At 37.7% G+C, this 55435-nt stretch overlaps 1 protein-coding gene across 1 annotated transcript; it reads left to right on the forward strand.

Moving 5' to 3' along the window:
- Positions 1–19340: 19340 nt before the first annotated feature.
- Positions 19341–53031, forward strand: LOC128089668 (atrial natriuretic peptide receptor 1-like). The gene is given in 23 exon segments (XM_052701318.1): positions 19341–19394; positions 20347–20443; positions 22780–22912; positions 26791–26914; positions 27676–27780; positions 28376–28478; positions 29692–29837; positions 32571–32643; positions 34005–34152; positions 35052–35138; positions 35398–35541; positions 36625–36746; positions 38274–38406; positions 42938–43008; positions 43898–43983; positions 44928–45047; positions 45951–46044; positions 46834–46921; positions 47851–47990; positions 48949–49101; positions 49928–50026; positions 52097–52188; positions 52781–53031. Coding segments are annotated over 23 exon segments (2577 nt in total). The 3' UTR covers positions 52946–53031.
- Positions 53032–55435: the final 2404 nt, after the last annotated feature.

The following is a 55435-nucleotide window of genomic DNA, read 5'->3' on the forward strand; positions in this document are numbered from 1 at the left end:
CAGCTACCAGCAAATGAGAAAAAAATTGTTTTCTTAGTACTCGTCTAGCTCTTAATTTATATTTTTTCAGAGCACATATATACAACATACAACTTGGCAATTCCTGTGAGTTTAAAAAGTAATGTATACTTATCTATATAGTACTGAAAACACAGAAAACACAGTTGTGATGATTGCATATTCAGAAAGAAATACTAAAGGCAGTTAAATTTAGGTCTAATTAAGCATTTTCCAGCTGCTAGAAAAGCTCTGCAGCTTCATGTTTATCTCCAGAATTGTCCCGACACTGTTTTCAGTGAGTTTTATTTGTATCACACAATCAGCTGGAGACACACTGCCACAATTTACAGAATGATTGACACGTACACTGTGAAACACCCTAATGTACCTCTCGAACTGAGGGGAAGGTTCCCCTCATGCTCCAGGGGAGATTCAGATTGGATATTAGGAAGAATTTATTTTCAGAACGAGGAATCAGGCATTGGAACCGATTGCACAGAGAGATGGTAGAGTCACTGTTCCTGGGGGACATGTTCAAGAAACATGCAGATGTTGCACTAAGGGACAGGGGCAATACTGGTGGTAGGTGGGAAGTTGGACTAGGTGATCTTAGCAGTTTTTTCTAACCTTAATGATTCTATGATTCTATGATACTGAGGTACCACAAACTGCAGCTCTGCCTTAAGAGATTACAGATTTCTTCCAGATTACCTGCAACAAGAAGAGTGAACAGAAGCACCAGAGAGACTGCTAGAAAGCTAGCACCCCTTAATCATCCTCGGTAGTCACACTACTGACTAGTAAACAGTACTGCTAACTGGAGACCGTTCATCTTAATACTATTTTCTTGAGTTTTCCTGAGCAATATATCCATTCCTTTCCAGAACTGTAGGGTTTTTAAGTATGAAACCCAAATCATCAATTTGTCCTCATAGCATCAACAGAGGAAAATGCTAGCCAAGCATAAGGAAAGTATGCCACAGAAGCAGCCTGGTTCACCTAAGAGGGGGAAATTATCAATATGCTCCACAGCAAAAACAGACATTTAAAAACTGCACTTCAGGTCTTTGCTTTACTGAGCAATTCTATCCTCTTTTGGGGCATTTCTCTGGAAAGAGGACAGAAAATGGAGGACCAAAATACTCTCTAATGGGTCTCCTAGTTAAAAAATGTGTTTATGATAAAGCTGGAGAGAAGACGTTGACGTTTTTATCATGTTGTGTTACTTCAGCAATAACATCTGGGTTAAGTTACTGTATGTTTTGTACCAGACCTGTATTTGTATTCTATGAAGTGAATATTACCAGTTTACTATTTGTTCCTATTTGGTTTAGTCTACTGGAACTGACGCAGATGCTAATTCTCCAGAAATTCCAGAAGAAAAGACAACTCCTGAACCTATGGCCTCTGTGGGTTTATTTTGTTTTTATTTGTTTGTTTTTGTTGGTGTTCTTGTTTTTCTTTCAGAGAGTCTGTGCAAGTTAGACCACACCACACAGTATACATTTTTGCATGAAGAAATTTTACTGTGTGATAACAACCAGTATGTGTTTGGCTCTGTAAGCACTATCATGCTCTTTCAACAGAGATAAAAGAGAGAAAAAGAAAGACATGTTCTTCCTTCTCTGTCAGCTGACAAACAGATTATAGAGTTGAGCACTGATGGATTTTTGCTTTCATGCTGTGAATTATGCAGTATATCACCGAAGTAAGGAGGAAAATACACAAGAGGCCATAAACAGTCAACAGTATTAGAGAGGTGACTGTCGCTCTGTACTCGGTGCTGGCGAGGCTGCATCTCAAGTACTGTGTTCAGTTTGGGGCCACTGCTACAAGTCACTGAGACCCTGGAGGATGGTCACAAAGCTGGTCACAAAGCTGGTGAAAGGACTGGAAAACTAATGTTATGGAGAGCACCTGAGGTAACTGAGTTTGCTCAAGGGAGACCTCATAATTCTCTACAACTCCCTGAAAGGAGGCTGTAGCGAGGTGAGGGCTGTCCTCTTCAATAACAGGTAACATTCTCAAGTTGCAGCAGAAAAAATTCAGTTTGGGTATTAGGATAAACTTCTTCTCAGAAACAGTGGTAAAGCACTGGAATGTGGCACCCAGGGAAGTGGTGGTGTCAACATCCCTGAAGGTGCTCAAGAGATACGTGTATATGGCACCGAGGAATGTGGGTTAGTAGCCATGGTAGGGATGGATTGATAGTTGGACCAAATGCTCCTAGAGGTCTTTTCCAACTATAATGATTTGATGATTAGTCTTGATCTTCTACTCAATCTCTTAACAGTTTTGACCCCAGAGGTGGCCTCACAAATTCCATGCCTAGTGCAGAATGGGCAACCTTGGAGCATGGTACTGAGCACCAGTCTCCAAAGAAGCCAAAGTTGCATAAGGAGCACTGCATAACTAAAATGCATGGTGTATTTTTATTTGTTTCTCTCTTCATCTCATCCAGTTCTTTATGCACTGAGGCAATCAGCACTCGATTGCCATGCCATGGTTGGTGGGAAAGGTGGCTGAAAGCAGGATGGAGGACAGGTGGAGACTATGCTACCAACAGCTGGAAACCCCCACAAAGGCCATCAGGATTCTAGAGGGTAAGAGACCAGATCAGAGAATCTGCAGCACCTGCAGAGAACACTGCTGGCAACGCACAGGACCATGATGAAGCTGCCCAGTTCCTCCATCACCTGTAGTAATCATGCGAACCCGATAGTCCTTCTCCCCTGTCTCGACTCGGGCTGCCTGCCCCAGCCAGCCGTTCCCGAAGGTCGAAGGCAGCCCTGGCAGCGCAAGCTGCCTGCCTACTGGGGCCTCTCAGGCCGCCCGTCGCCATCTTCCGAGTTGGCCCCAGACCGCCATCTTCCTTCAGGCAGCAGGGCGCCAGGGGGAAGCAATTTGTTGTGCAAATCTGCCATCTGCTGGTGGTTGGTTGCTTCATGAAGTGTCCTGACAGCAAATCAGCGGATCATTCCCCTTCCCCCTCTCCCCCCCTCCCCTCCCCCCGCCCCGAAGTAAAAACGAAGAAGAAAAGCTTGGGGCGGGAGGTGTGCGGGTGGCGGGATTTCCAGTCTCCTGTGGCTGCCGCCAATGCTGAAAGCATGAGAAACATGACAGCCAAGGGCAAAGCCTAGGAATCTGGGCAAGATCCTCACCCCTGATCGCTGTATAGCCAGTTTAAACTTAGAAAATATTGGGTGACTTGAATTGATTTTTTTTCCCTTTTTTTTTTTCTTCTCTCTCTCTCTCTTTTTTTTTCTTTCTTCCATGTGTCAGTGTTGAGATACAAGCTCCGCTGCCTTCTGGAAGTGTTTTTCACAATCTACCCTCATTTTTAACCTGAAGACTTGCTGTAGCTCTGGGAAGGAAGGAAAAAAAAAAAGCCAATCACATCTCCACCATGTGTTGCAACCCTGCATCTCCAGATTTGCTGGTGGTTTGTGTTGCAGACATTTGTTCATCGAACATAGCAGTAGCAAACTGTCTCATTTCAAAGAGTTGCGTATTAATTTTTACAGAACTAAATCCAGCATCTGATCAAAGCAACATAATCTCTCAGTGTAGGTGGATTAAAATTAAAGGCTTTGTGACAATCAGTGAACTTGGTAACCGGCAGGTGGCGAGTAAAGATTGCCACAACTATCAGCTTCTGCTGAGTAACTCCGGGTCGGTCAGAAGCAGCTTCCTTTTGATACTTCTGACTGTTTCAACTATCATTCTGTCAGGGTAAAAAAAATAAAATTATTAAAAAAAAGTTGCCAAGGAAACAAGCAAACAAACAAAATCAGTCTTGGGAATCATAGAATCATAAAACCTTACAGTGATGTGGAAGGAACATTAAAGATCATCTAGTTCCACTCCTCTGCCTTGTGGTCAGGATTGCCAGCCTCTGAATCAGCAAATCACCTGATGACTGCAGAAGTGGTAAATTTCTGAAAGATATTTATAGATTTTCTATTTATTTTATTATTTTTTTAGTTATTCTCTGAAAGGTCCAACTGGTGTCAGGCAGTTTGTTCAGTGTCATCCATGTTTTTGAATGTTTTTCCTTTACTGTCACTCATTCTTTATAAAGCTTTGAACTAGTTTTCAAGGCACAGTATTGCAAACACATTTATGCTGTATTTTGAGAACCAGTTTAATTTATTTGACTTGTCTTAGTTAGACAAATAATTTGCTTTCTTAACATCTAACTGACACATCTGCTAATTTTTGTAGACACTGTATATTTCCTTAGAGTCAGTACTGAAACTGAAAAGTGAAAAGGCAATATAACATGTTTTTCCTTTCTAGTCTTTTAATTCAACATGCTACCAAATCTCTAAGAAGCTCTATGTTCTCAAGAATCTATGGACACTGTATGAAGGGGAGAACACTTTAATCACTAATACTTTAAGGTGTTTCAGCTTCCAATCTCATACAGCTACAGAACTACAGAAACAATGCATTTTACAGTTTGCATTTTTGATTCACCACAAAGCTAATGTGCGTAACTTGATATTTTTTCTGCAGAGATTTTTTTTCTTGCTTAGAATACCCATTGAAAGTGCTACATTTAATTGAAGGAACTGTATTCGTATTTGCGATAGAACAATATTATTTATTCTATTTTAGAGGATGAGTGAAATCTTGTGATGTTTAATGCCACTAAAATGTGCTCCTTATACTTAATCTTACTTCTTCAATATTCTCTATTTGAGAGGTTGTACAGAAAATAGTGGCATGTTCTGGCTATGTGCAAAACATACAGTGCTTCCTTTTTTGTATCCCCTTTCACATGGTCAACAGAATACTTGAGACTATAGAGTTACGATTTGGTTGGAGTCAGTCCCAAACGTCAGTACAGGCTGAGAAATGAATGTACTGAGAGCAGCCCAGCAAAGAAAGACGTAGGGGTACTGGTGAATTAAGAGAAGTGTGGCCAGCAGGATGAAGGAGATGATTCTCCCCCTCTGTTCTGCCCTTGTGGGGCCACATCTGTTGTACTGTGCCCAGGTCTGAAGCCCCAGCACAAGATATGGAGCTGTTAAAGCAGATCCAGAGGAGGGCCGTGAAGATTATTAGAAAGCTAGAGGATCTTTCCTATGAATAAAGGCTGAGGGACTTGCGATTGTTTGGACTGGAGAATGGAAGGATCTGAGGAGACCACATCTCAGCCTTCCGATACATAAAAAAGGACTGCAAGAGATGTGAGGAAGGACTCTTTACAAAGATGTGTAGCGATAGGCCAAGGAAAAGCAGTTTTAAACTAAAAGGACTTAGACTAGACATTAAGAAGAAGTTCTTTGTTATGAGGGTGTTTATATACTGGAACAGGTTGCCCGGAGGCTTTGCAGATGCAGCAGCCCTGGGAATGTTCAAGGTGAAGGCCCACAGAAAAGGGTTTGGAACCTGATGACTTTTTAAAACTCCCTTCTAATCCAAACCATTCTATCATTCCATGATTTAACGTAGTAGGGATTACCAAAGTGATCACACCAACCAAGGGTTGAAGAAAAGTTTAAAGTTGTTTTGAAGGAATTTATATTTTCTTCCAAAATAGATAACTGAGTCTTGCTATTTTGTATCTTCAGGGAAGACAGTGACATCAGATCCGTGATTGGAAGGCCAAAAGAAGTTATTGGTAAGCTCCTACAAATTGCAGGGAAGAGAGCTTTTTCTTAATTCAGCACTGTCTCTTTTTGAAAATAAAGAAAAGAACAGTAAAACTCATAGGACATTTTCAGGTAACCAGGCAAATACGCTATATGTCTAAGAACATAGACTCTTTGATAAAACATAGGGCTCCTGCTTGTCTGTTTGTAAGGAAAAGACAAGCTACTTTCTAAGTGCTGAAAACTGGCTTTTAAAAATGAGTGAAAATGGATAAGAATGAACACTTAGATCAGTGTTTATTGTAGGCTAACTGGTATCAGAAACATTTGCATTAATAACAATATTGGGATACTAGAAGTTGCAAATTGTTCAGAATCTCTGGTATTTCAGCCTACTTGTAGGAGAGAGGCTGCAAGATTGTACTGGATACTGAATTTTACTTAATGTCAACTTGCTACCACTGTCTATACACAAACATGCTCACAGCTGTAAGGAGTGCTGTTTATTTTTATTGGTTGCCTAGCAACAACCATACTTTCACCTTTATAAAGCATTTTTTTAATCTTTAGGATTATAGTCAATTATTTGTAGTCTTGTTTTAAAAATAGGAAAACCAAAGATGGTGAAGTTTGATAAACTACACTGATACAGAGCAGGTATATGGTAGAGATGAGCTCCAGCTAGTTCCTCATGTCTGCTGGCCTATACTGTCCTGTTAGCACAATGCTACTTATATTTTTGAGCTAGATAAGATAATGGAAGTAACTTGCCAAATGATTCAAAATCTGTTATCATAAGTATAGATACCTCCTTTAAGTTTTTGCTGGCAATGGTATCCTCAGATAATTTTAGTTTAAATCACCCAAGTTAGTGATAGCAGCCAGCTTACTGACAAGTCATTGCCCACCTCTCTTTCTTTCTTTCAAGGAGTTTGGTCTGTCTACCATTAATGACTTTCCTTAGCTTACTCTTGGATATAAAATTTTTAGACCTATGCTTTTGAAATGACATCTCTAGGGCCTGAAATAACTGGATCATTTAGTTGGAAAGGAAAAGTAAAGACCTGCAAGATGAAGGTGCCTTAAATTAGTCTTCTGAGTGTAAATGTGGGTTAAAAATAGATTGCTTTGTAAAATCACTGAGCATGCCTCTCATTTGTGGTAAATCAGGATCTCATTGATTGTGACCAGACATCCAGAAGACCTAATTTAAGAACTACATAAGTGAGGTTATGTTAAAAGTCAGCACAAGTGCTGTAAGCTGCCTGCTTGGCATTATCTCAGGAGAGACTCAGTAAAAGTGTACTGCCTTCATAGAACTGTGGTTACAGAGAAAGAGGTTGAACTGACCTTAACACGGTTCCATTATCAACCAAATAATCAACTCCTTCAACAACTTAGCACGGCAGTGCTGTTGTTCTTCTCTGAGTAAAGGTGATAAGCTGTTGGTTGTTTTTTTTAAATTGTATGTTAAATTATTTGTTTAATTTTAGTTGTGGGACCTAGGGTTTTGTCTGCTTGTTTGTTTATTTTGACTGCAGGGCTACAGGAACTTCAAAGCAAATGCTATAAACTCAGTGTGCTTCTCCTACTTATACTACACAGTTTTTGAACGCCTATGTTTTTCACTAAGATCACTTTCCACTAAAGAGAAAATCAGTGCTGCTTTGTACTACAAGAATACATTCTTTTCACTAGTCCTCATCTTCTGGAACTCATTTTCCTCTTCAGAAAATAACTCTCAGAATGCATGTTGCTGAAAACCTTCTAAGTATGTTAAAAAAAAATCTTTAACAGTGAAGAAGCAACGTATAAGTGAAATTAATAAGACCCCAGTTGAAAAGTGAGTTGCTTAAAAATATATGACTGTCCTCCGAAGAGAGGGCATTAGAGATAGAAAAATAGTGGTTAGTTGATAGTTTATTATACCTACATTTTGCTACTAATACTCCATGAAATGTACAGTGAAATGAAAATTGCTAAGAAGAAAATTACCACTGGCAATTAATATTCACTGTATTTTCCCCATAATTTGTCAAAGTAATAAAAGCCAACTGCTAATAAAAAGAAGTTAGAAAATCTTCAAACAAGTATAATCAGTGTGACACAATTACACTTTCTGGGACAGCTTTGTCAAAGTTAAATAGCATCAGGAGGGGAAACAATTCTGAAGAAAATTGCTTGAAATATATCCTACTGCACTGAATTCCCAGTGCAGTCTAATGGCATGGAAATTCAGTTTGTAGTACTGCAGCCAACACTAGCTCAAGGCTTGTGAACCTAGAATCATAGAAGAAAACGTAGAAGTTACTCAATTCTGATTTATTTCTCTTATCAATATGCTGCTGTAATACAAATTCATTCTTTATTTCTACTTCCACATTTTACGCTTTGACAAACCTAAAATAAAATACTTGTTTCCAAAGAATTCTCCTTCTTGATGATAATTTTTTTGTATGGTACTAAACATCAGTGTTGTTACTTCTAACAAGTCAGACACAATTCACCACTGAGGCAGAGCTGTAACAATAGGAATGTCATGTATACAGAATTATGTTTGAGATTCTTCTCATACTAGAACTAGTGGAGTTAAATGAATGTGTTTTTATTGATATAACTAAAAGTTAGCTTTCCAGTATTTATTACAAAAACTTGAAAAATACTTGTAAATATCCTGCATGACCAGAGATACCCACTGTGACACATTAACCATAGACAGTCATTTATCTTTAATTACAGATTTGATTTTTCTTGGCAGACTAGGTAGAAACTTGCCTTGCTCTTTGGCTGTTGTGTATTAATATCCCTGGGTATGAATTTGAGTCTTTCAGTCTAAAACCAAATCCCTTAGTAAGAGTGCTTGACACAGGCAGAGCCAGGGATTTGCAAACACAGGTGAAAAATCTGTATTAGGCATATGACTAGAATTTTTTTTATCCATAAGAAAACATAATCTGCCTGACATTTATTAAAAGATGTATAAGTAAAGCTACTTGCTTGGATCCTGGCAATTTTTCCTAGGATCTGAGATTCCATTTAGTAAATAAGAGTCTTTACTCCTTGTAAATCTAAGACAAACTGACTATTTCAGCACATTTACATGAAAAATGGACTCTGGTTTCAATATAGAAGATGGCAGTAGCCAACATCAGTTCCAGATCTCAGAAAAGCCAGGGGAGATGTTGTACATGACATCATGAGGTAAGTCCAGATATGCCTGGCTCTTTTTACTCTGGTTCATACATTTAATGAATAGTAACTACTTACCGCATACTTCTGAGCAGCACTTCCCCATTCCTCCATGGCAGCTGAGCCTCATTTTTCCTTTAAGGTTCTCTTGTCCTTCTCAGTTAAATCAGAGCAAACTGATATTTATTCTGTATTACAAGTCACAGTTCTTCAGAGTGGATCAGTAAACCCTTCACCTCTACCTGCTTCTGTGCTTTCCTCTCAAGTATCATTTTGCATGAATTCTCATTGCCACGTACCTAGATCTCAAGAGATCACAGGGCAATTGCACAATTGCATCCTTCTACTGTGCCATTGGGCAGCACTCAGGAAACCTATTACTGTCAGTTAGTTTCATTTGGCAAACAGAAACTACTGTCAGAAAAAGAGAACAGCGTAACCAAACAGTTGGAGTATATCTGCATCCCATCAAAGTCACGTTCAGCCCAGAAACACATTTGTTCAACACAGAAGTACAAGTAGTTCCTTACTGTATGATGCCAGGCACATGTAAACTGTTATCCTTGCAGCACTAGTCGTTGATCCTGCTTGCTGCTCTTTGCTTGCTCACCTAGATTTTGCTCCATTAACCAAACATATTTTGGTTATTTAAATCCTATCAGAACACATATAGCTAGTTCTATTTGTCATACAGACCTCTGCAACCATGAAAATTTTATTTCTCTTTTTCTTCTTTCATAGTTTTGACATTAATAACCCAAAATCATCACTTCTGCATATTAACAAAGCCATTTTACCCTGGTTTCCATGCACAGGAACAATATATACACTACAGCATGCTATCTTGTATGGTACGTGATCATCTTACATAATATGACTTCTTTTTTTAAACAAAAAATCCCTAGCACATAATAAGAAGTTTTGCTTCTTGAGAAAGTCAGAGTCCATCCCACTGGCTACACACTGTGAATTGTATTCCATGCTTATTCCATGAGGAGGAGTGAAAAAGTGGTCTCAGACTGCTTTTCAGAAAGAAAGGAATTCTACAGGAAATTCAGATTTTAAATACATTCTATTCGTAATAGAAACAGGTGTACTTCTGTCATAAAAGCTCACTAATTCAAATAGATTTGTTTTTTCTTCACTGTTTTCTGAAACAGAGCAAGGTGTAAGTTGGTGTAAGAACTGAACTTATGAGCAGGACATGTACTGAACCACTGGTACGTCAGAGGGAACAAAAATAATAACTGTTATTTAAAAGAATGATCCACTTGTGCTTAACCAAAACCATACAAGTAATCTTCTCTTCAGATTTACCCTAGCTACAGTTCCCCAGTGGAATTTCAATTTATATCTCTTACATAATCAGAGTGCATTTTCAGGGGAGAATTTGACCCTGAGGGAGGCAGGAGGGCTGGAGAGACTTGCTAATAGCCATGTGGTAAAAATAGTCTTTTCATAAGCCCCGCATGAAACATGGAGAATGCCTTGAAATATGCCCTAGCTATCAGAAATAGCCAAACCAGGGATGAAAAGCACTCTTCTGCTCAAATGTAAAGGGGAAAAATCTCTAAAATATTCTATAACAGTCCTCATGAGTCACGCTGAATGTGCTAATGAGTTCATCCCAAGCCACCATTAAAATGGCATCTTCCTCATCAGTACAGAGGCACACCAGTTCCTTGGGCATTCAGGTTTTTCATAAACCCCTTCTCTCTTTAAACATAGAATCTTCTAACATCAAGCTTATTTCAAGCTCCATACTTTTGAGTCCTCAGAGTCCAGATATTTGCTCTCCAAAAGTAAAGTGAACAAGCCTCAAAATCTCTGGGAAGCCTTGCTTTCTGCAGGAGTTAGTAGAAGAGCAATTTATTTCCTTTGTTCTTGTGTCTGTGTGGCATATCTAGTTTTCCTAACCTTTCAACAAGTAGATGACTCTTTAACTCCCTTCTGTCATGAAGGGAGAACACTGCTTGTCTTTGGGGAATGATTTTATGAACTAATCACAGAATCACAGAATTGTAGCTGGCAGGAACCTCCAGAGATCACCTAGTCCAACCCCTCTGAAAAGTAGGCTCCCTACAGCAGGCTGCACAGGTAGGTGTCCAGATGGGTCTTGAATGTCTCCAGAGAAGGGGAGTTCACAGTCTCCCTGAACAGCCTGTTCCAGTGCTCTGTCACCCTTACTGCGAAGAAGTTCTCATGCGCATTTGTGCAGAACTTCCTATGCTTTAATTTATGTCTGTTTCCACTTGTCCTACTGCCATGCACCACTGAAAAGTCTAGCCTTGTCCCTTTGCTTCCCATACCTTAGCCTTCCTCTGAGCCTTCTTTTCTCAAGGCTTTACAGACCCACGTTGCTCAGCCTTTCCTCATAAAACAGGTGTCCCAGGCCCTTGATTGTCCTTCTGGCTCTCTGCTGGACTCTTTCCAGGAGATCCTGTCATTTTTGTACTGGGGAGCCCAGAACTGGACACAGTACTCCAAGAAAAGCCTCACCAGGACAGAGTAGAAGGGAAGGATCACCTCCTTGGCCTGCTGGCCATGCTCTGAAAATTGGTAGTGGTCAGATAATGTAATAGAGCTATCACTGTTAAAAAACTAAAATGCTTGTATAAATTTAGGAAAAACTTCTAAATCCACTGCCAGTCTGAAGCAAATACTATAGGGGAGCAGTATGCTTGGAAAGCAAAATAAATAAATAGGTACTATTAAAAAAAAAAAAAGTCTCAAAGTTTGATAAGGCCTGGTTTTGAAGTTAATTTTGTATGATAATTACCTAGTTAAAATGTAATCAATAACTTTTTTTTTTTTTTTTTTTTTTTTTTTTTTTTTTGTAGAGAGTAGGTGTTTACTATAAGCCACTCTTTCTTTTAGAAAAAGTTCAGGAAAATATACCAAAGACTTGAGGATGAAAGAAAAGGAGATCATGAAAAGTAGAGAGGTATTGATAAAACATTTATGTTTTCTTCCTCTCCGAGTAGAATTTTACTCTACTGCATTTTTTCCTCAGAATATATTTATTTTTTTCTGTAGCATTACAGCTAAGATCTCTTTGACAGTGAGCCACAGGGGAAGAGTCTTCCACAAGGAAGGAAGGTGCAGAAGCTACATGTGACAGCAAGCCAGTCATAGCAGTGCCGAAACACAGCAAGCAGGACAGGTCTGGAGATGGGAAACAGTGTAAGCCAAGAGTGCAGCTTTCCAGGCAAGTCCACAGTGATGAGAGAATTCTAAAGTCAAGTCCATGTTTCAGTGTCAGGATTCAAATCAAGAGGGTACCTGTCAGGTATGGGCAGAGGGGCAATACTGCTTTGTAAGAAAACAGGAATGAAAACCCAGCTTAAAAGCAGCTTAACAGAGAAGGGTGGAGAGCTTGTGCTAGGGCTTCTTACACATCTCTGCCTCACATCACTTTAAAGGAGGATAGCTGCTAAGTCCAGGCAGCATAGCTTTCAGGAGGGAGAGACAAACCTAGGTCCTGATAGCCTCTGTCAAGATTCTTAGTGTCTCTTTTATTACCCATCAAACACATGCTTACACAAAAAGGAGAAGAGGTTATTCCAAGAAAGAAGTGGCATACCATAGGGAGACTCAGTGGAGATCAGGCTTCTGGCTGCTATTGGTGCCTGTGAGAATCTCCCACAAGATGACTGCTTTAAGAAGTTTAGTTATCAAGGAATTGTACAAGTTGAAAGAGGACTGAGGGAAGTATAAGTGAGAAGACACAGCTCAAGTCCTATCTGTGTGCTAACAGAGCAGAGTGAAAAATATATAACTGTAGAATCATACTGACACTCTATGTATCCACTTAGCTTGCCTCTACTGGATGTAGTAATGACAGTACTCTAGTGTGTGCTCTCTGGAGGAGAAAGACAGTAGAAAAAGCTAAATAGCCACTTGCCTAAGGCAATAAAAAAGTAAGACCATGGAAAATACAAATTATAATAATGACTTGGTATCCCTAAAGTTTTCATTGGAGTTTCCCTTCAGGTTCTGGACCTAGCATATCATTGGAAAAAGCAAAGATGTGTGACGGGCATTTCAAAGTGTAGGCTGAGTCCTACATCAGATGGTAGTTGCCTGCAAAAGCATACCTTATGTTATCCCAACAGGTAAGGCACACTGGATATTTAGCTTTCAAATTCAGTTCAATTTTCTTTTCTGTTTCTTCTGCCAGCTCATGAGCCACTGTGCCTTGTGTCAAAGCTGCAGTGCAAATAACAGATTGATCTCTGTTTGGGTGCTAAATGTGGCAGGAATAGAGTTGCTGGCTCTCCTGTGTTTTCTGTTAAAAAAAAAACACATCTGCCTTTAGCAAAGAAAGTAATGTACTCAAAGAAGCAGAGGATCTTGAATGGCATTGAAATCTTTTCAGGTTCAGCAGAGGTTGAAAATTCTCAGCATCTCCCAAAAGACAACTAGTTAGCAGCAAAACAGCCTGTAAAATCGAATTATGGCAAACTGGACATCAATCAAGTTTATTCCACTCTATGCACAGATTTTAAAAGTTCACTGAGATGATGCTTCCATTAGCAAATAGACTGGAATATTAAGCAAATAATGTTTTCTATGTCTTTCCAGAAGTGTGATATTTATTTTAATTACAGTATGAGAGAAGTCTTGTAGTCCTGGTGTACAAATCAGACTGTTAACTGTTCTCCATGTTCTGAGCTGAAATTACGGCAACATAGAAAGAGGTTGAACATTACAAAAGCCTTCTTACAAGGAAGACTAGTGAATTATTTGGACTAGGCCACCAGTGCAGGGGTAAAGATCATACTGAAGATTATTAAAAAGAAGTCAAGCAAAAATCTGTCTAGTTTGATGTATGCAAAAATAATCATGACTTCAGGGAATAATTTGGGATTCCCATTTCATTTTTCGTCTGATCCAAAGATATCCAAAAACCAAATTATCCTTCATTGGCATACAATGAAAAAATCCCTATATCACTGACATCTTAGTATCAATGAGGAATTCCTGATCTCATGAGTTGCTGGAAACACTGAGGCTACTGTGGCTTGTAAGGGTGTCTTTTTGAAATGTCAGTAAATATGCAACACTAAATGGATGAAAACATGGTCAGAAAATCATTCAAGAATTCTGTAAACAGAAATGAGTCATGCAGTGAGAAAGGAGGAAGAATGAAAAACTTAATGTAGATTAAGTTATTAGATATTAAGTTATTGGATAATGTAGGCAAAATGTAGATTTCATTCAAATGTCACTGCAACCTGTGGAGTGATCAGTGTACCTAAGGAATATGGTTTCTGTAAGAACAGAAATGTCCTTCCACTGCTGTCACTCTCTGACACCAAGATCCTCCCCAGCAGATCTTAACTAAGTTACCTTGTTCTCTAGGACTACAAACATTTCTGCCTGTGTGGGAGTACTGAATGATGAGAAGCATTTGAGAACATCAGAGATGTTCTACTCAGTTTCTTACCAAACAGAATTATTCTGTGCTGAACTAGGACCAATTCTTCTACGCCTCTCAGGAAGTCATCCTATCAAACTGAAGTAGGATAAGATTCTCACATTCTCAGGCTTTTGGAATGCCTTTTGAACAACTCTGATGTTGACATCCGCATTACAGTAGCAGAAACCTATTGATTAATTCAAGCAAATCTCTAGATGCAAAAATCTCTTTTAAGTTATGTACTTAGGCTAAGAATTTCTGAAGGTTAACCTGGATCTCTTAGAAAGAGAAGTTCCTGTTTGATTCTATGAGAACTGCACACTCTTTTTTTCTTATCCAGTCCCAAAGTTTTCAATCAACAGAATTTCCAGCTAGAGAATCACTATTGCTTGCTAGATTTCTCACTGTGAGTATTCTGATTGTGAAATTCCAGATGTCATCCTTCCTTCTACCTTCTCATTAGGAGAAGGATAGATTTCTTTACACAATGAAGATCCTAAGTTTGCATACATTCCATGGCAGCTTGTGTGCTAATCAATTCTCTGAACAGACAGAAGTGTTTATTCTTAAAGAGAATTATTTCACGTTTGCAATATATCCCAGATAACAGTTTTAACACAATTGAGAGTGAATGTTCTTGATATTTCATGCGTTGTGTTCTGATTATTTTTTTTTCACATTTTTCAGATGAATTAAATATTTAATCTTATGTACTGCTGCAGATTAAACACTGCTGCAGCCACAGAACAAACCTTTCTGTGATTCTCTACACACTGCAATGGGCCTAAGGAATGTATTTATAAAAATGTAAATTTGTTAAGCAACTTGAGAGTCCAGAGGAGACTACCTGTCACCCTACTGATGAATGTTATTTGCGTTTTTGAGATTCGTTTGAATTTGTAAAGTATGTAACATTCTAGATTGTAGTCGGGAGAAGCAGTTTTCTAGCTACAGTTTTCAATGCCTCTAATTACCTTATCACAAAACTGTCATGCTTTCACACTTCCTTCCAGCTCTATTCCTTTGTGTAAACTGTGTAACTGTTTGTTCATTCTGCAGCATTTGAGTTAAACTGTCATCAAAGATTAATTATCTAACATTAAGCTTTCAGATCTTTTGGAACAAATACGTTATTACCCCTTTTTATTTTCTGATTAGCATACTTTTAGCCCAAGGCCTTTTTCTTTTGAGTTCTCTCCAACTTCCAGTACCTGGGGGAGTGAGGGAAATCTAAAGATACATACAGTGATGTGATGGTGTGCTTTATGCAAGGCTCTGGAGCTTGCTTCCTGCACCCCAGCATTTAACCACAGTGCAATTTGGTCTCAACATTCTCCATACTCACTACTTCTGAAGCTTCCAACCTACTACAAAAATTATGACAATTTTCAGTCTTTTAATCAAATTATCAAGAACTCTAGAGAAAATGAGATGTTGTTTCTTGATCTTACTTACCGAAGCTTCACTATGATTGAAGTCTTACTGAACCATATCATGAACACGGTTCTTACTTGAATGCAAGTGATTTTTGCAGCCAGAATAGATGAGAAAAGGCAGAGGGTGAGAGGAAAAAACACTGACCCAGTTAGAACATTTGCAGCTGAACAAGGAAATTTCAGTTGTATCTAGATCATGATTCTGATCTGATTGCCCGGTTAATCCCATAACCAGCAGAAAGTCTGCTGGGAGAACTGAACACATGTACTTTGTGTCAACATGGAATTCCAGCACTGGAACTATACTCTCTGTATATGGGCTGCATTAAGTAGAATGGCAGAGCACTTTATGCAGGCTGAACGTGCAAACAGTGGATGTGTAATAACTTGCTATAAACACGTCTGTACGTTGCTTGAGTCTCTGTCCATTGCATCACTCTCCTGAAGGGAAGAGGTAGGGAGCCACCCCTACTGTCTCACCAGACACCCAGTTGAGAAGATAAACAGTTTTTGTGCTGCGCTGCTCGCGGACAGGTGACACTGCAGGTGCTTCATTTGTGGAACCTTTGGCATGAAGTGGAAGCAACGCTTAAACCTACCTGCGCGCAAGGGGGAATCGTCCTCTCGTTGTTCTGCCGTTCCACCACTAGAGGGAAATCTCAGAGTGCTCTGGTCGCGGTTGTTTACCTTTTAGCAAAAATGACTGTAGAAGCTTCTGTTTTGTGCAAGGAGGTGCTGGTCCCAGTGTTATGTCCCAGTGGAAAAAAAAAAAAGCAATCGGACTCCATTTACAATGTTTGGTATTTGAGCTAAGATTATAAAAAGAGAATACCACGGGTAATTTTATGGCCCTTCAGATGCTGGTAACCCCAAGCCCTGAAGCAGCAGACAGACGTCCAACCCACACACAGTATGTCATGCAGAACTTGTACGTTGCAGAGATTGTCCCCTTTCAGTCATTCACCTAGTGCACGTTTTTATTGCAAGGAAACAATCCCATCTATAAATTACACTGTTGGAAAAGAAACTACTTGCCTGATGGCCACTCTGGGTGTACAGCACAGAACAGCTCATGACTCCTTGGTGTGCAATGATCTTTTGGTCAGGATCTCTGCAGTTTCTGCTTGGAATTCTTTTTTTTTGTCTTTAGGGTCATAATATCCCTGCGTGTGAATGCATGCATATAATATGAAAGATTATATAAACCACTTCCCTTTAGGAAGCATAAATGCTGATGGAGCTTTTTTTCACACACTTTATCCATTCACTTTTATGTAATAAGTGCCCAGTTTTTCACGTTTTCTCCTTGAACTGTCCCTCTTGATTCATGCCTGAATAAATATTTTGTAGTCCATCCAAATGTTTATAAAGTTTTTTGTTTGTTTGTTTGTTTTTGTCATTTTCTAAATCTGTCTTTTCCTGTGTATGTATAAAATGCTCTGATAAAATCTGGATAAAAACATACACTGCATAGTAGTATGTAATATTTAAAAAAAAAAAAAAAGAAGAAAATGCATTTGTGACAAAAGAGATCATTGGCATTCCATTATTTTTAAGTTACATATGAGGCTTAGTAATGATTTTTTTAGAGTGTTTTATGTTGCAAATAATTGTCATTCTATAAAATTGGATCAAATTAGACACAGAATAATTTAAGCATCTCTATTTTAACACTAGATTGTTACCAAGACAGTAACTACCTAGAAAGCTTGAATGCCAGAGTAAATAGTATCTTCAAAGATGGGCTGTGGAAGTTTCGTGGTAGGATTTTCATTTTTTTCAGTATATTGCTTGAAATTACTTTTCTAAAATATTTCAAAGTATATATTTAAGAAGTTTTATTCATCAATACTTTAACCACTGTTATTTTCTACAAGTGCAGTATATGTATGTTTAAGTTAAAGAAGTATTCTCCTTCATTTTTACAATATTAGAAATTGTAAGTAAGTTAAAGAATGAAATGGAAACCATGTTTCTTAAATGACCATCTGAGCATAACCAACAAAAATAAATATGTAAAAATAAGTTTTAGATAAACTTTTTTTGAAGGAGTAGAAATTACTTTTATTTCATTTACTTCTCCTTTGAAGAGAGGGATCCAAGGAGTTCTATTATTGAGCACAGTGAGCCAATCAAGTGGCAGTAGATGGAATAATGTATATTTTAGTCAGACTGTGTCTGAAATACAACTCATAGTATAATGCAGTACTGAGAAATTAATATGCAGGTAATTTGCTAAGTGAAATAGAAGCATATGGAAAGATTATTAAGCTTCAGATGACCATCTCACTTCATTGAAATCTCTTTCTGACTTCCTTTGTATACAGAGTTGTATTAAGACATGACTAATGTATTGCTCAGGTAGGTTGTTAAATCAGATATTCACCGCTGATTTCCATCCATCTTTAATTCAGATTCCTGGACCAGCTTGTTGTACATGGCCACCTTCCAGGACTTCTGAGCTTTGTGGCAGACAAGTAGCTATAAAGGTAAGGTATTATTCTAGCAGGTCTTGAATCATGATAGTAATGTTGTCTGAATATTTGACAGCCCTATTAAATAAAATAAGATCAGTCTATTAATCTGTTGGCTGCTGTAGGATCTAGCAATCTGTAATCCTTAGCTTTCCTGCCAGCAGATTCCTCATTAAGCACAAAATATCCTGAAACAAATCACTAAGAAAACCTCTCCTAGTGTTAATATATGTAGAGCTCTTCTGAGCAGTTAATTCTAGCCCAAAATGGCATTTTTATTTCTCCTTTCTTTCTACAATATAGCCAAGTTGAAACAGTCTGTAAATGCTTCCATATATTTAAACCTACGACTTGTGTGAAATGCTCACAGCAAATTACAGGGAGCTAAGTATTTTTTAATTGACCTAAAACCACTTTCAAGATAAACAGGGCATATATTGCATCAGAGTAACTTTAAATTCAATAGATTGTGAAGTCAAGCATGTTGACTAAGATTCTTGAAGTCATTTTGGGTTGAGAGCCAAAATTCCAGACAAGTTACTCAGAAGAGCCAAATCACTACTGACATCCTGTGTTAACACTGACTTCAGAAAATAAGAGGAGTCCTAGAAGCATCTTTTCAGTATGGCTGGGTGTAGCATATCATAGACTGAAGTTGTCCTGTGCTTCCAGGATTGAGTAATTGGAGTTACGGGATCTAAAATACTTCAGATTGGAAGGAACATAGGGAGATCACATAGTTAACTTCTAGCTGGCCCTCTCTTGTCATGAAGTTTGTACACCTCTCCTCACCCGGGCCCAACTTGTCCCTGTGATTATTTCCACATTATTAATTCATCATCTGTCTGATACCATCTAAAGGTCAGATGCTATCCAAACTCAAGCAGGCACTGCAATAAAATCCTCCCATTGCTCTTATGGCTTTGAGCTGAACAGGAGCAGAAATGACACCAGTCTGAAGGTGGGGCTTCCCCTAAGAGAGTACTGGTTTTTCAGAGAGGTCTGGCAGAGGTGTGGCAGAGTGTTTCCAACTGGCACCAAAAAGAAGTAGAATAGGTTAGAAGAGTGAAGGGGGAGGCAGAACATCTGCAGCAGCTGAAGTTGTCAGAATCAGCTTGCCTAGCAACCCCCCTTCTTAGACAGGGGCATCTAATTCAGCAGCAACAGCAGTGTCAGAAGCAGCCTCATCACTTGATGAGCTGGATGCACACTAGTGAGCATGAGAGCTACCAAAACACTTGCCTTCAGGCTACGAAGCCTCCTCAGTTTATTGGTAGGTAAGCTATGTAGATCCTTTTACCATCACATATTTGTGTGGTCTGAAAGGAACTGTAGATGGCTTATTGCAGGGAGATGGCTATTAATTTCAGGTAATTGTTGAATCCTCTTTTAGTAACATAAAAAACAAGAATAATGGCAGGCTGCATTGTAAAAATCAATTATATAAATCTTACTCCTGGAATAATGGGATAAGTAATTGCATAAACCAGTAGATGATTATTCTCCAATAATACGTACAGAAAAAAACAGATTATATGAATAGAACTTAATATGCTTTACTAACTGTGGATTAAGACCAAGATGTATTATCACAATATATTCTTTTCATCTATGGCCTACAGTGTATATTCCGTTACTTGATTAGTATAAATACATTTGCAGTGTATAACTTATATAGGTATATTACATGTTTTGTAACCATTCAAATTCACTCTGTATGCTATTATACTGCTGTATTATGCATGTAATAGGCATATGTTACCTTTTCTGTAATTGCCTATTATAACATTTGTGAAATTATATGTATTATATATATAAATTGTTATTAAAACTTTAATGAAAAATAGTCACTGAAATGATTTAGGTGTAAAAGATTGAAAAAAAGATAGTTTGGAGCAGGAGTATGTCATTTTAAACACAAAGAAAAAATGTCTTTAAATAATACGTCTCTGCATATGCTCCTAGAACTGCCTATTTTTTGCAGAGGAAAGCTTCTGGAAGAGAAGTTTTAGTTAATTCACCTAATTGTCTTACGACTAATTACTTGTAGATCAAAATAATATACTGATCCCTAGGAAATATCATTTTTGTCTCCAGAACTTGAAGAGACGAAATAAAATTGCCAGGTATTGTTTCTATTGTTGCTTCAGATAGAAAGACAAACTGCAGATTGAAAGTATCCTTCCCATTTCTATACAGTGTTTTAAAAGGTCTTTTTCTGGCAGGTGATATTAGTGGAAGGATGGCATGATTTAGACAACAAAGACTATGACTGTTGGCCCCTGGAAAAACCAGATGAATATAACATGATGGACTGTGGAGGTGAGTTCTAAAGCTGAAGGAATATCACTTCAGAGAATGGCTGAAGACCTAAAATTGAAGTGCTCAGACTGATTCCTAACTCATAACAAATGCTTCACATGGTGGCAGGCATCAGAGTCGGTGATGACATTCTTTCTTGAGAAAAAGGTGAAAGAAAACAGTCAAAAGATACTTCTGAGCAATTATTTGCTCAGTATTTATTGATTCTAAAAGAAAAAGTAATCGCAACAGCTGAGCCCCTTCTCCTAAAATAAGAATTGAAAACATTTCTCATTAGAAAACCGAACGCAACATAACCCAAACAAATCAGGTAGTCAGCTCAGTACTGTTGCAAATTCTATTCCTGGAATTCTGTGGCATCATTTAAAAAGTGAATTACTTAAACCCTCTAGCCAGGAAGTAAAAATACCATTTCTACATTTCATGTTTTTCTCTCCTTGCTCAAAATTGTGTTTCACTTAAAATCTGAGATCTTTAACCACTTACTCCAGTTTGAAAACTGAGTTTACATGATGATATGGCAACAACAAGTTTCTCTTTTTTTTTGAGTCTTCTGAATTGATTGAGATGGGAAAACAAAGTGGAACCCTTTTGTTTATGTTCGAAAAGATTGGACTGAAGACGATTCTTTCTTTCTTGGTAGGCTTTTTTAGAGAAAAACAAGTGCACCTGTGAAACTGTAATACTGGTAAAAATACTTCAGGAAATAAACTGCTGGGTGATGCTCTGAACTCCATGCTACACAAAATGTAGTAAAAAAAATGTAGTAAAACATTTTGTGAAAAGTTTGGATTGAACAAAGAAATTGAAAGACTGTCTAGATAATTGTCAAGTAAGTTTGTCAAGCTGTAAGAATTTACTATTGCTTTAACATTGAAACTACTATTTACCGGAAAAAAAAAAAAAAAAGACTAGTTTGAAAAATGTTCTTACTAATAAATTAGTGTGAACTTAGGACAAAGGAAACCAATATGAGTAGGCAGCTTTATTTACATAAACCCTTCGCAAATGGTTTTAGAACAAACTCCAGTCTTTATTCTGCCTTTCTCTACGATTCTTCCTTCTCATCTTTGGTGCATTGCTAAATGCAAAGTAATAGGCATCTACTGTATTTCTGTGAATTTAACTTGTAATGCAAGATCTTCAAATCATTTGTATGTGGAAGTATCTATCACTGAAATAAGAGTTTTTATGAATTTTTTGCTGACCTTCTACCTTCGTTCTCTCTCACTTTTCCTGAAGCTTAGCTTTCATTCCTTTTAATGCAAATCATATTAGCATTTTATGTAAATCTTTGTTTTGTAGTTTCTCTCATAAGGCTGCTCCTAAATGAGTGTTTACTTTTTAAGACAGCGGTGATATCTTTAGGTTAGTTTACAATTTGCTACTTCTGAAAGGGATTTGTGTTTAAGGGGAAAGATAGTGATTTATTTCACTAACAGTGCAGGTGTATAATACACTTATAAAAACAGCTCTGGAGTAATACCTGAGTCTATAACTGAACAGCAACTGAACAGCAGGTTCACCCATCCTCTGGGAAAAGGATTTTAAATTTCCTCACAAATTGAGGTCTATGTGTCTGCATAATGTTAGTAATTTGACATGTCAGAAATTAAAACCTTCATCTAACAGCAGGGGAAAAGATTGGTGAAAAGAATGGAAAGATTTTGATAGTAGTGTTTGAGAATAATCTCACTTCATTTCTAGGTTTAAAGTTGGTAATAAGGTCTCTTGAGAATGAGGGAAATGAGTGGGATAAATTATTTGGGTAAATTATAAGGGTATAGAAATTGAAAAAGACAAATATCTGAGTAGCAGTACTCCCACTGTCCTCTGCACTAGCTGCCAAATGGTTTTATAAGAAGATAATACTTTTTAAAGTGTTTAACTAGCACATATAATTTATATTTTGTGAGGCTAACTGTTCTGACTGTATTTCATGGGTGTTAGAGTTGTCTGTTCTTCCAGGAGGTAGGCCTCAGTGAAAGCAGCCAAGAATTGCAAACAGTGTTTATTACCTGATGTAAGAGGAAATCAAGTGTAGCACTCCATTATACTGGGAATAAATTTACTATAGGTAAGATGATCAGATTTTCTGTCCTGTTTCTCCAATTGCTTAGAGAAGGTGAATGTCAGAATTGTTATCTAAATGTGCATTTGCATTTACCTATGCAGCCACTAAGATGGATGAATATCTGGGGCTTGTAAAAAGCAGTAGGAAGAATAATTGAAAATCATACTTCTATTTCACTACACTATGTTCCCTACTACAGAAGAAACTTCACATTTTTGTACAACTGTCAAGTAGAAAAAGCTGAAAATTTTATTGTTTCTAGGTCTGGAGATGGCGTGGGTTCAAAAGCCTCCAGAAACTGCAATAAGTGGGGAATTCTTCAATGTGACCTATGCAGTCTTTGCTTCAGATGGCTTTTATCAATATGCAGTACAAAATGGAGTCCTTTCTCACAGGTATTACCTCCTATCATATGTTTTCACGAGTATATGGTGGTTCTGTACGTACACACGTTTTTTGTAACACAGTTAGAACACGTGATCTTTTGCTCCTTACTAATTTCTTGCATCTCTTTAGTTCTCTTGCAGAAGCATTTGCACTATCATTAGCCCCTCTGGAATAGCTTGGCTATCACATCATGACACACTCACCTGCATGTTAGTGACAATGCTTGTCATCCTGCATATATATTACAGTCTCAGTACAACTCTGAGTGTTACTTCTGATCTCTACACAAGGAATTTACAACTGAAATTCTAGTGTGACTCTCAAACTCACTGTAGTTTGTATCAGTTTTAATAATAAAAGCGTTCAAAGTGCACAACATAAATGACATAGGGATTGAATCTCCAGAACCCACTGAAGAGCTTATTTTGATTGCTGTAGCGTTGAAATCTGTCCAGAAGTTTATATCACAGAATCATAGAATGACTTGGGTTGGAAAGGACCACAGTGATCATCTAGTTTCAACTCCACTGCTGTGTGCAGGGCTGCCAAGCACTAGACCAGTCTGCCCAGAGCCACATCCAGCCTGGAATATCACCTCGTAGCCTTATATGTCACCTCACAAACTATGGACAATGTAGGCTACGTACAGCTTTTGTATAACTTTGTGTCAATAAAAGACTAATATGTTGTGAACTGATATATCTTGAGGTGTACACAGCATGCTCCAACCACATAAGAAAAGGTTTGTGAAAGAGATGGCAGCCATAGTTTCCCACTCTCTGTGCTTTATTTGACTACTAGAAGAGATGCTTATGGAAAAACCTCACATGCTTTCTTTGCCAGTGTGAGTTTTTGCTTTACAAAGTTCAGACTGTAAGAGTTTTTGTGGTAAGTGGTTTTATTTACAATTGAAATGTTACTTATAATCCATTTGCAATGGCAAAAAAAAAAAAAAAAAAAAAAAAAAAAAAAGTTGATATAGTTTGATGATCTGTATAATAGTTTTTCATCAAATTATCTGAGATTTCTGGCTAGTGATATTTCCAAGAACTTGACCAAAAAACATTTCACTTTGTGGAATTAATCTGTTTTTCTGGTCTTTCCAAAGTGACCCACTCCCTTATATAAGTAAGAAGTTTATAAAATTTTGCTTTTTGAATATTTACACGTATCTTGCACAAAGAGACAGGTAAATATTAAAAAGGGAAGCATTTATGCTGTGATTTTACAGAGGCATTAACTTGTACCTCAGTATCTAAGGCCTATCTCAGTTGTCTCTCAGAATGCCTGACTCAAATATGACTGCAGATGGTAAGTCATTGTATGTGCTTCAGAAGGATTGGGTAAGGTTCTGATGAACTGCAGAAAGCAGTACTGAATGCATAGTAAGTTCTAAAAAGCATTTACAAAGACCTAAAAGCATTAAGGAGTAATTATCTTAAGGTTTTGGGGTTTTTTCTTTCTTTTAACTTTTACCTTGAGCTTTATATTTTTTATATTTTAATATTTCAATATTTTATTTATTTAGGTGTCTTAGTGATTGACAGATTTGCTTATTTCAGATATCGGGCATGTCTGTACCTTTGTAAATCTGGTCCTTAATATGACCTATGTCAACCTTATTGCCCGTTTTTGCATTTATTTCTTACAATACAATCTTCTTTTTTAAATCTGCTAGGTTCTGGCTACTTGATCTTGCTGCTCTGAAACTAATGCCTCCTTTTTTTATTATGTCAGTCCACCACACAAGAGGCAGATGTTGGCTGTATGGCAGTAAAGGCTGAACCACCAATATTCCATTACATTTTGTTGCATGTGACAGATAGCAGCAGAGAGGCAGTCTGACAAAACAGCATCTGACATGGAAGTACAGATGAAGAAAAAAGTGTTTCACTGAAATCCTCTATGCAAAAAATATTGTACTCATTGACATTCATTGATACATGCTGAACATTTATGGAGACCGAGCAGTGAGTGTGAGGGGTAGGTGTGTGGTGCATTTCAACAGTGGCAGCAGTGACAGTGGTCACCTCCACTAGTGCAGAATGCTACAAGCACGCTTGCAAGCTTTTATTTATTGCTAAAAAAAAAAAAAAAAAAAAGCATAGCTAATGATGGTGACTCTGTTGAAAAATAGATTTTGTAGCTGAGAATTTGCTCTATCAAATGGTGTCATTGTGCTCTTCGCATTTGTTGTAGTTTCCATGGAAATTAATAGGAGGTATTATTTTCAGGGCAGCCTGTATATAAGATATTTCCTGGAGTGCTGGCATTCCTTTCAATTTAGAGAACTACCACGTGTAACTTTCAGACTAAACCATATAACTACTTCTGGCTATATCTCCCAAGTCAACCATATTTGGAGAAGTTTCTTCTGAGAAAGAGTGGTGATGCATTGGAGTAGGCTGCTCAGGGAGATGATGAAGTCACCCATCATTCCTGGAGGTGTTCAAGAAACACATGGATGCTGCTCTGAATAGCTTTGTGGGCCTGGTGGGGATGGGCTGATGCTCGGACTTAGTGATCTTAGTGGTCTTTTCCATAATGATTCTGTGATTCTAAAAAATTATGTTATTTTAAAGTAAAATATGTTTATTAGGGTGATAATCAATTTCAGAGAAATAGTTGTTTTTCTGAAAGTGTAACTTAGCAAATAGATGGAAAAAAGTGTGATACATTTCCAGAGAACTACATCCGTCCTCCAGTGGTGAACTGTCAAAAGTTCTACCTGATGTTCATTTCATATAATATTGTCTTCTCTTTTAAGCCTACTCTCTACTGCCCAGTTTTTCTCAGTATTTGTCAAATTGTACATGGAGTACTGTGTCCAGTTCTGGTCCCCATAATTCAAAAAAGCTGCAGACAGACTCTACAGGATCCTAAGAAGGGCCACAAAGATGATCCAAGTGCTGAAGTACCTGTCCTGTGAGAAGCTGAAGGAATTAAAATTTTTCAACCTCCATAAGTGAAGGCTTATGGAGGACCACATTATAGTATTTCAAGTGTGACTACTAAAACTAAAACTGTGGCCACTTCACAAGCAGCCACAGGTAGAAGGAACAATGGGAAAAAAGTTGCACTGGCAGAGGTTTCATCTTGATTCACGAAAGAGTTTTTTTTTTTATATAGTGAGAACAGTTAGTAACCAGAACTGTCTCTGCGGGGTCACTGTGGTTGAGTCAACATCACTGGAAGTTTTTAAGTTGTGACTGGACAGGGTGCTAGATAATCTCACAGAGACTCCCTTTGCTCATGAGAGTTTGGATCTGATGATCTTTTGAAGTCCACTCCACCCTAAGCTGTTTGATTCTGTGGCTGTTTTGAAGAGCAATCTATTCATATAGTCCCCTTTTTGATCTAAGCTTTTGATTTCAGGAATTTTATCTGATATTGTTGTCCAGTGTGCTAACTATCCTTGTATGTTTGGGTTGTGAAGAAAATACCAAAGTCAGATAGTAACCACATGCGTAGATGGACATACACAATTGATAGTACTAAGAATGAAAGTAGCCAGGGACACAGATTTTTGGTAGCAAAAGTGTAGTAATGGTAATTCTTCTGAGCCAGATGTAGCAGTGCCAAGTAGTCCCATATGGTTGTGCAGACAGTGAGGAGACATGAATGGAGGTTGGTAGCTGTCTAAGCTATTTTATCTGACAGAACTCCCTATTGTTTAATATAGATGGTGATCCAGTTGAAAGCACTCTTTGCTATAGGATTGCTTCAACCAGAAGTAGAACAAGGGAGAAAGAAATGATGTAACAATATTTCCATCACTGCATATATTTATGCTGGTAATTTTTCTGTGAAAGATTTTCTGTTCATTTTACAATTTTTGAGGGAGAATGAATTAATATAAAATTATCACTCTTTTCTCGTTGGCTAGCAATGCTAGTGCTGCAAAGGAATTTTGTGAGGAGCATGAGTGCCCTGCCAGCTGGAAAGATGCAAATGGCGAGAACTGCTGTGTCCACCATGCCAATATTCACTCCTGTCCTTTGGCTTTTATGGTTAGTATGATAGTATGAGTTACTGTGTTCTGCTTGTGATAATGGATAAGACAGTCATTGCAGTGATCAAATATTTGATGTTATTTCTGTGATCACATTTAGACCAAATCAGTAGTTCACTGAAGCAGCTGTGGGGATGTCAGTCAATTTCAGAAAGTTTTGTATTATATTTGAGGCTGCAAAGCAAATACCTGTATTTTTGTACAAGGTAATATTCAAAATTGCTCATTATGCTTGATGGAACCAGTTTCAACTCCTAAAGATTACTTGACTCATATTCACCCTTTCTTTACAGTCACTAGAGAAAGAGACTGAATTGTCATTGCAGGTATCATTATCTCTCTCTACTTTTTGACAGTTTTAGTGAGATATGCTCTGCAAACTGGCATTGACTCATAAAAGATATTTTCCTTTCTAAAGAAAATAAACTGCAATATTAAAAGTTGCAATAGAACTCCTTTAGAAAAATATAAGATGTGGGATACAATTCAGTTTCTTGTTCTTGTACAGCAAAAACTGAAAAAGTGTATTCATAAACTTAGTGCAGCTAAATGTATGACCAGATTTTGGTTCATGTATTGCAACAGTAATGAGATTTGTCAGATATTTTAACTCAGTGTATGATTATTATTTGAGTTTATTCATTTTAACAGATTTGGTTATTTCTTGAGAAGAATATAAATAACTCTAAAAAGTTAAAAGAGGGAGACCTAGGATTTTTATGGTCATTGTTAGTGACATAACCAATCTCTCTGATAAAGGGTAGAGGAGGAATATGTGGTCCATGGATTCCTGATGATGGCCAGATATTTACTCACACTTTGTCGACAGCTGGCAAAATGAGCCAAAGAAACTGGACTGCCAAGGTAAAGTTTATTTTTTGAATACAACAAATGCTTTGCTGTTCTCAGAACTTACTTCCTAATAGGTTCCAGTGTTTCCTGACTCATTTACTTATGTCAGGATTATGTATGGAAGTGGTACATAAGGCTGAGTATCATCAATTCCCAGCTGACTTGATTGGAAACACAAGTTTTTTATACTGCTACTCCTATGCAGTTAGTTGAAAAAAAATGGGGATGGGAAGGAAGAATACAGCCTAATCTGTCTGTTTAAAGTCTACACTAAGAAAATACTGCATTAGTGACTGGACTGTGTTACAGGTTAGCAAAATCTTTATGAGTTTTCCTCCAAACAGAAGTAACGGGAAAACAAATGTGATGGATGTACAGGCTGAAAGACATTCCTGGCTGAAAGAAAACATACCAGTGAAAGGAATCCCAAGAGGCTTGTGTTTCTTGTTGCTGCTTATCTTAGCAGACAAGCACTCCGTTCCTTGCTGATAGTGAAAAATGCATACCTTCTTTTTGAGAACTTCACAACTGTATGATCCTTATTAAAATGACTTCTTATATGCAAGTGAAGTTTTGATCCTGGCAGCTTTGTTCACTTGTTTGGCAGGTTGTTTTGGTTCATGTGGGTGTGACTTCTCTCATCGCACACATCAGAGTTGGAAGAATGCAAGTTGCTCTGGAAGCGAAAACCACAGTCCTTCCTGCAGTAGGTATGATACAGAGTGAAGATGTGAGGGAACTGCACATTGACTGCAAATCTCAGTGCTTTTAACATTCATGCATGGATATCAAGAGCAACAGCTACCCCTCTCTATCATTGAAACAGGTAAACTCAAACCAAGACCAACAGCATCAGCTGAAAATACCTTGAAAATACTCTTCCAGTCATGACATTGTGAGGATCTGAACATTCTTCATCTGAAGGAATGCAAACTAGACCTAACTCTACTGTAAGGGTAGAAACCCTTCCTGTAACCATTGTTCACTTCAAAATCCTTTTGCTTCCAAAGTCATCACATTTCTGTGCACGTTAGTTTAGCTATAAGCAGGAAAGCAGAAATGGTAATAAAATTATATTAGCAAAATGAAATCTAAAAAGAAAAACTTATTTGATAAATTAAACATGCAGCTTGAAGAAAAATACTGGCTTAAGCAAACATCACAGTATTCTTGTTAGCTACTCTTCTGAAAGTCTGAGAATATATTTCTCAGTGTCATGAAAAAAGCAGAACCAAAGCAATTCCAAAGTGGATGGAAGCAATGGATTTTGTTTTGCTGAGGATTTTTTTTTAAATGTATCACATAGTGACAGGATAATATCCTTAGCTTGTCTCAGGAGGCTGAAGTGCAGAACTGTATTAGTTTAGGCACAGAGGTAAAATTGAAACAGAACTCAAGACACAGACAGAGTTTTGTCCTCTAGGGCTTTTGTTTTAAATCACATTTGATAATTTTCTTAAGACCTTGGAGAAAAATAAATCCTTGAAGCATGGATTGCAGGCTTTCACTCTGAAGTACCTGGGATCATATACTTCTAGAGATGCCAAGGGTTGGATTAAGTACAAAGAACAAAAAAGATAATGTCCGCACGGAGAAACTTCTTGCCTCAGGAAAGAAGAACAAAAAAAAAAAGAAACAACAGATGGACGATGAGTTAAGACACAAAAAAAGTCAAAGGCTCTCACATCATTAACAGTTTCATCTGATCAAGCAGAACCTACATCACTTAAAAAAAAAAAAATAAATAATGAACACAATTATTTCAGCTTCTTGGGTGATACCATCTCTGAATTCTTTGGATGTATTCTTTCAGGTACTCTGAGGTTTTCCAGCCTAAGAACACATGTTTAAATCTTAATTCAACCTTGTTGATTAATAAAACTACCTTAAAATAACCTAATTCTCATTTCTGTTTCTAATCAGTTTGTGGAGATGGCTTTTGCGAGGAAGAGGAAAGCTGCTCTGTTTGTCCAGCAGATTGTGGAGAATGCCCTCTGTCTGCTTATGCTAGGATAGCAATTGCCTTACCTGTATGTTTAGTCTGCACTGGCTTCATTGTGACAGTCATAGTAAGTATTCTTTCTTTCTTTACTCTTGCCTCCAATATTTCATTATTTTGAACAGAGTGTTCTAATAGAGGGTAAGTTTTCTTCTGCATCTTAAAACTGTGTGGTAGGAAACAAGGCATTAATGGCTTCTCTAGATGAGAAGGCTGGTTGTGATAGGAAATTTCATCCCCTGATGATTAAGACTGAAGGGGAATTTAACAGAAGGCTACATAATGGTGGAATAAGAACACCTCATTATTAAGTCCTTCACTACATAAGGTAAGGGCTGCCAGTGAAGTGAGAGTGCTTTTGACTCAATAAAATCCTGTTATGAAACTAAATACTCCAAAACTCTATGGAGGTGAGAGGTATGCATAAATTCTAAAACAAATTAGAAAAATTCATAAAGGGATTAGATCCACCAGACTTCATTAAGTCTGAGTGTCCAAATACATCTTGTTATAGAATACATTCAACTTGGGATATTTTAAGATTATTGATAGCTGGACATCCAAAGGAATAATGAGAAGATATTTCTTTTTTTTTTTTCTGTTAATTTTTTTTGTGTGTGTTTATCTGTGTGTTCTCTTTTTAAAAAAGCTATTTTCTTAATGTAGCTGAACTAATTTAGTGATTATCTGTGTTACTGATTAATATAAAAGACTTGTGAAGGAAAAGCAAAAGGATAACAAGAGAGGAACATGGTGTGTCCTTATTTTGGAGGAAATTTATGACTGATACAGAACTCACTTAGTCAAAGTAGCCCCATTTATTTCAAAAAATTTCTGAGAAAAAATAAATCTACATTTTATTTTGTAAAAGTATGATTGAACAAAGGCAAATTAACCTGAAGTGACCACTAGTCTTGTGGATTCATTTGATTGGAAATATTTCTGTATAGAGATGACAAATTATTACAACTTATTTGCACTGTTACTTTTAGCACTGTCTCTTCGTAGTGCCTTTGGTGAGGTGGGGTTGTATGCCTCATTTATTCACATGTTAAAAAAAAGTCTGTAACAAGGGCATGGCAGATGATTACGTACAGTTGTAGAGTCATTATGTTCACTGTACTTACTCGATAATTTCTGTGGGGTGTAGCCTATAGATCATGTAAATCAATAAAATCATATTTCATCCATTCTTTTCATACTGCGTTTGTGCTGAGCACCTGAAGTAACTGAGTGTGTTGAAAAGACGTGGAAGAATGTTGATGGCCCACAGAGTAAGTTACTGTGGTTGGTCTTAATGACCATTAGATTTTGTTCTCTGTTCTGCATCTCTTTGTGTGGCTTTGCAAGTTAGGAACTGAAGTATTTTTGAAAACTAAGCCTTGATCTTGTGTTTCTATTTCTTACCCAAGCATTTACAATCCATACAAAGGCTGTGGCAAAGTGCTTATAGTAACTTTCCTTTAAAAGAATATGCTCTGATAGAAATGTATAACTGAACAGATGACAAAGTCAGATATTTTTAAACAATTGAAATTTTACAAAAAGAAAATGGAGTTTCTTGACTTTGAATAGATTTAACTAAAGTAAAAGTTTATTAATGTAGTGAAACTTACCTATTAGTGTTGCTTTTTTTTTCTTTTTTTTTGGTAGGTTTTAGGGAATTTTTTTGTTACATACTTACTCCTTCTGCCAAATTCTGCAATAGCATCTTCTTTTCTTTGTTATTTAGGTGATGAGTAAACGAGTTAGGAAAGATCCTTTTATCTAATTCAGTAATTAATATTATGTAAGAATTATCATCTTAGAATCTAATATTTTCTTAAGCATTCAAGCAGAAGAGACAGTTCGTTTGATCTCAGTGTCTGCACCAAGACTGGTGGTCACTTCTAGCTAATATGTCATTGGTCATATCTTTACAAAATAAAATGGAGGTATCTTTTCCCAGAAATCTTTTGAAATAGATGGGATGATATAATTTTGATTTAGCAAGCTCTACATCAGTCTTAAATTCCTTCCAAATGTTGAAACAGTTTCTACTTGGTGGAGAGTATATTTGAGTGTTATTTGGACTTCTGTTAACTGTTTCAAGGAATGCATGATTTCTAATATTCAATTCTACACTACAGAAAATAAGGTGAAATGTGGGTTTGCTGTTTTGGCATTGACTGCAGCTATGCAGCTGTGTAATTTAATCTGCTACTCATCTTCTGAAAGCATATGCTTACACTTTTATGTTTTGTAAATATCCTAAGACAGCTATTTATGAGAGCATCTTTGTCTTATTTATAAAATAGCCACCAGATCTATATCCAATATTGCTTATACTAAAGTATTGGACTTAACTTGATCTCATTTGTAAATCTGGTTATAATTCTGTTGCTATATATAACATGCAGTGCTCCTTTTCTTGGGGCTACAGAGCAATATGTTCTTGTTATGCAATGAGGCATCATAGGTGGAGCATTTCTGTATTACGAGGTGATGTAAACAACTGTTTGGATGTCCAGGCTGAGATCAACTGCATTGTGTTAAAATTACTGACAATAATGGAAAGAGTTCATAGCAGTGCAAATATTACATGTCACTAGCTCCTAGAATATAGAATATACTGTTCTAAAGAACTTTGTTAGATTCTGTTTTCTTCTTCTTTCTGTTACTTCTAATGCTGCTGATATGATACAGATTGGATACTTAAACATCAGATTTAAACATTTTCATATTCAAAAAAAAGTATCTCTGGATAAGTTCTTTCAAAGTTGGTGGAGTTGAATTCAGGAATGAATGTGATTTATTTTTGTAGTGGTTTCAGTATCAGAAACAAAAGATGCTTTGGGATGAAAGCTGGATTATAGAGTTCACCTGTATCAAACAAGGTTAGTAACGTTTCATTTTGTTACTGTTTAGCAGCTTCATTAATAATTTTATGAAATAATCTCAATCATAAGTACATCTTGTTTACAGAAATTTACAGAAATTTTTCAGTTCAAAAAGACAGATCTATCCCCAAATGAACAGACAGCTTCTAGACCTGGAAAAAATAAATCATATTTGCTGCAGTGGATGTGTGGTTCTGTATAATTGGCCTCACTCGCTTAGCCTGGCTTTACACAAATAAAATGAAAGATATAATGAGTCTTAATTTCTCTCAGTGAATACTGTCTTTGGCAGTTTTGCTGCAAGAATTAATTCACTGTGACCTGACTTCTTCTTCATTTTACCTTCAGGATATGAAATATGATTTTAATTGGCTGTAACTAAATACGTTAAGAATAAGATCATATGTTATTAAATCCTGTACAGTGCTGCATTTGATTCACTTTCCTGTCCAGAGCTTTAGCACTCAGAAGCAGAGAAATGCCTAGACTCTCAGAAGAGGCAGGTTTGAAGAAATCGACTGAAATTGATTTGCCTGTGCTGATATGAACATTCTGATTTTCTGTTTCCTCAAGGAATTGATAGATCAGTTTTAGCTATTTTATGCCATTGTGTTTCTAGTAGTATAAAGATGTTCTTGTGCTAATGCTATAGTGATACTTTCACCTTTGGACATGAACATTAATTTCTGTGCAGCTTGCTTTAATATGATATCCTCGTTGCATTAAAGGATGGAGACTGGCATAGAAATTAATTTGAGTAGAGAATGCAAATCTTGACAGTTTTGTCAGTGCTCAGAGTAACTGGCCAAACCTGGTGGAGGTGGTGAAACAATAAGAAATTAATTAAAAATTTCTGAAATTCATTTTGTAACCTAAAGCTGATCAATGTATATTAAAAACATACGTTGAGATCACTTTTCCCCCCTATCTAACTGTATTATTTCTCTTCTCTGACTTCCCTTAGATGTCAGAGTCACTTCCCACAACCCTGTACTTGACAGTCTTCTAGGAGCTCCAGATAGACTTGTTAAAATATGGCACAGAACTTGCTCTGCTTCCCTAAGTTCTGTCCTCTGCATTGCACTAGCAGCAAGAACTGATCATCCTGAAATCAGGAAGACTTGCATTGAATCTTGAGGTTTAGTGGGAAAGATCTGTGGCAATGCATCACCTCTTGGGTTGTTGCACTTTTTATGCAGCAGTCACACTCTAAAAACAATATCCGTCTTACATGTTGAAAAGACCAATCCTGCATGTAAAGATTTGGTGAATTCCTTCAATTTGCCTGCCTCCAGGGTCTGTACCTTTGTAATAATATGCATTTACAGGTGCCTTTTCTAATCCCACATCCCATTTAGATCACAAACTCTGGACAGCAACAGGAAGCGTGGTAAGTGTTCTCCCAGCACCGAGTGAATCCAATGCCAGCTGTATCACTGTTCTGAGCTCCTGCCCTGCAGCTGCGAACGCGCCCAAGAAACAGCATTTCACCCAGACTGGGAGATAGTAAGTCAACGTATTACTAATTTTCTTCACTATTCACTATCCTGTAGTTTCACTGTGCTTTATATTTCTTGTAACCTCGCTATAAATAGATTGAAATTCTCTTGTTACACCAAATCTATTAAGTTAGTAGCATCATTGACTTCTGTACCACTTACTGGCTGTAGAATCTGAAACACAGTGTCTTTTGTTTTGGTTGTCATTTCCCCTTTTCTATGTGGGTGACTGCATAATGTGACCTGCAACTGTTAATGAATGACACCTACTGCTCAAATACATTTGGAACCAAGGTTTCAATGCAGATCTTTTTCTAAAATGCAGGTAGATCACAGCTGGATTATTTGAAGAATGGCATAGTGCTTATATGTTGGGTACCATACAGAATCAGTTAAAAATCAGTTAATTCCTGCATACATCCCCACTGGATTCTTTAATGGAAAATTGTTTTTTTTTTTGTCTGTTCAAATTCTACTGCTTTACTACTGAGAATGCTTCATCCCATGGAAGCAGAAGGATGTTAAGTATCAGTGATGGATCTGTAAAACAGTAGAAGAGAAATAATAAATAGGTGCTGCTGTGTTCACTATCTCTGATATTCCCATTGTTGCTACTCAATCATCCAGCTGCCTAAATTTACTATAACATTCTCGTATTTCAAGTGGCATACACTCAACAAGAATGCTTGTCTGTAAGTACTAATGCTTGCCTTATCATAGAAGCAGGGTCTTGTCAAATACTCATGTTCAGCTTCACACATACTTACGGACATGCTCAAACTTTCTGCTTCATCTCTAGAGATATGAAGCTGCTTGCAGTAAAAAAAAAATCTGCCAATTTTCCTAGCCTTGTGAAATTATGTAGTTGGCCTACTATTCTCTGAACAGCATTTAATTCTGTTTCAGTGACGGTAGAACAGTGGCCATTAAAAAAATAATGAAGAAGGCATTTACCCTATCCAAATCCATACGTAAGGAAGTAAAGCAAGTAAGGTAAGACATGAAACCTGAAAACTGTATGCTATTCTATGTGTATGTTGGTTCTTTAAAGGTTACAACCTGTCCAAACATTGTAATACACTCATATTTTTTTCTTCAAACTTTGCTTTGACAATAGATGAAAATCTTTTTACAGCTGTTTTACCTTTTTCTTTACTTTCTGAGACAAGATTTCTAGTTTTGCAGTTACAGAAAGTAGGAAGGAGATCCATGAAAATTATTTGTGTGCTGTGTTTTCTGCTAATTTTTACAGGGAACTTGACCATCCCAATCTCTGCAAATTCATTGGTGGTTGTATAGAAGTACCAAATGTTGCCATAGTGACAGAGTACTGCCCCAAAGGCAGCCTTCATGATGTTCTGCTCAATGAAGATATCCCTTTGAACTGGGGATTCAGGTAAAAATAATAATAATTTTTTTAAAAGAGCTAAAAGATACAAAACTGTGCTGACAGATGCTGTGTGCTGTTTGGGACAAAATAGAAATTACAGTTGGTAGTTGGAATGAGGCTTACATTATATTATGGAGAGAATGAAGAAGAAAGAGTGAATTTTTAGGAGGAAGATTTTCATGCAGAGGGTGGTGAAGCACTGGAACAGGTTGCCCAAGGAGGTTGTGGATGCCCCATCCCTGGAGGCATTCAAGACCAGGCTGGATGTGGCTCTGGGCAGCCTGGTCTGCTGGTTGGTGACCCTGCACACAGCAGGGGGGTAGAAACGAGATGAGCATTGTGGTCCTTTTCAACCCAGGCCATTCTATGATCCTGTGATTCTGTGATTCTGTGATTCTATGAATTCAAATAGCCAGCCTGAGTTCCTGGATTTTTGATCAATCATACACTGAGCACTGGTTACATTAAGTTAATGACTTTTCAACCCACTCTTGTTTATACTGCTACTGTTTTTAGATCTTTATTTCTGTGGGATTTCATGTGTTTCCGAAATATCTTGGGCATCTGCTGGGCATTTAATTAAAAAGCACTGTAAAACTGCATAGATTAAATGATTAACATATCTACAAATGCTTTGTTATATTTACTGACAAAGAAAATGAGCTAATGGTCCCAATCCACAAGAGCACTCTCATTGTTTTTTGAGATTCATCTTGGCATGCTCTTTTTACTTCTGCCTATTGTTTTCTTTCAGTAAAGAAAAAGAGCATAAAGAAGGAAAATGTTTCTCTTGTAAACATTTGAAAAGCACTTCCAATGATGCAAACATACTGGGAAGTTCTAAAGCAATCTGAACTGTCATAATAGAAGCTAATGACCTGTGGATCCCAAACAACTGAGTGAGAGTTAAAGGCTTTCATCTACCCACTTCATATGTTTTGGAAAAATGAGGTGGAGTGACATATTCCAATTACTAGAGCCTTTCTCCAAGGCTCTAGTTAGCCTTGGAGCTTCAAGAGGTTTCAAACCCACTCTCGATTGAAGATCTGGTTTATTGGACATGCTAGCTTCTTGATTTTTGTCTTTCAGGTTTTCTTTTGCTACTGATATTGCCCAAGGAATGGCCTATCTTCACCACCACAAAATGTATCATGGACGGTTGAAGTCTAATAATTGTGTAATAGATGACCGATGGGTTTGTAAAATTGCAGGTAAAGAGAAGATAAATGAAAATTCAAAACTCTCAAGGTAGTCTACTAATGTGTGCAGATTTCACACTTTACACTGCTCCCAAGCACCTTCATTTTGACCTTTTTGGTGAAAATGCTGGTGTTACACAATCATTTCAGACCTCTCCTTTAAAATAGGTTACTGCTGCATGCATCAGATTCCATAAGTGATGAAGTCTATCAGTCTATCAACATCAGGCTGAACAGAAATTCTGTCTCATTCTCTGTTACGATGCAGAGAGAAAATTTTAGCAATGGACACCACTGTAAATACATGGAATAATGCTGACTGGCAAACACAAAGTAGTTCGTGGAGAAAAGCAGACTCAACTTAACTTTTCAATCCTGTACTCAAAACTGGATTATTGTTATGGAGCTATCGTCACCCTGCTCCTGCTACAGAAAGACAGTATGTGGAAACATGAAAACCACTAGAGGGCCTAGATTATTCTGCAACACCCAATGGACTGGAAAATTTCTTCATCTTTCCCCAGGCTAGTTATTTGATCCTATAATCTGCAGGCAACTTAAAAACAACTGCAATAGATACACTTTCAAAAATTTCTCCTATGAATAAGACCCCTACAAAGTGCTATGGCTGCTTCTCTACCACCTTTAGTATCCTGCTTGCAAGAATATGCTTTGCTTAGAGCCTTTTCTGAGGAAAAACAAAAAAAATTGAAAGAACTGGACTACATCAACTACATCACATTTGCACAACACCTCTGCTTTAAATGAGGTCCCCATGAAATAACTGAGAATTTAATTTATGTGGTTTTCATAATGACAAGATGCTCAATGTGGGACCTAATTGAAAAATTCCAAAGAGATCCAATATGGAGAATGAAGTTTTAGGATTGTCTTTAAAAAAAAAAACAAAAAAACCAGGGATCTACCGCCTGCCACACCATATACTCAGCAGAGTGCTGTTTATATCTAACAAAACAGACATCTGTTGTTTTTTTCTCTTCTTCAGTTCTAAGTCAGATACTAAGAGCCTTTTCTGTGTTAAGCGAAAGTATAGCTGTAAAGATGTTTATCTACCTTTGTTCTCATGCTAGTGGTGTGCATGTAAAACCCCCCCTGATTTATAGCAGGTCTGGTAGCTATCTAACTTGTCATTGCTCTAACAATCTGTCAGAGGATTGGTGAATAAGTAGAAAAGAAATCTGCATTTGCATATTAATTCTTGCACTCAAGTGAACATACTGTCTCTGAATATACTTTTATGAAATCATAGAATAATTCTCTCTGGAAGGGGCCATTTAGTTCAGCTGGCCTCCTCGAAAGACTGTTATGCAGTCTCATCCAAGTATTTACTCTCCAGATCCTAAATTTCCAGTATTTTTTAGAAAGATAAGAACTACCAGGCACACATCACTTCTGGACAGAGATTTGTATTTTGAAGAGAGAAAACTAATTCCTTCAGACTTGTTTTGTCACTGTGTACTAATACCCGTGTTTCAGAGAAATACAGACTGGTTTGTTTTCTGTTTTCTTCCATGGTAGATTACGGCTTGCAGTTGTACAGAAAAGAAGATTCTTCTGAGGGATACCAGCAGAACTTGATACCGATCTACATAGCTCCTGAAATCCATTCCCTTTTGGATTTTGAACCCAATGCCATGACAGATGTATACAGGTAATTTCCTGTCTCTTTAATCATTACATCTCAAGTATACTATCTTCGCTTTTTAGACTCAAGAGTATCATGGTCATCCCAAGGATATGCTTGAATGCATTTTACAGAAATTCAATAATGGCAATACCTTAGAGTTAATAGCATCAGTTTTGCAGGATAGGATATTTGTGCATCCCACAGTTCTATAATTAGTGTCAACACATTGTTGACAATGATGATATGATAATATTCAGTTTGCAGGTAACAATTAGAGCTAGGAAGGTAGTGAATAATAATAAGCACCAATGAATTGCTCTATCCCTTTCCTTTTGAAAGCTATTATGGGAGATCATTGCAAGGGCTTATTTGGTCATCAGGGTTTGCATTACCAGTGATGGACAGCTGGCAACACTAAACATGATAGCCAAAAAAAGCTACTGCAAAGTGATATCCTATAAAGAAGATCCAATTCATTTCCAAGTGAAAGGGATTACTATTGAATTTTTAGAGAATAATAATCTAATAACAAAATCATCAAACTGAGTTGAAAAATACCATATCAATATTTCTTGACTTTCCCACCGATTTTCTACAGTAAGTAGGAAATAACTGTATTCTTGGTATATCCTAGTTTATAATATCAGTACTTCCTCTGTGCTTATTTCCAGTAATTAGTTAGTTAAAAGTAGTTGACAGGGAAAATTGCAGGATGGTAATGCAAGATTTTTGTGGCTTTGCTCTCTCTCTTTTTTTTTTTTTTTTTTTTTTGCTTTTCTCAGAACAGCAGAAGGCTCCTGCTTTCTGAGGAATTTAGTAGCTAGCAAAGCATAAAGTACTCAAATTTAAATGGAGCTTGAAATGCTGATCTTTGAGCAGATGAAGGCATTGTTAGCATTACTTGTTGAAAACATTTATGAAAGGGTACATACTGTTATTTTTATCAAAAGCTTCAAGTTTCACAGAATCACACAGAATTACAGAATCACAGAATGGCCAGAGTTGAAAAGGACCTCAAGGATCACGAATCTCCTACCCCCCTGCTGCATACAGAGCCACCAACCTCCATGGAGACCAGGCTGCCCAGGGCCCCATCCAACCTGGCCTTGAACATCTCTAAGGATGGGGCATCAACAACCTCTCTGGGCAGCCTGTTCCAGAACCTCACCACTTTCTCTGTAAAGAATTTCCCCCTGACATCCAACCTAAATCTTTTGTCCCTCATCTTAAAACCATTTCCCCTTGTCCTGCAGTTGTCAACCCTTTCAAAGAGTTGATTCCCCTCCTGTTGGTAGGCTCCCTTTAGCTACTGAAAGGCTGCAACGAGGTCACCCCACAGCCTTCTTTTGTCCAGGCTGAACAAGCCCAGCTCCCTCAGCCTGTCTTTGTAGGGGAGGTGCTCCAGTCCTCTGATAATCTTTGTGGCTCTCCTCTGGACAACAGTTCCCTGTCTTTCTTGTACTGGGGGCTCCAGACCTGGACACAGTACTGCAGATGGGGCCTCCCAAGAGCAGAGTAGAGGAGGACAATCACCTCCCTGTCCCTGCTGGCCACCACTCTCCTGGAGCCCAGGATACCATTTGCTTTCTGAGCTCAAGAGCACACTGCTGGCTCATGTTAAGCTTTTCATCTATCAAGACTCCCAGGTCCTTCTCCATAGGACTGCTCTCAAGGATTTCTCCTTCCAGTCTGTATGGATGCCTGGGATTCCTCCAGCCCAAATGCAAAACCTTGCACTTTGCTGTGTTGAACCTCATCAGGTTCACCCAGGCCCACCTTTCCAGCCTGTTGAGGTCCCTCTGAATGGCATCCCTTCCTTCCACCGTGTCAACTGCACCACTCAGCTTGGTGTCATCAGCAAACTTGCTGAGGGTGCTCTCGATTCTGTCATTGACGTCAGAGATAAAGATGTTAAAGAGCATCAGTCCCAAGACAGACCCCTGGGGGACACCACTCGTACAGCCAGCCTCCATCTGGACATAGAACCATTGATGACCACTCTCTGTCTCCAGCCTTTTAACCAATTTCTTATCCACTGAATGGTCCACCCATCAAATCCACATCCCTCCAAACTGGAGTTAAGGATATGGTGGGGGACTATGTCAAAGGCCTTGCTCCAGCAAGTGTTTACTGCCTTAAATAAGCATTACGGGGCTTGCATTGAAAATTTAGTCTCAGAAACAGAAAATGTTTAAATCTCATTTTTTTTTCCAGTTGGGATATATGAAAGTCTGAAGGCAAGTCTGAGCTCGATTTTGTAAACTGCAAGATTTACTGGATTGGTTCACATTGATCCCTTGTATGCTTATAAAATACCTGTATATGCCAAAACAATCATTATTTTTAATCCATTCTATGAGGTCAGATTATGGAAATAAGAATTTGAAGTCTGTGTAGTATTTTTATCTATGGGCAAAAATAGATCTTTATAATTTGTTTCAGAATAGCTTATCTAAAAGCATCTTGTCATCATGTTGATGTCTTTGGCTATTGTAATTCTGTCTTGTCTCAGTCCTGACATTGTCTGTATGGACTGGCTTTGCTGTGCTTTAAGTAAGCAGTAATTTAGAGTTATGTTATACATTGCACTTTGTAATTGCTCCAAATTAAATATGCATTCTCTTTTCCAGAAATGTTATTTCCTTAGTGCCTGCTTGGTTTACATGTTGCCCGTATTCAGGCTAGATGCCACAACTTGTCTTTGCAGACAGCCTGGCTTCCTGAAGCCATTTCTTGACAAAGACTCCCCTTAAAATAATGCTAACAAATGATTTTCTTATATTGCAAATGACTACACAATGCAGTTTTGACAGATTTATTGAATGCTTGCTGAATTTATTTTGCTGTCAGTTCCTGTGTCTGCAAAATCTAGGTTTCCTTTTGTTGTACTGCAGATAATCCTTGTTTGCTACTAAAAAAAAAAAAAAAAAAAAAAAAAAAAAAAAAAAAAAGAGTAAGAGCTGAAATGCTCAGTCATGGAAGAAAGATGAAGAAAAAGAGATGTATCCTGTAGTATTAGCTAGCTTTTCTCTTTAAGAGAGCTAGTCTCCAGAAATTGCATTTTAACACAATTTGTGTTCATTCATATGACCATGTATAAGCCCTTCCATGAGAGCTCACTGGCCAGGAAGCAGTGGCCTCATCTTGAAATCCTCAATTTTCAAAATTCCTGACCAAAAAAATACACTAATGTTCCTGAAGATCTGGCCCAAATGAAGAAAGAGTAGAGACTACAGGAGTGGGAATTGTAATTTTGTGTGCTTTTGCAGATGAATCATTTGCTTTTAAAGTTCTCCAGGGAATGTGTTGGTCAGATGGGAAAGTTAAAAGGGAAATGAGAACAGGAACATGAAAGCACCTCTTAATTGAGCTGAAGAGGCAGTTTCCCATTACAGTTTCTCCTAGATTAACTTCTCTTGATTTGCGATGGTTATGTGAATCTGACTTGCCACTCTACTAAGACTTCTCTTGTGCAGCACTGCTAAAGCTGAATAAAATCAATACTGTTTCTTATTACTTGCCTTGAAAATCTGAGCTTTGCTCTCCCAATAGGAATGGTAATCCTTTCTACTACTAAATCACCACAAAATCAGCATTAAAATTTCAACAGATTAGTTTCTACATTATTCAGTATTGTTTATATGTGTTATTCTATTTGCTATTGATATCCCACTAATATTCCAAAAGGTTGGTAGCCATGTCCCACTGTTCTGCCAGACTGCCATACTAAGCAGAGGACTCATTAGCAATACAACAGACTATATAGCAGTTTACTCATAAGAAAAAATGTTATCAAGAAGAGATGTTTGTTGTGAAGTAAATATTACACAGTTTGAATATTTACAGAGGCAAGAACAACTTTATCAATGTTGTTGGTTGCAGGAGTTATTGGCTTCCCAGAGATCACAGTTTTGAAAGTGAGTTCAATAAAGAGACTGAACATCAAGTTGTTAACACTTTTGTTTCGTTCTTTGTCCTTGATGAGTGTATTTAACCTTGGTTCCTCTAAGGAGAATGATGATGATGTTGATGTTGATGATGGAGATATCATTCAGAAACAAGCAGCAAAAACGCTTACTGTGTAAGCTACTCTGGGCACTATGTCTTATCATTAACTTCGTGGAGATTTTCCAGAACAGTGATCTTTAATGAAAAAAAGACTACTCATCCCTGTTACGATTCTGGTTAATCTGATTCTGTCCATTGATTACAACACTGACCTGTCTTGCATGATTAATTGATAGGTATCATGTAGTGCTTGCACATATTCCCTATGGATTCCATTGAATTCCAGAGAAAATTGCTTTGCAGTCCATCAGACTCTAATCTTTAATCTCTGAGACTGATCTGTGAGTAGATGTGTGATCAGTGCTAATGATCAGTGACAGATCTCTAAAAACACAGAAGTAACAGATAACAGAAAAGTTGCTAGCCTTCCTTATGGGATACTGTGCTTTCAGTCAGGACATTAGGAGAAATGAGAAATCCTGGAAAGCTGAAGTCAGTGACTCCATTAACTATTACTCCATTAAGATTTGTTTTTATTACCCTGCAGTTATGCCATCATTTTACTAGAAATTGCCACAAGAAGTGACCCCATGCCAGTAAGTAAAGATGAATTATGAAGTTTGTATGGTAATTTTGATTCTGCTTTGGTTGAAGATATAATACAAACTCTGAATAACTGTGCTTTTTCTTTGAAGGAGGGGAGAGTACACACAATTTGCTCTTTACTTTTTGGGTGCAAATTCAGTTCCAATGGAAAGTGCAACTTAGAGCTTCTTCATAAACATATCAGTCTACCCTCCAGAACTTTAAAGAAGATTTAAAGAAGAGCGTATGAAGAAAATAACTGTGGCTTTAAAACTGCTTTTGTGTTAGCTCTCTGACATTTAATGAGAGGGTGATTGCATACCTTAGCATCTTTCTTTTGGTACAGTAGTTTCTCCTCCTTCCTAATACTCGCAGTCCTGTCAGTGGAGACTTGCACCATTAAGAATATGATAGAAGGTCAACTGAGCTGCTTACTGTAAGAAAAATGTCTTTTCATGGCCAGTGCTAAGTGGCAAACACAAAAATTGCACCTTGAACTTGAAATCAGATGTTCTGAATAAATAATTATATACTGCTTGAAATAATTTACTTAACAGTAATTCTAACAACTAAAACTTGAAACTAACGTTCTTGCACTTCTTAGAGCTCATGATACTAGACCAATGTAGGCATTAATGTTTCTCAGAAGTCAGCAAATATCTTGCCAGATATTCATTTCAAAATTTGTTTACCTAGTATAAACACACGAATTAAAGCCTTATAGCAATGAAAAGCCTCATAAACAAGGCCACTCAGGTTAGACTGAATTGTAACCTTTTTTTAATGTAAAAAAAGTGATAGGGAAGCTGTCATAAAGACAGAGATTGTCATAGTAATGTATTTTTTAAAAGCTGTCTAAAAAAAATGCTACTTTTTCAACACTGTTAATTCCTTTTTCTCTAGAAAGATGGTGTGCCTTCAGCAGAATGTTCTTGGTGTCTACCTTTAGCAGAATTAATTTCAGGAAAGGCAGAGGATTCCTGCCCATGTCCCACAGATTACATAGAGGTAAGATACAATACTGCATACAAAAATTATTTATTGAAATGAATCCAACAAATGTGACAGAAGTTTCATGGCAATATCACTGATGGATGTAAGGAACTGAGATACCAAGATGCACATCTCAAACAAGGAACAATGAAATTGATTTCATATCCTCAGTAGAAGAGCAGTCATCCTCCCAAATAGGAATTTCAGTTATCCCCTCAAATCGTCAGTATAATAAAAAATGTTATTAAATTCAGTCATTGATTTTTGTGCATTTTCACTTTATTGTAAAGGTTGAGTTCAATAAATATTAGTAATATGTCTCTAGCTTAAAAGCAAAATTCTTTCAAGTACTAAAGTATATGTCTCAGGCAAAGCATGAGTTCAGTGATTCTTATGCAAAAGTTTGACTTGTTTAGTCGCCTCAAATAAAGAAGAAGCTGCACACCCTGCCTGTTCAGGTAAATTAGAATGAGGTTTTATGGCACCCTTATTTCAGCTTAAGAGCTAAATAATTCACCTTTAATGACTGTAGCAACCTAAATGTAACAGGTTTTTCGTAAGCAGTATTGCATTTCAGTGGGTAGTTAAAATTATTAAGACACATTTCAGTTTTTAAGTGCCTGTGAATTTTTTTGAATGGTCATTTGATTCAGTAGCATAACAATATCTTAAAGCACAAGATAAAACCTTATGCAGAGTTCAGTAGAAGGAATGTAAGCATTTACTTCTTGATTTCCCCAGCTGAACTTCCATGAGCTAACATCTTTCATTCAGTCACACAGCATTGATCTGTGTAAGTCAGGAGGTCTTGGTGTAGCTCTGCCATTTTTCACCACTGCAGATAACAGCTTCACCTGATTAGCTATGACCAAGAAAATAGTAGTATTAATTAGAAACACTACATGTGCTTAGAATGACAAAAGGCTGTTTGTGTTTCTCATTCTTTTTTTGTGCCACAGCTAATCAGAAAATGCAGAAAAAATAATCCAGTCCAGAGGCCTACATTTGAACAAATCAAGAAGATGTTAAACAAGATGAATCCTAATAAAGTTAACCCTGTTGACATGATGATGACTCTGGTAATTTTAGATTTTTAATCCAATTTAGATTTATCTGCTTGCAATAGCAACTACTTCTATGCTTCATGGGGTTTGTGGGTTTTTATTCTATATTTTATTTTATTTTATTTTATTTTTTGTTTAATTTCATATTTCGTGTTTAATGGGAATACTTTGAGTCAATTGTTCACTTCTGGCAGATTAAATGTAACCTGAGTTACAAAAACAAAGCTGCAGTTCTCCTTGAGACCTTTTGTTCTCATCCTCTTCTTGTCAGTTGTTCTTAACTTTCTCAGCTGCTCTACAGCTGAACACTTTGTTTTTGTCAGTCAAGTACTGCTTTTTTTTCCCCCTCCCCTATGGCTAGGTGGTGATTTTACAGTGCTGGAGCTGTGGAAACCCAGCATGATACAAATCTGTTTACACACATATTTTGAGCAGTGTGTCTTAAGCCCATCAGCAGACAGAAGAGAATCCTGACTTCACATCTTATTGCCTCCTACAGAGCAAGGGCGCAAAAAAAAACATAGCATAGCTGGAAAGCTTATGAAACAGCAGTATGAATTTTTGACAAAAAAAAGAGACTTACATACCTCTTCAGTCTTGGTAACATATTTTAATAAACACTGGAAACTTGGTCTCTGCTTTGGATTTAACCACTACTGTTCATACAGGCCTTGAAAATACTGGGACTTGCTTCTGTCCTTTTAGGTGTAAGAAATGATCTTCAATATAGAATTGTGAATTCACCTTAGGAGAAAGCTGGTCTTTGCATTCTGTAAGAAAATCAACAACCTATCTCAAACCTGGGGCTTTACTCATCTGAATATTTTCAAAGCATAATAATTCAAATGCTTAGATCCTGCCCAACTAGAGCCTGTTTCAATAAATAGATTATTTTGTTCAATTTTCTGTGTTACTTAGATGGAGAAATACAGCAAACACCTGGAGATACTGGTTTCTGAGAGAACCCAAGACTTAATGCATGAAAAACAGAAGACCGATCGTCTGTTGTACAGTAAGTTATAAGTAGGACAAAAAAGCTGGATATTCTCAAAATGGTTTGAAGTTAGCTAATTACCAACAGAAAAATCCTGTAATAAGTTTAGTTGTCAACGAATTTATGCACATGTTCCTTGCTAAGTTTAAAGACATTTAGCTGCTTTTTATATACCCCTCCTAAAAGTCAGCGCTCTAATCTCAGAGCTTTGACTGGATACTCTGGACACTGGATACTCTAGTGGCTCTGGTTTGTTTTGACCTTGTTTGGCTGTTTTTCTATATAGTTATGAGTACTGGGGAATTGCTTTTGGACTGAGGTTACTTTTGCTAGCATCATGTCTTCGGGAATACCTCAAAGTAGAGGGATGATGAAATAGTCATAACTCCTAGGAGAGAAAAAGGAAGAGGCTGTAAAAAATACAAGACGGTAGAAATAAAGATGATAGAGAAAACCAAAGAGATAGTAAACCAACACAGGAGGAAAACACTAACAAAAAGTTGTCAAAATGACTTAGTGATATCCCAGGTCACCCTATTAGAATCTGACATTTCTTGGAATGTATAGATACTGGTTTCTTAAAGCTAAAAAATATGAGTCATCTGAAAAATCTGAACTTGCTACCAGTGAGATACTGTGAATTCTGACATTATCTGCAGAACAGATTTTGATGCTTAAGACTGCTTTCACCTTCAGAATGTTTCACCTTTACAGACACTGCTCTTACATCTTTAAACAAACATATTATTATTACTGTGTTCTTTTATCTATGTCAAAATATTAAAAATGTTTTACCTTCTATAACAGGTATGTTGCCAAAGCAAGTAGCAGATGATCTCAGGCAAGGAAAACGTGCACAAGCTCAAAGTTACTTAAGTGCCACCATCTTTTTCAGGTAAATAAAAGTGAGCAATAGGAATAGAACTGACTCCTTCTCTAGCAGCATCTAGGCTTCTACCGTAGGTGAAGCTTCTAGCTGAGTATCAAATTTATATTTAAACTACCACTGCTTGTATCAGGTGGCAACATTTGACTGCAAATAAGTGTCTATCAAAATTGTCAGATTCTAAGGCTGTGCCCCAGAGTATGGTGGGCATGGCACAGCTCCCCAGGGCTGCAGGCATGGCCCCGAGCTGCCAGAGCTCAGGGAGCATTTGGGCACCGCTCTCACACACAGGGTTTGGGTTTGTGTGGTGCTGTGTGGAGCCCCATGGTCCTTGGGGGTCCCTTCCAACTCTGGATATTCTATGATTCCATGTTTCAGTTTTTTCACTAGAATTATTTAAAAGAAGAATGAGTACTGCAGAGCTCTAACACACAGCAGCACATCACTGTAGGTGTTACCCACACTCATATCCATTTCACAGGACAAGCCTAAATACAGTTTCCAGGTTTAGCTATGTAAAGGAAACATATCTATCCTTAGAGTCAGCAGATCTTTACAGTTTTTGACACTTGGTGTCATTATGTGTGCTTGTAGCATCATGTAAATCAAATTTGCTCTTGTAATAAAATGGATAGATTCTATTGGTTTTTTTTTCATTTTTACATAAACTAAAATTAGAGACTAATTAGATTGACAGATTAATGTCTAGTTGTAAAAAAAGCCAACATTTTATTCCATTAGTAAGCAGAAGGACTTCGGTTAGTCAGTCCCTTCAAATGGGAAGGGTGTTTTTTAGGTTAAGTAAACATTTTAAGATGGAACTATTTTGTAAGATCACCAGCCAAATACAAAGTGAAAAAAGTGAAGTCTGAATGTCTAAAATTACCTGACTGCTATGGTTAAGACAATACGTATGTTCTTTTTTTGTGTTTTAACAGTGACATTGTTGGCTTCACTCAGCTATCCAGCAGCAGCACACCTTACCAAGTGGTAGATCTCTTGAACAAGCTTTATACCACTTTTGATGAAATCATAGATAACTATGATGTCTACAAGGTGGAGACAATAGGAGATGCCTGTAAGTTCCTTGAACTGAGGAAAATGTTGGGACATCAAGACAGAGACTGATGACAAGGAAGGGCAGGTGAAGGAGATTTAGAAAAACTTTTTACTACTGAGAAGACACACAAAACAAATAAGCAAAAAGTCCTAGCACAGCCCCAGCAAACTTTTGGAATATCTCCATTGCATGTATTTCATCATTTCTGCAGCTGGTGAATGTTGTGGATAGAACATTGGGGTGCAGCAAAAGTTCTTTATTTGGTTCCTCTGACTTGCAAAGTCTGAACTGAAATCTTGGAAACTGAGTAATCACAGTTGGCAATTTTTGTTTCATGGGAACAAAACTGAAAAATGTACCTTCTGCATGGGAACATAAATGCCATTTCCTAAGCTATAATATGTGGTTTTTGGTTTTCGGTTTTATTTTTCCCCCAAAGACTCTGATAGCCTTCTCTCCCCTTAAGCTCTATCTTCTTAGCTGCATCTTCTTTTGGATTTTTAGGAAAAGATTGTATTTGCCCTCATGGAAACCTGCTAGCAACTAACCACTATTAAAGCTGATTGACATCCAAAACCCAGAAGAATCTAGCAAAAGCTTGGGATAAGACAATCAGGAATTCTTTAGATAGTGGGAAAGTAAAAAACAAAACAGAAACAAACAAACAAAGAACCCACAAACGCCAACAGTTTTTTTTCTGTGGTATGGTGTCGGCTTTGTAGAGCATGGAATTCTTGAAGAAATGCACCAAGAGGTCCTCTTTTCTGAGATCCTCAAGAGAGGGAGGGGGGAGGAAGGAAGTGTAGGAAAACTAAGAATGAAATCCAGAATTTTTTCAATGGATGACTCTATCTGCTTAGTAGACACAGATGTGCCTCAGTGTAGAAAGGAATAGGGCTTCTTTTGTGTTACGTTGGCACTTTGACAAGTGTGTGTATAATGTCACAGGTTAACATAGTTGCATTGTTATGTTAAGATATGGTAGTGTCCGGAGTACCCAAAGAGAATGGGATCCTTCACGCTGGTGAGATTGCAAGCATGGCTTTAGACCTTATGAATGTCTGCAGGACTTTTAAGATCCCACACAAGCCCAACACCCTTCTGGAGATAAGAGCGGGAATACATTCAGGTATGTTGAGAGAGCTACAAAAGAACTCATTTCTGGTTTATCAAATGTCTCCTTGGACGTGTTTCCTCTCCAATGAAAATAATGTACAGCATAGGATGGAGCACTTCGCAGAGGTCATCTCAACAGTATACATTACTGGGTTCACTGGGTACGTAAGTGTGGCTCCAATGCTCTCCTTCTCAGTTGTTCTCTCAAAACAGTGTTGCTTTTGGGTCTTCAATCTAGCCTTCATTCTCAGACTCTCATCTGCCTGATCTAAACTAATATGTGACTGCAACTCCTTCCTGATAGAGTTGGGTATGCGCTATGTAGTCCAGTGTCTGCAAGTTGAGCAGCTTCTATTGTCTGAGCAAGAGATCAAATTTTATATAAATCCCCCGGGGCTGACAAGAAGAAATCAAAACTAATATTTGAAGGACATAGACATTTTTTGCCTTTAGCAGGATCAGGTTATTTCCTACTCCCAGTTTTCCACATGACTTGAGGGTGTTGTGTGTGTAGCTCCTACTGGGAGGATTCCTATCTCCTTATCCCTAAAAATAGTATTTTATGGTGCTGAAGTCCAGTTTTTGCAGGTGCTTTAACTCATGCATTGTACCTTTATCTCAACCTCACTTCCCTCACCATTCTCTTTTGCACATTCTTCCATGGTGTCTGGAAGTCATCTGTAAACCTGATATATGACTTATATGAGGCAGTACTGACACTTGGTCCTTACTTATCAATGAATGAGAAATAAGATAATGTAGGAAATGGATAGGAAGTTATACGGCTAAATATATGATTTAAAAACACAAAATATCTTTTTTCTCCTTTTCTTTAACAGGGGCAGTTGTAGCTGGAGTTGTTGGAACCAAGATGCCACGGTATTGTTTATTTGGAGATACTGTGAACACAGCTTCCAGGATGGAATCTACCAGTGAAGGTAATGAGGCGCAAACTGCAGGTGCATTTTTGACCATCCCTTAATGAGTATTGAACAAATGTTATGCTTTGTAACTTTGAGTCCTGTCCTGTTTAAATTACTGCAATTTCTGTAAGAAAGGTGTTGATTTCTGGATTCATAGCCCATGGGGAAATTTGCCAGTGCTATTCCCTAAAACCTTTGTAACAACATCCCCTCAATTCCTCACATCTTGAAGGGGCATTTTCATGGCTTTGAAGTTCTCAACAATAAAAAACAGTACACAAGAAACAGACTTTAGAGAAGATCAGAAAAAGGTATGTGGGTATGTTCACTGTTTTGTTTCTTACCCTGAACCCAGCTGAATTTACAGGAAAAATACTTTATGTATTTTTTTACTAGTAACTTTCTTCTAATGGAGAACACAGGAGATAGCAAGACACCATGGGAGCTGTGTCAGTCTTTAGCCAGTACAGAAGGTTATATATCTCAGCAAAGCAATGAGAGCAGAATCTCTGTAGAATAAACTGTGGAGCTAACTTCGATTTCACTTCTTCCCAGGGGATACCAGAGCTCCATGTTTAGTTAACAAGCTTTATATTTAGCCAGTAAGAGTATATGAATCTCAGCTTTTGAAATATGTTAGCCTGAACTACAAGAGCTGGAAAAAATGAAATGAAATGAAATGAAATGAAATGAAATTAAATTAAATTAAATTAAAAAATGAGGGAATGATTCAATAACATTCATTCTTGAAAGTTTGTTTTTGTTTCTTTCATTCATGCAGTGAAGCCAAATAGTTTTATGGCTTACACTGCAATGCCTTCTGAAATGACTTGAATTAGGCAGAATCCAAGGTGTTTTTAAGTTTCAGGATAAAAAATGATCCACTAAAAACAACACAGGAAGGCAGAGGAGTGGCACTAATGGATGGCTTTGCTTTAGCCTAGGTATTTGAGAAATCAAGCAGGATCCATTCCTTCTCACCCTTACAAACCTTTTTCCAAAACAAATTCTATCCTGAGTTGAACACATCTAACTTTTTCCCCTCCTGTCATTTTTCCAGGTAACTTCTCTCCTGCTCCTTTCAGGCTCCCTGTATGATCTGGTGTCATTGGAATGGTTTTAAAAGTGATGATTTCAAAATCTGCTTCCATCATTCTTGATACTTTATCTTTTAGTCTGTATGCTTATCTGTCTTCCCTATGGCTCCTAATCACATAAAAATTAAATAGAGAGTCAGAGATTCTTATCTTTTACGAATTTCCTTTTCCCCCTCTTTCTCTGGTCACACATCTGAGGATCTCAAAATATGTCACCGTGTTTTAACCCCCAGATGATCTCTGTAAAACAGATGAGCTAATAAACATTACTAGCAATGTAAATTATAATTTCTCTCAGTTGGAATCTGAGTGCTGTGTGATTTGTTCCAAACGAGGACAAACTATTGAAGTATTAAATATCTGCTGGCAAGAATGTTTCAGATCTGTGTATCTGGGTATATTGAAACATGTATTACTAATCTAAATGGAGTTATCTTGAGTCTTTCAGCAAAAAAACATCTAAGTAAAAAGCAACCAACAAACAGAAAAGAAAAACCAAAGTGGAATTATGGTAATATTATCCCTTCCTCCTGTTTTTATTTACAGGCTTGGAAGCAGAGCAAGGATAAAAGTATCTTTTATGTTTATACTTTGCTGTAAACACTTTGTGTAAAGAAGACACTGGCTCTTTATAAACCATGAGGTAGTACTATGCATTCATGGTTTTCTTTACTAGGCAAAAGGGCTCCTTGCCTGTAATTTCAGCCAGGAAGCTATGAGGAGTAGAAAAATAATATCAGATGCAGGATGTGAGGAGTAGTGTTTGTTGATAGCCATTTATTTGTCCTGAGATGCCCTCACAAAGAGGCCAGGGTATTGCAGCATGTGTGTGTGAGCACTTCAGACAACAATGGAATGACAGCAAAAGCATGAAAACAATAAGGGAATGTTCATGAATAAGTCTAGAAGTCTTTGGTACACAGAAGATATCTTTCTGTCCTGAATGGTTAAATCATTATAACAATATGACAATTATCTCTTTTTCCAGCTCTTAAAATACAGTGCAGTCCAAGTACATACCAGCTGTTGGAGCAGATTGGAGACTATGTGTTAATATGTCGTGGGAATTTACAAGTCAAGGTGTGTATGCAACATTTACACTCAGCTTTTCAGAGAGGAGAGTGTGAAGGTAGTCTGGAGTTCTGGAATTCTAACCCAGGCAGTCCTCTGTTGAACTCCATGGATTAGACTGTTTCCTGCCCCCCAAGAGAGGTATCTCAGGCATTTAAACAGGATAAGCCTGCTAACTCAGTGAGTGAAGGGCTACACCCAGCTTGGAATTCTGACAAAACTTCTTGCAATAAAAGAATTCATTGAGGAACATCATAAATACCAACATTTCAACATTACCAACTGTAACACAACAGTATATTTCTAGTGTATATTTACTATATAAATTATACTGGTATATATTTATTGTATTATGATTCTGTGATTCTATGATCCCATTTCTGGATGTAGCTTTGGAGGGAACTTCAAAGAATTGTTTAAACTATGCTGCTGCCACTAGCACACTATTTTTTAAGGTGAGATTTTGTGCCTGTCTTCCTATATATAAAATGTGTGACAGACATATCAGTCTCCTTTTGGGACATAATCTGAGGTGTAATTAAAAGATGATTACACAAGTGATGAGTACTATTAGAACCTCATGACTCATTTTCTTTCTCAGGGAAAAGGAGACATGATAACTTATTGGCTGGAAGGTAAGAAAGCGTCTGCCACTCACAAAACAGTCCCCAACCCATCTGTGACTCTTCAAGATCCCAACAGAACTTCATTTAGTTTGATACCAGGTGTCCTTCAGAGTGATGCTGTCTCAAGTCCTGCTTACTAGCCACTCACTGACTCCAATATCCAGTCTGTTCTCAGTCTGTTAGTTGATTCTTCTGATTCAGAAAGTAAGAAAATAGAATGTCTTTCGGCCTTGTGGATGTTTCTGTTACCACTGTTCCATTAGGGGCAAGAAAGATACAAAAAAATCAAAAACTCATCTTGGGAAGTGAAGTGGAATTGCCAGGTCACAGCCTGAACCTGTACATGAACACTGCTGTGCCCAGAGTGTCCAATGCACCCTTCCTTTATCTCCCTCTGTGGTGCTTCTGAGTTCATCTGCCATTTCATAGACCAACATTCCTAATGGCCACCAATCCATTGCCTTATTGTAATCCTTGCTGAGAGTTATTTCAGGTGCCAGGTATCCTGGAGAACCACGTAACGTCCAAGTTCTTGCTTTTACTCTTTTTGCAAAGCCAGAGTACACGGCCTGGATGTATTCTTAATTAAAAGATTTTCAGGCTTTTGATCTCTGTAAATGAGGTCTAATGAATGGAGATACTCAAATATTAGCACCATCTGAGCTGCATGAAACTGTGCATGTAGTTCACTGAATCTTCTGATTCGTCTCAGATGTAAGAACATTTCACCACCAGGAACATACTCCACTACCATTGTTGGAAATATCCAGGCAGTTTATCAGGACAGTATCTCTGATAAAGCAGATTTTATTGCTTTATTGCAATTACAATGGCGGGAGCAAGCAGGAGTGCACAGAAAACAGCATTAAATCTTTTACGCCCTATTACTCGATGCTTATCTCTTTCTCGCCTGGTTCCTCATTGGCTGAGTACTTCAGGTTCACAATCTTCCTGATGCTCAATTAAACGTGCAGATATTGGATAAACATCAATTTTTGCTAGCTAAGCATATGTCGCTGGTTAGTTAACTTCTCACATTTGCTCATTCAACACTCAGTCATCGCTTCTGGACATCTGCTCATCCTTGCATGGAGATAAGCTTGGAAGGAGGATAGAGGGGAGTGTCTTTGTGCCTGCCTGTTGCATCCCAACCTACCCATAGAGCAAGGCATTCCAGCCTTTTATGGAGGACCTGGCTTCTTTGATGTTTAAGTCTGTTTTCCTTTTGCTGAGGATCCCTTATGCAAACAGAACAGTCCTACAATAACCTTTCTAGTCCATAATACTATACCTATACCTTTTGGAACATTTAAAAACTATTGCAGTTTTGCAAGCAAGAATTAATCACATAATTCAGCAACTGTACTTCTAAAATAGACATATATGGTATGTCTACCTTTTCACATCAGCTATTTCTAAGGGCAGGTTACAAAATACAAATACATTGTGCTCTATTTCTTCAGATCAATTCCCCTTTTTCAGTATCTAATGCAGAAACAACATTCTATTCTACACCGTGTATAAATTTGAACCATCCCTAAAAGAATACTCTAGTTTTACAAGAAAGGGAAAGTTTACTGCCTGTAATATTCTTCCATTCAGTGTGTATTCTGTCTGCTTCAGTCTGACAGCCTTCTGTTTGTCCAGTATCTTTATGGCATAATACTGTTATCTGGCTTTATGCTTCACAATTGTAACTCCTGAATGATCCCGTTCCAAGAGTTTTTTGTCTCTCAAACTCATCTAGAGCAGCAGTATTCTGAGGGGAGCTTTCCCATTTTCTTAAACAGTCGTTTTTGACTTTGGCTAGGACACTTTCATGCTCTTGATCTCATTGCCCTCCTTGGCGGTGTGGCGTGGGACAGGTGGGATGCCAGGCGGGTGCTGGGCAGGGCTCGTGAGGCGGCGCGGCAGTGTTAGAGCTGCTGGGTCTCCGTATCTCCTGGCTGCAGCAGAGGAGGCGAGAGCTCTCCCACCAAAGGCCTGATGCATCTCTCCTCTGGGGAGAGGCTGAGCGAGCTGGGTCTGCTCAGCCGTTACAAAAGAAGACTCAGAGGGGATCTCGTTAATGTTTGTATGTTTCTTAAGTGTGGGAGGAGTCGACGAGACATGGCAAACCTCTTTTCAGCAGTCTGTGGGGACAGGACAAGGGAAAATAGTCATAAAGTGGGGAAGTTATCCACCAGCATACAAAGCAACTTATTCACAGTGAGGATGAGGTAGCACTGGCACTGGCTGCCCAGGAAAGTTGTAGCACTGGCATAGGCTGCTGTACTTCTGCTTCTTTACCCTCCATTCTCTTACTGATCCTGAGTATTATTTACAAAACATTCATGTAGAAGTGATTTTTCTGGTGTAAATACATGTAGCTTAAATAAGCAGCTGTCTAATTGTCCATGTTGCCATGCAGTTAGCGTACTCTTAATGCTGCATGTGCGGTCTATGATAGTAATAAGAGATTGACATTAGTTCCTTCTTCAGCTTCAAGGGGAAGTAAACACAGCAATAACATTAGATTTTTCAAAGACTCCTATCTAGTGGAAATAGAATCCCAAATCCTTCTAAAATACACACACACACACACAAAAAAAAAAAAAAAAAAAAAAGGAAAAAGTAAAACATGTTGAGCA

This window comes from Tympanuchus pallidicinctus, unplaced genomic scaffold (assembly GCF_026119805.1).
Source record: "Tympanuchus pallidicinctus isolate F22 unplaced genomic scaffold, pur_lepc_1.0 scaffold4, whole genome shotgun sequence".
Lineage (NCBI taxonomy): Eukaryota > Metazoa > Chordata > Aves > Galliformes > Phasianidae > Tympanuchus > Tympanuchus pallidicinctus.